The sequence below is a fragment of the Streptopelia decaocto genome, assembly GCF_964273445.1.
Source record: "Streptopelia decaocto genome assembly, chromosome: 2".
Classification (NCBI taxonomy): domain Eukaryota; kingdom Metazoa; phylum Chordata; class Aves; order Columbiformes; family Columbidae; genus Streptopelia; species Streptopelia decaocto.
The window spans coordinates 147,315,207-147,386,366 of NC_138655.1; the positions used below are offsets into that span (position 1 = coordinate 147,315,207).

At 43.1% G+C, this 71,160-nt stretch overlaps 2 protein-coding genes across 6 annotated transcripts; one reads left to right on the forward strand and one right to left on the reverse strand.

Moving 5' to 3' along the window:
* Window positions 1-1,511: 1,511 nt before the first annotated feature.
* MAP3K8 (mitogen-activated protein kinase kinase kinase 8) lies at window positions 1,512-22,972 on the reverse strand. Of its 5 annotated transcripts, none has more exons than XM_082044135.1 (11): window positions 22,856-22,972; window positions 21,654-21,845; window positions 20,661-21,054; window positions 17,761-17,885; window positions 16,537-16,897; window positions 13,630-13,794; window positions 11,869-12,130; window positions 9,275-9,381; window positions 5,262-5,414; window positions 4,393-4,639; window positions 1,512-2,891 (listed from the first exon to the last, which is right to left on the reverse strand). In XM_082044135.1, exons 2-11 carry the CDS (start codon window positions 21,725-21,727, stop codon window positions 2,758-2,760), a joined length of 2,022 nt encoding a protein of 673 aa, XP_081900261.1. In that variant the 5' UTR covers window positions 21,728-21,845; window positions 22,856-22,972; the 3' UTR covers window positions 1,512-2,757. The 5 variants fall into 5 exon arrangements, with proteins under 5 accessions (XP_081900261.1, XP_081900260.1, XP_081900259.1 ...); XM_082044134.1 differs by having other exon boundaries at window positions 21,654-22,349; XM_082044133.1 differs by having other exon boundaries at window positions 22,240-22,966.
* A 107-nt stretch (window positions 22,973-23,079) lies between these two features.
* On the forward strand, window positions 23,080-37,207 carry MTPAP (mitochondrial poly(A) polymerase). Its single transcript, XM_082044401.1, has 9 exons — window positions 23,080-23,281; window positions 25,766-25,938; window positions 26,493-26,726; window positions 27,046-27,270; window positions 30,977-31,188; window positions 33,074-33,300; window positions 34,508-34,600; window positions 34,706-34,779; window positions 36,514-37,207. Exons 1-9 carry the CDS (start codon window positions 23,107-23,109, stop codon window positions 36,850-36,852), a joined length of 1,752 nt encoding a protein of 583 aa, XP_081900527.1. The 5' UTR covers window positions 23,080-23,106; the 3' UTR covers window positions 36,853-37,207.
* Window positions 37,208-71,160: the final 33,953 nt, after the last annotated feature.

A 71,160-nucleotide genomic window follows, 5' to 3' on the forward strand; every position in this document is an offset into this window, starting at 1 on the left:
AACCGCACACCAGAAATCAACACGGAGGCAAACCGTTTGCAAAATCCCACAGCTCAGCACAGTCGGGCCATCCCCCTGAGGCCTGTGCTGGCAGGGTTTTCCCACCACCCCTTCTCTTCCCCTCCCCCTCCCCTCCAGTCTTGATTGCTCCAAGTGCACAGCTGATCAGGCAACCAGATTAGAGAAACAATCTCCCCCCTCCCAGGTTATTTCTAACCCAGTTCATTCCCCTGACCTAATTTCCCAGGTGGTGCCACAAACTGGTGAACCTGCACAGTGCAGGGGTGAGCTGCTGTGGGACAGGCGTGAGGGATGTGATGTGCTCGGGATATGATGTGTTGCTCCAGAGAGAAACCCCTGCTGAGCTGCAGCCTGAGGCTCACCTGGAAAACAGTCCTCAGCTGTTAGAAATCTCACAGAGCTGGTGGCAATGCCTGGTGTTTGGTGCACCTGAACAGCTCTTTGTTGACTGTGCACTGGTCCTCTGAAGTGATATTTACCACAAAGCGCCATCCTGTTCAGACCTGTGGATGTACTTATACAGGGCTATTGGTTCACTCAGCCGAACCTTATCATCTTTGTCAATACATACTTCGTAATTACTTTAGACAAGCAGTTCACTTATTACTTGTGCAGTGTGAAGACACATAACAGCCATATACTAAGAATGAATATTAAATAGTGAGCCTATCGTCATATAAAGATTTCCATGTTAAATCATTTAACTGAGTGGGAGAGAGGATGGCATTGAAGAAAAAAAAATGAAAGTAAAATCAGTGTAACATTTTTCAAGCAATAGCAGCCTTCAATTCCTACATGGACTTCATGTAGGCACTTGATAAGTATTTGCATAACATCTAGTCACTATTTGGTGGGGATAAATACCTTGATTTTATAGAAGGGAAACTGAGGAAGAGATTTTAAGCCCACCTCCAGTTACCTGAAAAGCAGCTTCCTACTAATTCTGCATATTTCATTAAAGATCAAAAGCCTTCAGTAGAAGACAAAAAATTGAACCCAGGTCTCTCAATGCAAAGGTGAGCATCCAGATCATTAGGCCACATTTTCTTTAAGTCAGTCACACTGAAATTCTGATCCCTGAATATCCTGATCACTACAGCCAGTATCGATATGAAGAGGCCTCCCCTACACAGCTCTCACCAAAGCAGCCAGTCATCTAGAGATTTTGCACAAAGTATTGGAGCAGGTGGGTTATTCCCAGAAGGATTTTTTCAGCAATTAACATCAGGCCTGAAGTGCTGTGTGTTGTATACAACCACTGTGCAACATCCACACAGTTGAGGCCTGTTGGGGTCTGAGAACGGGATTTTGTCAGAGACACTCATCGTCTGTTACCAAAGTCCAAAATCCATCAGCAATGACCTTGAGTCAACTCCCCAGTAAATCAAACGATATGCGTAGAGTACCTGGACCATGGTAGGGGAGGTTGGCCCAGATACGGTCACAGCCCTACACTGTTTTGCAAGATGAAAGAACAGAGTGACCACGTCTCAAGGCACTGAGCTGCATTTATTCAATTGACCATATCAGTATCAAACTAGAAATCACCTTTTTAAGGTCACGTGTTAGGAACAGCATTAAATATTAGACATATGAAAAAGAGACCGTGCTTCAGAAAAGATTCAGTGTACAACATACATAGTATGCCATTTTAACACAAATGCTTATGAAGGGTCATCCTAAGCATCAAAGAGAGTTTTATAAAAGTTTACGTTCTCATCCGATGGGATGTACAGAACTATGCAGTTTACATAGTTTTACTATCATCCAAAACATCAAGTTTCAAATGTATGAGGCACAGCAAGAACAACAGAATTCCATTTCCATAGGAACATAAACACAGCTTGTCATTAATGACACGCTTTCCAAACCATAGCACTCACAGCAATTATACACGTGTACAATTTTAAAGTCTTAAAAAGCAAGAGTCTGGAGCCTGCCCACTGTTACCAACAGGGAATAACATTTGTTCTACCCTTGAAAACCACCCAAGATACCCTTGCAGTAGCTGCAACATAGGTAGCAGTCACTGCTGTGCTTTGTCACGGCAGGCTTGCTGAGCTGTTCCCAAAGGTCACCAATACGGCTAGTAAAGGAGTCCCTATGCCCACAGAGAGGGGTAACAGCACCCTGCTTAGCTCTGACAGCCCAGGGAAGATGCAAAGTTAAAACACATCTGTAACCAAGGGATGCTCCAGAGATAGCTAATAGAAATTAGCTCAGCTTAAGGGAGGCCCTGATTTCTGTTAAGAATGACCACAGTCTCGCCAGGTCTCAAAGACAGAACAAGACTGAACCAGTCTTTAGTTAAATCAAAGACTTTTTTTTTTTGGAAGGGTTTTTTAAGGACAGCTCAGAGAGACTTAACTCTTACAGCCCACATACTCAACTTTTTTTTTTTTTTTTTTTATGGCAGTATTTGCAAGCATATATTACAAGTTTTATAAAAGTGCAAGACCCATCACAGGAAGATATCCTGGATTAAGATGTTCCCAGCAGTGTTCTTTTTGCCATCTTCTCATTGGTCAACCAGTAGACACACGAATATCATTGCTTGGGATCAGCTTATCAGAGCCCCTAAGGGTTTAGCTTAATCATCTGTACGGTGAAACACTATTCACATTTTACAGCCTACAATGGCAATATTTTTATGTACAAATTTGAAAATTGTCTTAAAAATCAAGTTTTAAGAGGTAGAGGTCCATTTCTGGCCTGCTGAAACACAATGTTACTGAGTCAGTCGTATTCTAAGGCTGGTGGTCCTCTAACTATATTGAAGTAACCAGCTAGAGCTCCAAAGTCTATGTAGAGCGATCTTTGCCTCTTCAGCAGGTCTGACTCTTCCATGCTCCCAGTACACAATGAGGAATCTAAAGAGGAAAGAGACAAAACATGTCCTTATTGCACAAATTGCTACATTAGTTCAGTTTCAGAGTTGCAGACATTACTGGAATAATTTGCCTAATATTTGATTGTATTTATCTGTGGTTTAGAAAGCTTCATTTTTAAGGAAAATATAACATCAACCGCATATAAAATAAAATATACTAAATCAAACCACAACTCTAGGGAAAAGAATGGTGAGCAGTTTGTTACTGCAAACAGCAAGTGTGTTCAACCTCCATCAGCTGGGACAGCTAGGCAGAGCTTCCTCATCCCCCGAGCCACAGTACCAAAAGACAGTTTAGTGCAAGAAAAAAACCCACCAAACAGCTGCTTTCTGCCAGCTGAGAATTCCCCTCATTACAGGGGAATTTTAATCTAAACAGATGACATCCTCTTTGTGTCACTGGGTGTGACAATACAGAACAAATATGGGACCATCACCCTCGGACTTTTTTATTTTAAATCAAGGTCTGAAGAAACCAGACCTGGTGTGCAACAGCAGAACTCCCATGAGTACTTGTATAATGATTGTCATGGAATCTCAAGCACCTAAACTAAAGTTCATCTTTAATGGTTCAATATTTTTTCATCTTCAAAAGAATTGATTCAGATGGCCTGGGCTGGTCAAAGTATTATACACCCACAAGGCAAAATTCAGAAGGAGCAATGCCATTCGGGATGCAAAGGCTGTGACTGATTTAAATGTTAAGTGGATTTGTTGCAACAATTATGCATTATAGCACCCAAAACTTTGCATAGATATATTTTCAAATACCTACCACAATCACCACTTGTCTGGGATCAGTTTTTAAATGCCTTTGGCAGGACCCACCTCACATATTTTAGAAATAGAAGAAAAGCATTTTAAAGTCTGTTAGCAGGTTGCTGGTACTATATCTCCCTTGCGCTTAATATTATCTGAGGACACACTGAGTTTTCTAACTGGTTCATGTGTTATCCTTCATAAAGCACTTATTAATGCACAATGGGAGCCATGTTCTATCGTACAATCATTTATGGTTTTAAAACAAAGGGCTTGTACTGTTGACACCCAGTAACATTACATTTATTTTTTTTTGTGTCTTTTCTTTAAGGAGGCAAAAAGTGTTGGATTTGGTGGTGGTGGTGGTTGTTGGATTTGTTGTTGTTTTTCACAAATTACTAGTATCAATAAAACATCTCTAGTGTCGTGGTAAATTAAGGCAATTTTGGACAGCAACCTATACTTCTTGAGGAACTGCCCTGAATGACTGCCAGGGCTTTTTCATGAGCCCTCCCAGAGCTGCAGAATTCAGGCTAAGTTCCTCCCCTGTTGAAGTCAATGGGTGTTTTACATAACACTTAATGAGCTCTGGGCCTGATCTCATCTGATTGGGATTTTTATTGGTCTCTTTCCAGAAGCTTCTTGAGTTTCATTTGTTTCTAAAGACTCAGTTTTGACACCAAGTCTGCACAGTGCAAAGTAAGTAAACTTGATAGCATTACCTGTAATGTTTTCTGGCAACTGCAGCTCCTTCCTTGCGAGGAGTCTTTTCCTTTCAAACAATGCAGAGTCCAAACTCTGGCACCGTGGCTGCTCCTCTGGGGGTGGGTGTAAGGCTTCATGTTTCAGTAAGTCTGCTGCAGACAGCCTATGATTAGGATTCCTTTCTAGAGCTGCTTCTAGCAATTCTCTCATGGAAGTGCTGCAGTCTTCAGCAATGTCCTCTAAGGGAGGAGCTTGCTTATGTATCTGTTGAAATAAAAAAGACAATTGAAACAGTTATTCCAGAAACCATGGAAGAGGAAGTCACAGATAACCACATGAGTGGTCAGGGAATTCCCCACTTACAGCTCATCACCTCCCTAAGCTGGGCTGACCAATTAGAACAGAAGATGTAACTGCACAAAATCCACCTCTTATAAAAATCAGATTTTATAATAAATTTAAAAACTAAAAGCAACTCCAAGCAACCCTAAAATCTGATGCAATGCAAATTCACCAGGTTTCTGTACTACATGGGATGAACCAGAGAATCATATTTGCCAGGCTCCAGTTTAGCTGCAACTTCAAGAGAATAGCTGAACACAGATGTGCTTGCTTCATTCAAGTTTCAGACTGTTGAACTCCACCCTTGCAGTAAACCCAAGGCCTGTAAGTTCTAACACAAACCACAGAGGACTCCATCTCAGCCTCTGTCCTCCCCTAAGTGATCAAAACCCACTTCTTCCCTCCCTCCACTGCAGCAAAAAAGATGATACCATCTCTGACAAATATTATGATAGTTTTTATATGACTGGAGCTTTCCCAACAAAAGTACAAGAAACCTTTCAACTGAAACTGAACTAAGGCTTTGCTAAGGAAGGACACTTACAATATAGAGGTAGGACGGGTATGCAGAACGAGGATATCTGTTCACCCAGGGTGGGATGCCAGTTTGCATATGAATAATAGTAGCTCCCATGCTGTAGATGTCTGCTTTTGTTGTGTGGCCTCTGCAGAGGATAACTTCAGGGCTCATGTAAATCTGTGAAGAACAGTCAAAAAAAGATTAATCAATAGAGGAATAAAACAAGCAAAGACCAATTGTGACATTTTGTCATCTGGGAAACTTCTCTCTACAAGGATGCATCCCACTAGTACCTGCAGCCTAAAGACCAAGCACCAGCTGGGGAACACACTTTTTGTTCTGTACATTCCCACAACCACTGGGATTTTCTAGTCTGGTACCTCATACTCCAGGTTTGCCCTCACCAGACAGCCACAGCTTAGTGGCTAGGGGACTTGGTTGAGCTGTGAGAGGCTGAGCTTCAAGCCATGGCTCTGCTTTGTTCAGCTGGGTAGCGGGAACCTCTTCCCTCCACAGCAAAAGGAGGTGCCTGAATTGCCAGTTCGTTTTGCTGGGCGCTGCTGGGACTGCTCCATTCTGCTTGAGTAACATGGGTGTGCACCAGACTAAGGAGAGAGGGCGAGCCCACTGCAAGCCACTCGGCTGGGGGTCCAGTCCTCAAACCTTATTACAATGGATGCTCCACTGGGCAGAACCGGGAGATATACACCCTCCTGTCTTCCTTACTCTTCTCCTCTCACCCCCTTATCCGATAATCTGCATGTTGGGGCATTACCCTAAGAAATGGCATGCTGAATAACAAGCCAGGTCTAAGGCAATGCACAAATTAACAAGCCAGGTCTCTTAAGTCCTGCTGGGTGCCCTTTCCACCGGGTTACCCCCAGAGCAGCTATTAAGGCAAGCATCCCTCTTCCATCCTTTTTTAAACCAAAAATTCTAATATCTTCTAATCTAAAATATAGCATCCATCCAAACATTTCACATTTGGATTTGGCAAGATTCTGAAGAAGGATCTGATGGGAAGCTCCTGCCAGCTCCAAATGCAGCTGGAGGAGACTCAGAGGGGCAGGGCACAGGAGCCACAACCTGTGCCAGACAGGAGCTGCTCGCACGGCTCTGCCACCACCAACCAAGGGAGCTGCTTTCAACACAACGTGGGCACAGCACACACAGTTAACAAGCTAACCTGCTTGCTTCTTGTTTCTACTTTTCCCTCATCCAGCTTCCCTCTAAAGTAGCCAAGCAGAATTCAATTATTTCAAGTCATCCTGCCACAAAGAATCACATTAAAAGCCATGAACTGACACAGGAGCAGGAAGTTAAGTAATCTCTGCATAGTTTGACTACTTATTACCACACACTGAGAACAACTGTAGGGCTCATACAAATTCCAAGGAATATTTCCCAGTAAATCACATACCATATTTGCAAACAGTGCTTCAGATCAGAAGTGTGTGCAAAGGTTCAGCAGGTGTCTACAGTTGCTACATACTCCTATCCATTGATTTCCTCGGGGCTAAGATAGAGTAAGTGTGCCTGCACCCGCCACCTCTAAGTCTCATTAGGAGCAAAGAACAGAATTTCTACTTTTGTTAAAAAACTGCCATTAGGAAATACAGTGCAACTTGAGTGAAATCTATATAAACAAAAAGCAGCTACATTCTTGAGAAAAAAAAGGATGCTGGAGCAAGAACCTGTCTGCAGTTAAAGTCAAAGTATGAAAATGGTCAAGGTGCATCTTGATTGCACAGGGACAAAACATTAAAAATGAGATGTGCACCAAAGCTGTGATTTCAAACTGATTCAGACTGGCCTAAGTCTCTGTTGCCACCAAATTAGGCAGCTAAAGCCCCAGTTACCTTCCCATTCCCACTCTTTCCTGCTGCTGGGCTGACACTTGTCTGCCAGTCAGACGAGAGACACAACCCAGTTAAAACCAGCCCCCTTCTTTGTGCTGTGCTAGTTTTAGTTTAGCATTACTACAAATGAATCACACCTTCCACATTCCTTAAACCTTAGCAGGTAACTTTTTCCTCCCCTCAAATGGTTTTAATTGAAGATAACATTTTAACCAGGTGACAGAAGCCTAACAGAAAATGTAGCAAATGCCTAGAAAAGGTATTTCCTGCAGAGTAGTTTCATCGCAACCATGGTATATTGTGCTGCATGTGTCATACACACACTGTTCAGAAAACCCAGGCTTTTCATGCTACACCAACTAAACAAAATTTAGCTATCTTTCAATCATTCTGCCCAGAATTGTGATTATTCAAACAAATAAGATTCAGTACTTTCAGACTCTGAAGGGTCAAGATCTTACTTTGAAAAATGTCAAGAAAGCCAGTGCTATCAAAGACTACGGAGGGCACTTGTGGGTGACTGAACTATGTACCCCACAAGGCTAAACATGGGCAGGGTGGAGAAGAATATGCCTTGGAAGAAGACTGTGAGCAGGAAAATCTATAGACCAGCATTCACGACGTTCCTGTAAGTCTTTGACTGCTATTTGAAAGCCTTCTTTTCCAGCACTCCCTCTGCAACCTTACTTCTGGCCTGCAATGCTGCAGCAGAACGGCAGGATTGCCAGTTCCAAGGACAGGCTGTGTGTTCCCTGGGACAGCAAACACCAAGGACCGCCGTGGTCAGGGCTGTGGGGATTATTGTTTTTCTGAGGACGTGACTGCAGGTGCTCAGTAGTGTGGGACAATTTTCTTCCTACTAAATGAAGAACTAAGTGTTTTTTGCAGTTGTTCTTACGAACATGAACTTGGCGTGTTCTCCAACAGCCAGGAGCAGATCAGCACTAGTCCGGTCCACAAACCTGGAAATTTCCTGTTTACACACATCTCCATTCTTAGGAAATACCCTACAAGGGCTTCCAGCCCATTCCCACCATTTTTGTTATTCTCATTAACACAGCACACAAAAATCCCTCAAACAACCCAAACCAAAATAAATAAACCCACAAATCAGGTACATCAAATGCCAGAAAGCGTGTTGCCTCCAGTACAGTAAGCATTTTAAGCTCTTAATTCCCCTGACCGGAAAGACAGTGAAAACAAATCTTCAAGTATTTTCCCAAATATCTTGAAAACAAATAAACAAGTCTGACCTTCTGGGAAATCTTGGTTTACCGCACCCCTCCAAGGAGTGAAATGCTCTTTGTCAGTTATACAAGTATGTCCTCTAAACACATGCCTATGCTGCGGAAGACTATCCAAACGGTAAGTACCGACATTTTGGCTGAAGCGTTTCCTGTAAAGAACCTCCTCCAGCAACAGAGAGCATGCAAAGCCACATCGGCAGCAGCTACCCAAGCTAATTGTTGCTGCTTGGCTGTTTGCTAAAGCTCCAGCCCTGGAAACACCTCAGCGTGGGTGTAGCCCAAGTGGCATGCAGGACCTCTGTGCATGTTCAGAGCCAAAGTCACTGAAGACACTCACCTCCGTCCCTGTAATGCCTAAGTAGTTTACCAGATAATCATCAGCCATGCCATACATAACCTCCAAAGGACAAGAGGGTTACGTGGGGATGGGGAACAGAGCTTAGAAATACTAAGGGACAAAACCCAAAGGTCTGTAGTTTCTGCAGTTTCACAGGAGGAATCAAACTGCTGTGTTGAACAGGTCACCCCAGTCCGTAGCTGATATCTCAGAAAAAAATCTTTGCTAGAGCAAAGAACCAAATTCCAGTCTGAAGTGTCCCTGACCAGCAGCTGATTCACTGCAAACAGCCCTCTTCAGAGCACTGTTTCTTGACTTCAGTGAACCCGTTTCTCTGACTTTGGATTTAACAGTCACTAACAAACAGGATTGCAGAGGAGGTGACATGGCTTTTGAAGCGTAACACCTGATTCTCCATTCAACAAGTTGAAAATAAAAATCTAATTGAGATTATATTAATGCTTGTTTGCAACTTTTTGATAAGTTTTTATAATACTTTTTTGCCCAAGGTTCTACCCTCAAGCTCCAAATTTCAGCCTAAGCATCACAACTATCAGAATAACACTGAGGGCTTTTGTCACTTCAGCTTCTTACCTCGGTTCCTCTAAGGTCTTTGGGATAGTAAATGTCTTCAGTCATTTGAACACTTAGGCCAAAATCCACCAGAACAGCCTTAGTTGACATAAAGACAATGTTGCTTGCTAAAAGAAAAACACAAATGACAGCATTTAAGTTTCCATCATGTTGGGGGCATTTCTTTTACAATGCCTGTTTCATTTGGATGTTAGCCTGAAACGGATTAGCACAACCAGTCCCTATAGCGGACACAGTCCTTCTCCTAGCCAAAACAGGTCTGCTAGTGATTAGGTCCAATTTTAAAACTTATCTTAAAAATAAAACTAGAGTGGTTTACACAAAACAAGAGTCAACGTTTGGTCATTTTCCTAGCTTAAAAAAAGAATGAGAGAAAATGTCTGAGGGTAAGGGAGGAAGGTAGAAGACTGGCAGGCACCTCTAGTACAGCGAGGCTTGAAGATTAATGGTCTCCAAGGTGAAGGGCATGCTGTGCAGGTCTGTCTGCAAACAACATAACTGTTGGTCACCAAGAGGTTTCTCTACACTAATGATTTAAATGAAGACAGAAGTAGAGTGTAACTGAGGCCCTTCCACAGCAGTTGCACCAGAGTCCTGCACTGGTCAGCAAGAGTGGCTCAGCGTGATGACAACAGGCAGACTATGGCTGCAAAAGTAATAAAAGGTGAGAGTTTCAAACTCCCACAGGATTGCAGCAGTATCTAGGAGCTTAATTCACTTTCCTTCATAAAATTCTGTCCAAGGCACAACTTGGTACTCAAAGGCTGTCTTTGCAGTTGTATTTTATGAAGGTAGCACTCTGTTTAAGCCTTGAGAAATTCTTGTTTTCTGTTTCAGAAGACATGGCCAAATGAAGTCTCCAACTCAGACAACAGAAACACATTTTCTCCCAAAGGAAACTGTGGGTCATTTTCAGTCTTGACAGTGCCCATCATGACTATCCAGTGGGAAGATACAGGTTTGATTTCCACAGTACCAGTTCCTGAGGCAAACCTGCACACAGCCACCTTCTTACCAGTGCTACAAAATGACGTAAATAAATCTGTAATTTCAGGGATACCTTTGAAGATATAGATTTTAAACACTACATAAAGGACTGTGCAGAGTGCCACACTGCCATGGCACAGCAAGCTCTGCTGCCTGTTTGGGACTGCACCAAGGCCCAGCTTTGGCTGGGTTTGGACCAGTGTTCCTCCCACCTTATGATTTAACCGATTTCCAAACAGGGTTTAAAATGAGTGGCAGCACTGAACTGCTCCTAAGAGCCAACAGAAAATCCTCCTCCTCCCTTTCCTAACTCAGGGGAGTCTTTCAGTAAAATCCCCTTCTCCTCCTGCATCAGATGGACAGAGGCTCAATAGTGGCTGGTGCAGTGAGGAAGAAATCGGACATGTTTTGGAAACTCTTTTCTATAGATTCTGCCTGGCAAGGGAAAATATCAGCCCTGGAGGCCAGCAGCCCCAGGCAGCCACCTCAGCTCCTGCCCTGCATCTAGTAACATAGAAAAATGCTGGAAAAAGCAAAACACACTCACAGCCACCACATTCACAATGAGCTGGTTGTCCTATCCGCTATCTAGATGTAGTGGGCTGGGTTTTGACTGGCTTGGTTTTTAAACCTCTTAATTAATGTCATTGTTACTGTCAATTACAACAAATCCATGGGCAAGACACTACAAGCAAGAAAGCACAAGGTAAAATTAAGCAGTCTAATAGTTGTAAGAATCTCAAAGACTTACAACTAAAGTACCGATCCACATTTAGTAAAAAAAAAAAAAAAAAAAAAAGCCAAACTGAGATCAAAATTTAGCAACTCCTGATAATCATCTTCTGTCAACTATTTATTATAGCACTTCAGTTTGAGTATTTCTATTTCAAATACTCAAGTTTAGCAAAAATTAACGCATAGAAGATAAATGTCTTCATTAGAAGCACTGTTACTAGAAAGGCAAAATTTGTCTGCAGCGGGAGGAGGTGCTGGGGGAAACAGTATTTAATATTAAACTTAATGTAATGCATTAACATTTTAAAGCATTTAATATTAATGTATTAAAGTTGGGTTTAATATAAAAATGTCTTGATTATTTATATATGCCAATACCTAGGACTTTTTAAAAGCAAATATGTACTAAAATTTGCCATAACTGTTGAAAGAAAACAGTACAAATTATGTATTTAGTTCCAAAGTGGCTCAAACTGAGGAACAGCCATGCAGAGACATAAAACCTAAAAGAAGGTGCAAGCATAAGGTGGGCACGGAAGCACTTAGGATGAATTTACATAGAAAGAAGGAAACTTCTGGCTTAACACAGACTCATAGTTTTACTCATTTTCTTTAGCCTTTTATTTCAAATTGAATTACTCAAGAAAGCCAAATGAACTATGACTTTCGAATCATCCTCTCCACTGAAGTGAATTAATAAATTGTGTAAGCATCTCTTACCTCCAGAACCTGACCTTGCCACTTGTTGAGCATTATCCATCCCTCCCTCACAGAGATGTGAGGCCACATGGCCCAGGTCAGCCCCAGGCTCCCCACCAGAACCTCAGCCCAGCCTGGACCAGAAACCACCCCAAGGTATCACACACACATACGTTTGATATCGTGGTGGATAATCCTCTTGGAGTGGAGAAAGTCAAGTCCTTTCAGAATATGCTTTGTCACCCAAATTATTTCAAATTCTCTCATTGGACCACAACTCTCCAGCTTTTCCATGACAGATCCTCCCTCTCCAGCTTCCATAAAAAGATGGATTGTCTCATCCCACAGAATAGCACCGTATAATTCAGCAATGTTTTCGTGACGGAAACATGCCTGTATTTCAACATCCGATGGTTTGAACTGCTCCACTGGGACCTAAGACATTGAAACAAGACCACAGAAAAGCAGTTAAAAAAACAGGTTATCCGTACTAACATTAGTTATCTTATAGATTTAAATGGAAGAAGGAAACAAAGCACTCCTATCCACTTGTTAAAATACAGAGCTTTATTTTGATTCTGTGACGTGCTCTTCGTTTTCACTTGAGACACAACTTGTTTGAACTTGAGAGAGTTTTTGGAATCATGCCCAAATAAAAAGCACAATCTTCCAGAAAAAGCAATGTAGCAAGAGCTATTCCCGTCAAAATCCGGTAGTTACGCAAAAGCTCTATGCAAACTTCCTGGTGAAGGACATAAAAATCCCTCTGCTTTTTCCACTAGCTCTGTGCAGTCTCCTCAGCTCTACCAGAACTACACACCCGTTTCACATGTGGATCAGTGCTTGCAGCACACAGCACACTCTGCAGACTAACCATGCTCAGGACCATTACTGACCTCAATTCAATCCTTATCAGCACTGTTTTATGGCTTACAAGAAACGAAGCTTGCTTTAAAGTGAGCACCTGGCAGCACTATTTCTTTAAAAAGTACTGATAGCAGATTGCTAAGACAATAAAAGCAGTGTTTGCTTACACATGGAAAGGCTACTACCACTCTTTTTACTCTCTTTCCCTCAGACTTGTGGCTGTGAACCAAGTAAGAGACTAACACTTTTATCGCAATGAGACATACTGTTTGTATTTTCAGAAACATTAGGATGCTTTAATTCTACACTGGTTTATGCAGAAACAGTAAACTAAATCTATCCCCATGTGGATACACTGGCTGCAAGGGAAGGACATACAGCTGCCTCCCCAACTCTTCCTCAAACAGAAGTATTACAGGTACTTATTCACGAGCTGGGGGACATCGAGCAATGCCTCAGTTGAGCTTTAACTGGCCCTAAATATTTACTGCTCAATTCAGAATAGCATGCTGAATGGTGAAGTTGAAAGAAAATGTTGGCTTGCATAAAAATAGGGCAATGCTCAGCAGTTTTCTTAAGACATCACAACCTTAAACTCCATCAGTGCCCAAAACACAATTAGAGTTGGACATTAATGGCACTGGAGTAAAGAAAACTTAAGTCTAAGGACCCCAGTTAAAGGACGAGATGCTAAAGTCATCTGCAGCCACAGGGTTTTGCTCTTGCCTTCAGCAGGGATGTGACCTCATGCTGATATCTTACCACCTCGAGCACATCAGGAGAAGTAGAAACTCTTCTACTCCCACTCCACCACAGGCCTGCCCACATGGCAGTTACACACACTTCCAGATACTTTCAAAATGCAGAAACTTTTGAAGTCCCAGAGCCAAAAAATTAAAACAAGTTAACAGTTAAAACCATGCATTTTTCCTGCCTTGTGTAAGCCGAGAAAACCAAGACCATCACCAGCCTAACAGTGGAATTTGATGCAGTCATATTTGAAAGTACAGTGTATGTATTATGTCATACAATATTTGCTCAGAGATTAAACTACTGAACTAACATACCAGTTTGCATGCCATTCGTTTCTTGGTTTCTCTATCTTGCGCTAGGTACACCTTCCCAAAAGCTCCACGAGGAATAAAATCAGACCCAATGTTCCTGTAAGTCAGCTTCCATGGAAACAGGAGCACATCCGAGTCAATTTGATAGCGCCCATTCTTGGGTGTGATCTGTGGAGTTAATTAAAAAAAAAAAAAAAATCACAATGAAGTTAAAGGTACTTCAAGCCAAAAAAAAAAAAAAATACATTGCTTATATATGTGCCCGATACACGTGATCTGTTCAGTAGTCTTTATTTAGAAACACCAAATGGGAACAGCATGCGAGGCGTGGCATTCATTCACAGCCCAGGCATCCACGTTTCTCTCCAGTGACTAACTTATGAAGTGTAAGTTGCAATTAATTGTCTTGAAACAACAACAACAGCAGCTGGGTTAATGAAGTTACCCACCTCTTCTTATTAAATTCACCTGCACGTTTGCCCTTCCTGTAATCTGCTAACTTGTTATGCCACATACCTGTTACTCACATGCTATCTTATACAATGTGAGCAAGAGTTTCAGCATTTCCTAATATCACATGTACTGCTAGAGGAACACGTTTTGATTTTTTTTTATCTTGTATCAGAGTTTCTGCTGCTTAGTAAAAGGCCGAAGAAGTCCGCTGTGATTTTATCAGCCACATTCTTCTAGTTCAAAAAAAAAAAGCATGAGTCACGCTGTCTGCTTTAGGTGGTAACGTTGGGAGCTTTGGTTCTCTATTCTGTCAACAAGGTGAGGAGGGCTCCTCCAAGAAGCAATTCAGAACATCTAAGTCAGTATCTTGCTCTAAATCTACCTGCGGAACAGCTCCCCAACTCTGCACATGACAGAGTGACACCAAGCTCCTAACTACAGCCATATGAGTACTGCTTGAGGTTTGATTTTATGTCTTCAGTCTCTTAATATTCTCTCAGCTAAAGACTAAGTTATGTTTCCTGTGAACATGCTTCTAATTAATTCAGGGATATACACTATTGTCAGCATCTGGAATATCATTAGCCTGTTTACTGCTACTTTTGAAGATAAATAAAAGCAGATCAAGGATATTTATCACTTCATGACTGTCACATGGCCTCACATACCCAGTTCTTCAGCTACCCTTTTTAAGATAACAGCATATTAGGAAGATTATTTGGTTTATATTTCTTTTTAAGATGTAATGCACATAGTCTTTCTGTACTTTAACTACATGTTTTTCAATTAGGAAAGTACCTTCTTGACTGCTAAAACTGTCATTTTTGACTAGTATCTACATGAAATAAAGTTAATTATTCAAAGTTCTTAATTTTGAGGAGAATAAGTTCTTCACTGTTGGGGGTGTGTGTCTTTTAATAAAAAGTATTTTGCTTAGAATATGCAGAATGAGCCTCCGCTTTACTTATCAGAACCAAAATAAAGCCTGTAGCAATCCATACATCTCACCTACGCACTTCAGCATGTCAAGGGGTTGAGACTAACTAGTCCATGTGGGTTGCACCTGTCCTGGACAGTAACACAGACTCAAGTGGAATGGCTTTGCAGAGCAAGAGAGCAACAATCACCACGCTATTCACGTTTTCAGGAGGCTTTCGGGACTAGTTCCTAGCCTGGTCCTGTGCCGTGAATCCTCTTTTGTGGCTGCAATGCATCCTTCCAGTTTAGTTTCAAGGAAAGAAACACGGCTTGCAGATCCAGCACTCCAAGACCCTTCGTGACATAAGCCATGGTGCAGTCAGAGGGGGTCACCAGGCAATCAGAAACACTCCTGCTCCTAACTAAAATGCTGTAGATATTTACAGTGTAGTTGCACATGCTGAAATGCATGTATAGGTAATGCCCCATCTCCAATCCTCAGTTGCTTAATAGGATCACATGTACCTAATAGTACCTGGTTCATACCAATTGTATGCATCTATAGAAATAATACGCAAGCAAAACAGCCATGAGTATGTAAGAACAGTGTCTACCCTAAGTATAGGAAACATTTAATATTAGTAAATGTAATTTCAATGTCAGAGTTTAAAAAGTGACTTTTGCAATACTGCAATGCTCCCTCCAAATCAGAATAAAACAATACCCTGTGCTATTTCACACCTGAGAAACCAGTCAAGCCTCAAGCAATCAATGTTCACATATAAAACCTATTACATGCAAGATATTTAAGATGATAGATGTGGCACGTCTTAAGAAAATAAAGCAGCAACACAAACATATATGAACAAACTTCCATTTCACAGCTGGTTGTTTCCAGAGCAACTGATTTTAAATACAAGTCAAATAAAACTAATACCTACAGATGCTTGTAGAACACCAATGAATGTATCTCAGAACAACACATCTATACTTGAATTTAGCAGTGTGATATTACAAAATATTGCAATTCTGAAAGTCACAGTTGATACTATATTTTTTTTCTCCTTACATTACTACTTTTCACATTTCATGTCATTACAGTGAATTCAGTAACTATAGCAAAATAGATCCTAGACCTTTATTTGAGAATTTTGTATAATAAACTCTTTTTACTGCCTGAACACAAGGCACTGGAAAACCCTGTCTCCCAAACCTGTAAGCCATCATAGTTGTGCCTTTTGTTTTTTACTCCATGTCTAAAGTTTGTATTCAGTGTTGGGAAATGTTTTCTAATCTCCAGGGATACCAACAGGCAACATAGAGTGGATCTTTCTGAACAAAAGCCCTTTCTCCATAGCTGCTGGATACTGCAGGGACTAGACTTGATGACCTCAGAGAACCCCTCCAGTCTCAGGTTTGCACAGGGAACAACAGCCTGGCTGTTACTCCTGGGACTGGGGGTGATCTTTGATTAAAATCATTAATAACTTCCAACTCCTAAGGTCTACTAATTTTCAAGTAAAAATAAGAGAGACATACCATATTCAAGAGGATTCCAGATTCTTGCTGTCTGCATCCTTTAAATGGTTTTGCAGTGTTAGACACCTGATTTGCAAAAGCAAGAAGGTCTTCGACAGTCCCATATTTGACAGAGGACATAAAAGAAACCTCCCTTTCACAAAACAGTAAAGATTCCGCACGTTCTTCATTTTGATTTGCCTCTTCACACATTGTAATTAAGCTGTCTTCATAGACTTCAAGGTCTCCACCTGGATAAAGGTTTTCCATTATGTCTATCACCTCCGACATATTTAAATTAGTTAGCAACAAGTCAATCTCCTCTTTGCTATCACTACCCGTGCTCATATACTCCATTACTGTCCACTTTGCAAAACCACTCCTGAAAAAAAAAAAGAGACAAACAAACCTGAAAAATCTTTTCACCTAAATTTGTTCTAGCAAAGTAAGAATGAAAAGAAGTGATCAGGGTGATAGACAATTCATGATTGTACAGTTACATTTTAAATCATTAATTTGTATTATGATCATAATTGGAAGACTGGGTGAAGAGAAACCTCCCCTGTCATTCATTCATGGATTTTACTTTGACAATGTTTTTTGTTAGAGGAACGGGCACAGTATGGAAGCACAAACTAGTTATATTTTGCTGGATATGTAAAAATGAAGGAGCACCCTCAAGACAAATGAAGGAATTCATTATCTGGAAATAAATGACAAAGAGCTATAAACATACTAAATTACTTTATCCCCAAGTTTTTATGAGCAATTTATGTGATGTGTCCAGAAAGAAGGTCATGGAGCAAGATCATTCCACTACTAATAAGCATCTGTTAGTATCATTGCATAAAGCACAAGTAAGTCACCACATGAGATACACAACCCATCTGTTTTTTGCAAATAACTGACCAGAACTAAATTTGAACTGAAATTGTCACCAGTTTCAGAAGAAAGTCAGAAACTGAGCTATCATAAAAGCAATGAGCTTTTGAAGCAGTTTTTAGCAATTTGTTCTACCCTCACTATTCCTAACAAACACTTTTTAAGATCAATCTTGACCATTTTCCTGAAGTGGACTTTCACTACTAGAAACTGGATTTGACATCCCAAGCAGCCCTTTCCCATCCCAGGTTCCTACTTTAAGCCAGAGAGGGTTACTCTATTCAAGTTAACACATGTGCATGGTCAGTCACTAAAATACTCACACAAATAGTTTTCAACATGTAAATGTCTAGGAGCACTTACCGTGTATTTATTCTAGTTGCATCACACAAAACCATCAAAAACGTCTCAGTATAATCCCTAAAGACGTCATGTTTCTTGAACCCGTATTTACCACTGATGACAATTTCACACCGTTCTGTAGCAGTCTATTAAAAAAGCAAAACAAATAAAGCCGTGGCAGACCAGCTCAAGCAGAAAGACTGGTTTATACTCATATGATCATTTGCTTCACAGGCTTCACGGAAAAAAAAAAAAAAAAAACAAAACACAACAAAAAACCAAACCACTATTAACCACAAGGCTGAGATAACAGGGGGTTTTTTTTGCAAAGAAAAAAAGATGACAGCTCAAAAAAGAATCAAGCTACTATATGATCATTCAGACTTTCAAGTAGTAGCGAAAAATAAGTTTTCCATGATTAGGTCCCAGGTTTTGTTGCTTCTGCCTCATACTTTTTAATAGCAAAGAAGGTAGAAGGATCTCCTTTTCCCCTCGCATAACTGAGTATGCCCTTATTTAGAGAGCTCTCACTTCCCTTTTCCATAATCCACTGCAACTATCTATTTTGGGCAAAAGATAACAACCAGACCAAAAGATACATAAAAAAGAAAGAAGAAAAGAAGCAAACACTATCTATCTCAAGGACAAGCAGCAGTTCCCTGAGGTCATGAAGCAATGCCGTTTACCCAGGTACAGTTTTTGGTTATGATCATGATCTTTCTTACCCTCCCCACACAGACGTGGAAGCTTTATGGCACATATTTCTCATGGGCTGGAGTATTTACGTCAGCTCTAGCGCTGAACAAAACCGAGTAAAATGACGTGGCTCACTGGGCAAAGAAACTCAGCCCACGTGCTGTGAATTCGAAAGGCAGGATAGGACAGCTCAGCAGCCACAGCACAGGAAAAGGCGAGGGGACAGACTGCGGTGCCCTTTTCAAACCCTGGGTGACAGTGGCGGAGCAGCACCATGTCCCTCCACCCCCACAGGATGGACACAGTGACTTTCACGAGCATTCTACACCAGTTCACCCAGCCTCAATCAACCTGAGAGCACCCCTAGCATTAGGGCAGGCAAGTAGGAACGGTGTGGTCGCCAGCACTACTCGAGCAGGGAGCACCCAGACTCTGTACCCAGGTGCTGAGAGGTCAGGTTTTCCCAACCTACACAAGATTTACAAGATACTGAGGGTGTTTTCTAACCCCTATCATCCCACCTTCCTGTTCTATGCCCAAGCTAAAGGCCGCTAAAATTGTTTACTCTTAATTATAAAGGAAATGTCTATGTTTCCCCACAGCAAGACTTTTATTCGTTGCTTCTTCTGGTGCTGAATTAACGGGGGTAGAGAGAAAAGAAACAGTCCAGTCATAAAAGGAACTGAGAGACTGTATGTGAGAAGCCAGGTAAAGTCAGAAACTAGTCCTCAGGGACTTTCTGAAGAAAAACACAAGCCTCCAGATGCTCTAGTCTTCTGTGGATAGAGACAAGTTCGTACCATGATTAAACTAATTCGCTCTCTGCTAATGTTTTAATGCATAAAGCAACTGTACAGTTTAGACCAAATGCAGCTTTCTGTAAGTACCAGCTCTGCTCTGTTCCTCAAAATGTTCCGAAACTACAGGACAATACTAATAACACCCTCAACAGTTTCACTACTATCAAAAAGCTCTGAATGACAAGTGCCAATAACCTTCTCAGTATATTCTCAGTTCTGTGCTGTTAGTGCTTGAAGAAAGCTGCAGACCCTTCATTTTTCCCTACGTTTAGCAAATTCTAAACACTAAATGTTCACATAATGAGCAGTGTCTAGTCTCTTTAAAGCTGATTTTTAAAATTACACAGCAAATTATGTATTTTATTTCCACCACTGGCAAAAAAGTGTCCAGTTAACAACAAGGAATCCCTTTTTTTTTCCCCTAAAAACCTCTACTAGTATCTGTGGTGAGCACCTAAGTAATGTTCTAAATCATAGAATACAATTCAGTTAAATGAAGAAATTACATCACTAAGTATGTTTTACTTATATTCTCAGTTAAAAAACTGGTTACCTATGGTGGAAAAGTAAAACTAAATGTAAGCACTTAAAACAGCTGCTAAAGCACAAGACTCTCCAGTTCTGCCATTATTTCAACATCATCACATGAGTAATTTGCAAGCCAAGAGTTTATTTCTCTATTCATCACGAATAGTTTTTCTTTAAACTGCTTTTTCTGAGAGGTGTGCTGCTGGAGAGCATCCTTATATCCACCTTATCAAAATAAGAGCAACTGGATAGCAGACTTGTGAGCCCCTGTGGGATTTTGTTGTGTCAAGGATCAACAAACCAAAACAAACAAACAAAAATACAATATATATTTTTTTTAAAAAAAAGAACAAAACTAACCAAAAACTGCACAGAATGGCTCAACACAATCACACCCCCATAATAAAGATTCCTTGTGCTGCTTTTAGGGAATAATTTTCTGGGTCTAAGTGGAAAGTAATTGTCCATCAGTGATTTAAAATAGATCTCTCTATATATATACATACATATATATATATATATATATATAAATCCTTATGTGCTTTGAACAAAAGTTATTGACAGATCTTGAAAAGCACAGTCACTCTGAAAAATGAAGTTCTGCTGTTAAGGGACAAGAAACTGCAACAATTTCAATCTCTCCATCACGTCAGATTTCCACTTGGGGAACACAACAAGCCACCCCGGAGCGCAGCTGAGGGGTGTTCCGTGCCCACTCTGCCCCGCAAGCCCCACGGGGCCAGCGCAGGTGCTGGAGATAGACGGGCCGGGGGCGAGGGCGGCCGGAGCCCGCTCAGCTGCAGCCCCGGTACCTCCGTCCCTCGCCGCCCCGTCGGGCAGCCGTGCTGCCCCCAGCGCCCTCTCCGCCCGCTCCCCCCACCGCCCGGCCCCGCTTACCCGCAGGGCGCCGGGAGAGGCCGTGCAGCGCGTCCGTCCGTCCGTCCGCACGCAACCAGCGCCGGGGCCGCCCGGCCGGGAGCTGCGGGAAACTCCCGGAGGCGGAGAAGGGCGCAGGTGGCGCCGCCCGCCCCTCGCCGGGGGCGGGGGACCGGGGCGGCTCCGGCCGAGGTTTCTGTTTCGGTTTCCCGGAAGGTGGGAGCCGGTGCCGGGCTGCCCCGGGCCAAGCGCAGCCCCAGCTCTGCCTCTCTCCTCGGACCTGGCACCTCTCCGGCCGTGGCACCTCCCGATGGCAACTGCGTGTCGCTGGCTCGTGGCGTCGGTGAACCCCTTCCCACAGCCCCTCGTGTCTCCGTGGGCAGCATCTGCATCCAGAGGGGAGCCCAGCAGCTTCCTGCGCACTCGTAGTTTAAACATTATCAGAACAAAACTTCAGCTGAAACTCCGGGGGAATTTAGGACAACAATGTGAAGGATTTGTTAGCGGCAGTAGGATCAAAATACTCTGGGTTACAGTAGCATGAGTTTGCTAAGCACTAAAATTGGGCAGGACTACATTTTATTTCTCATCCAAAAGGCAGTAACTTCTGCAGGACTGTGCTGCCCAATAGCTCCACTTCAGTGAATTCATTTTTAAGAAGAGAAACGGCACCTCTTGATAACCAAAACCATTTCCTGCGGCACTAAGAGCTGATGGCTCCAGCCTGTCTCCAGATCTCAAGAGACACAAGTTGTATTGTCTGTTTATTATCTTCTCTATAATAACTATTTGCTTACTGAAGTCAATGGTAAAACTTTCATTAGGAAGTTTCAGGACTTGCCTTAGGCCTCAGTGTTCATTACCAGAACACACAATTCCTCTCCTGTTTACCTTATCCAAACACATTGACTTACCTGTTTAAAAGTTATATGTTTTCTACCTATGTTCAAAATTGTCCAAAGCATGGCACAAATGACAGCGTGAAACGTGCAGGGATTCAGAAAGACTCACTACCTGATTTTGTTTTCCTTAGCATTGTAACTCAGTACATGAAACTCTGCTAGGAAGGTTAACCTCTGATCACACATGACTTCTTCTCAAAAATACACAGATGACATTAGAAAACCTTCATAAAGAAATATGTGTCTTCTTCACTGAGCTTCACCTTGTTCAATTGCACTATTTGGTTCATTTGCTAAGAAACACCTGTAAAAAAATGCAAAAAAGTTGAAGATGATTAAAGGAAGAAAAAACTGAGGAAGGCAAGGGGGATTTAGGAAGAAGGCAGGCTACAGGAGAAGAGGTAAAAAGGAGAGAGTCCAGGCCTAGGAGAGGGTGGAATTGGCAGCACCTCGAAAGTGGGAGGTTAAGGCTGAGTAACACACCCTTAACGCATAGCAGCTCTCATGCCAGGATACCTTAGGTATCCTCTTTCAGGAACTGGCTTGGGTTATTAGTTTTCCTAAACCCACAACTAATTTTAATGAAACCATTTTCCTCTTTTAGACCAGCTTCAAAGGGAAAAAGAGGAGTTTCTCCCCACATCAATGAATTTAAGAAGGACAGGTCATAGGATTCCAGAGGAAACTTGCGTACTTACCGTGAAGAGACGGAGAAAACACAACTTCCTGCTCCCTGGCATGTGTACATACAACATAAACTGAAATGTAGTATTGTAAAAGGAATCTACTCTCTGTCTTCCAGATCATTCTGGGATACAATACAACGGTAATAAAGTTACAATAATTGTCTACAAACCCTGACTCACCCAGAGGCTACTGTGTAGCTTGGCAGTGAAGACCTACTAACACACCAAGCAGCCACATGGCCCCTAACATACGCTACAGATGTACCCACAATTTTTACATGAATTACTGGTTTTAAATACTAAATAAAATGATGCCTTCTCCATTCGCCATCCAGGGAACCACACAGCAGGACAATGATAACTTGCTGGGTGCCCTGCAGCTCTGTGCCTAGCCGCTGCGGAACGTGGTCTCCACAGTGACCCTGCTTGTGCCTCCCTGGCGTGGGACCTGCCACACGTTTTATTACCCTCCAGGTTCCGCACGCACCCTGACCCTCCTGCCCTCAGCCGGCGGGGCTCACAGAGGGGCAGCCGCAGCCTGGCAGACGGCCACGCAGCGGGGCCAGGCCGCTCCGCGCTCCCTCGCACCGGGCAGGCAGCTGCCGGCCCCGCACACTTGGGGCCTCACCTGTGCACCTCAGTTTGTTCCCTCTGCCCAGAACAGACGGCTGTCTGCACCCACACCCTGGGCTGGGCTGGCCGGTTGGATTTGCCCGCTCTCACATGCCCCAGGGGCACCAGCAGCCCTTCCCAGCCCAGCAAACGCCGTGCTGGCGACCTTCCGCGCCAGGCAGAGGAAGCCTGAGCCTCACCGGCTGCCGTCGAACGCGGCGCACGGCGCCTGCGCAGAGGCTGTGGCCGGCGCTGCGCGGCCCGGCAATGGCGCACCGCGCGGGCGGGCGGGCGCTGTCTCTGCTGCGGGGCCGCCTGCCCCTCCCCGGCCCGGCGGCGGCGGGTGGCGGCTGCGCGGCCCGCGGGCAGGCCCAGCTCGGCTTCTCCGGCGCCGCGGTGCAGAGGGCGCCGCAGGCAGCCGGCGCCGAGGAGGCGGGTGAAGGTAGGGGTTCCCCTCATGGCCTGGCTGCCGCGTGGGGCCGGTTCGGCCCGGCTGTGTCTCCCGGGGCGGTGAGGTCAGGCGGGGGCCCGGGGAGCGGAGCGGCCGCCTGTCGCGCTTGCCGCCCGCGGTTCTGCTCCGGGAGAGCCGCCTGGGCGTTACTGGCGTCCCGGGCGTGAGGGTCCCTCAGGGCCCGGGGAGCCCCTGCCGAGGACACCGGCGGGCACAGCGCCCGCGGGCAGCCCCGGGGACCAGTAATGTAGAGATCAGCCAGAAGCAAACGAAGTGACAGTAATTACGTGGAGTGGAGCATCTCCGTTATGAGGAAAGGCTGAGGGAGCTGGGTCTCTTTAGCTTGCAGGAGACTCAGGAGTGACCTCATTAATGTTTATAAATATGTAAAGGGTGAGTGTCAGGAGGATGGAGCCAGGCTCTTCTCAGTGACAACCAACGGTAGGACATGGGGCAATGGATACAAACTGGAATACAGGAGGTTCCACTTAAATATGAGAAGAAACTTCTTCACAGTGAGGGTGATGGAACACTGGACCAGGCTGCCCAGGGAGGTTGTGGAGTCTCCTACTCTGGAGACATTCAAGACCTGCCTGGACACCTTCCTGTGTAACCTCATCTGGGTGTTCCTGCTCTGGCAGGGGGATTGGACTGGATGATCTTTCGAGGCCCCTTCCAATCCCTGACATTCTGTGATTCTGTGGTTATGCTGAGGGATCCCCATAAAAAGCTGTTAGATTGATGCGGTATCTTCAGCAGAAGCTGGGAACTGGTGAGCATGGTCTATCACCCATGTGCTGTGATCTGGGTGTGCTGTGTAACTCACAGCTAACGCATTTGTGAGCCCGAGGCCTCTGCTGCTGCTTATGTTTGTGCTTCAGAGCTTGAAGAACATTAGGTAGCAAGCTTTTCTTGAGGAGAAGATCAGGCTATATTGTCACAGTTTCACAAAACCAACAGTCTTCTGCTGTTCACACTCTTGTACTAATAAATATGCAGCCGTATTAAGGAATTATTCCAGATTTCAGTTAGTCATTCCTGTTTTGCTGTATAAATTGGGTCGTTAGTCTCACCTGGTTTGCTTCATGACAATATAAACATTACCATCAGCATGCAGAGGGCAGCGTTAAGAGTATGTACGAGTACCATGTGGTGGATGGAGCCATTTCTACCAGCAGTAGTGCTGGTGTGTACCTGTGTAAAATCATGGTGAAGCTGTGGCACTAAGATCTGGATTCATTTCCTGATTGTGTCATTGGTCCATGAGGCTTGTCCTTTCTGCATCTCAGTCACTTCACACTTCTCTCACCCCATGGCAATCAGGATGATCATCATCACTGTAAAGTGCTGCTTTGGTCTTTTGATGAAAAATCCTGTATAAAATAAAGCTATTAAAAATATTTAGGGTATTTATTACTTACAAGCCTGTGTGAGAGTACAGTAAATTTGTAAAATGAAAGGTTTTTTGAACATAATAAATGCTAACAAGTGTCTTCAGATAATAGTTAAGTTTTTCTTCAGACCACCGTATGCTTTGGGTTCCTCAAAATCAAAACCATAGAATAAAGAGCTCTATGTTGAATCCTTCTGTAGCAGATAGTAGCTGCAGAGAAATAACTCTTTGTTCTTCAGCTTCGCAGTCTGAATTGAGAATGGCAATATTAACAGGGAGCGGCTTCACAGGCTGTGGTGATACGGTCAGTGGATTAGTTTGAGAGTTGTGCAGGGAGGTGATTATGATTTCAAATTCGGGACATGGTCCCTTTGGCTGTATACAATCAAGAAGAAAGTTTCTGTGTTTCTGCATGTTCCAGCATGTCTCATTTCCATGTCAGTTCTGTGGGTGTCAGCAACAATATAGATTACCAGTAGTGTGATGATATATGACTGATCTGTGGGTTTATTGTAGTAGAGTAGCTGAAAGTATAGTATTAAATGAAAATTTTGAGTAGGCGTTTACTGTAAAAGAAGGTGATGAGTTGTAAAAATAAGCAAGTGTCAAATTGTTCCAAAGGTGAAAGTACTGGTTTTGTGGTAGCCGAGAGCATTTTTTTTTTTTTATCTGCAGCTTGTCACAGGTCTAGCGCTGCCTCATACCATAGCTGGTATTTCCAGACTTGTATGTAGAGTCTGACTCTGTGTGATGTTTTTTGATGGTGAACAGCAAATCAAAGAAAAGCCAAGATTCCTTGTATCAAGCCTCCTGTGGCATCAGGGGAAATCAGTATTGTTTTCTTCCTACATTTCCTATTCCTTGTTCTTACAAATGTATGGATTTGTGAGTGAAATACACTTATGTTTGTGTCTTTCATTCATTCTTGATTGTTTTTTTTTTTTTTTCTGTAACCCTTTTAGAGAGTGAGTGCAAACCTTAGTTCAATTATTTAAACCAGAGGAAGAGACTAAGTGTACTAAAATCAGTTTTAAATCTTTCTGTTAATAAAGAAAAACCTTGAGGTTCATTTCTTCTCACAGATGCTGAAGTCAGTACCAGAAAGAAGACATTCACTGAGGTTCAAACAGAACGATCGGAGCAAGCAGAACGGACCGTTTTAATTAAGTGTCCACAAAAACTCAATGAAAAAAAACTATTGCAGTATTTATCCAGTCATGGAAACATTAAGAGTCATTTCTTTTTTGAAAATCGGGTAAGTAATTAACAAGGTAAACTAAAATCTCGACTTAGACAAAAAGAAGTAGCAGTATTTGGTCAAGGCCTTATACATGCAAGTTTAGCAAATTATATATAATTACTATATTAAATTAGTTTTTATCTTTGTTAATGTTTACAAGCTGCTGAGCAACAGAATTTTATTCATAAGTCAGCTAAAGAACACCTCATCTAAGAGATAGCTGGCAACTAGATTTGCAGTAAATCTTTGAAACTTTTATAGCACTGTTCATTGTTCTAACAATAGAGCTAAATTTTTATGTGTTTCTTGAGCATTGCTGTTATGAAGATAGATTTTACAACTTTTATGCTTAGTGCTTACTGCCAAGAATAGCATATCTTAAATATTTTTGACCTCTTGTGAAAAAGTATCTAAAAAGTGTTGAGGTACAGAAGCTAGCATTCAGTTTCAGGACTGTCATATTAAACTGTCTCAGTATTCCCAAGAACATCTGAATAATATCAGTGCAATCAGTTCAGGGCTCGTATGCATTTATCTAACGCTTTCTATTTCCATTCTTAATGTTTTAGGGTATCCATGCTTTAATAGAATTTTCAGAAAAGAACAGTATAGACTCATTGCAGGATGCTGTTGGAGTCCCAAGTGCTGCAGAGCATCATGTTGTCCCATTTAAATCTAGACTTTTTACTTTCACGCTGAAAAACCCAGTGAGTCAAGCTGCTGGAGGCACACCAGTTCACCTCTCTCCTCAGTTTCACATTCCAGTGAAAGACCTTATTCCAAAGCTTTGTCATGCAGACAGTGTAAGTAGAGGTTTCTAGATCTCTCTCAATTAAGAATGAACCATATCCATTTCAGATTTGCAAGTGGTCATGCACAACTTATAAAGCACTTTATTAAAAAAAAAAAAGTAACTCCTGTTAGAATTTTGTGTGAATGATTCTCCTACATTGAAACAAAAAATTACTGATTTTAATTGTCAAAATATTTTTTCTGTATGAAGTAAACCCACCTGAGATTGAAAAAAAACCTTCTAGTTGCAGTGATGTTAAGTAAATGAAAATATGTTAGTGGATAGAAGATGGATCACTGTATTTTTACAATGTTTATTTTCTTAATTAGATAAGCAGTCAGATGTACATGCTACTGAATGAGTATCAGCTTACAGAAGAAAATATCAAGCTCCGGTATCTGGCTTGTTCTCTGGTTCGGGATTTTGCACGTGCATATTTTCCAGACAGCACGGTTAAGCCATTTGGCTCTTCAGTCAACACCTTTGGCAAACTGGGATGCGATGTGGACATGTTTCTGGACTTCTATGATACACAAAAGCATGCTACAAAAATGGTAAGATTATGCTGTGCATCTTCAGTCTGTTGGATTTCTTCACCAAAGCACCCGTGTGCTGTTTCACATACAGGAATCAGGTTTTTTATATTTAAGCTTGACATGAGTTCATACTATAGATTGTGAACAAGTTTGAGTGTTTGGACTTGAAGACTTTCAAAAGCCTGGATAAAAGAGATCTTTCTTGCAATAGGAAGAAAATTATTTGGGTTTATGTAGACTTTGTACTGTCATGGTGAGTTTCACTGTGAAAAAAACCCTCATCCTCTGCAATTGACGTCAGCAATGTCAGACCTTAAGTTAGGTGATTCTGGAGTTTTGAAAACTTTTTATTTGTGTGACAACAGATAGTGTGGGGAAAACTAGCTTTGTTTTCCATTAAAAAACATAAAATTACAATGGGCTTAAGCTTTTGAAGATTGAAGTTCGCTCAGCTTTTCTTTACAATTTTTATATTTCCATATGCTTTATTTTTAAATAAATATCCCTTCAAACTTACACAGTTTTTAGTATTGCAGTTATCAAACACAATGGAAGCAAATACGTCAGCTGAAGAGTAGGATCATGTAGGAACCCTTTACATTTAAACAGTAAAGTAGTGTCTTAAATTTTGAGGGAAAAATCTTTCAAATATAAAATGTCTATTTTCATAGCATGCCTTGTACTAGCTGTTTTCTCTGGTATTCAGACTGTGTAGAAACAGAAGTTCCATTTTGAACTGAAGAGCTATTTGGTGATGGATGGGGTTATTAGCAGTTGTGATTACTTGTAGATGGTTGACAGACTTATAATTGTGGGGATGCTGCAGCAAAAGCCAGCAGGGATGCTGTCTGATGTGTGTGTCTTTAGCTTACATGATAGGTTAATAGGCAGTGTGGCACACTTATACTCTGTGTGGTGCAATGAGGCTTTTGTCTTGCATGCAAGCACAGTCTTTATGCACTAAAGATGATGATCATCTTGGTTTTGTTGAAATTTTGTAGCATTAAAACATGGGCAAATCAGCATTGATGTGAAGGTATTTACAACAATAAGGTACGTTAGAGCATGGGCCCGTAAAGAGTGTAAAAACCATTAGTGCAACTCTTGTGTCTTTGTTCAGGCATTGTCAAAACGGGAGACTGAGGTGCCAGCACCTAGAAAGCTTTGTGCTTTGTAGGTGTGGTGGATTAACACTGGCTGGCCTCCAGCCGCCCGCTCAGTTGCTCTCTCACTCCCCCCGTCCTCAGTAGGATAAGGGGAGAAAATAAGGTGAAAAAGCTTGTGGATAGAGATGAAGCCAGGGAGATTACTTACCAATTACCATCACAGGCAAAACAGACTCAACCTGGGGAAGATTAAGATAATTTATTGCCAGTGAATAACACAGTAGGATAGTGAGAATTTTTTTTTTTTTTTAATTAAAAAAAAAAAAAGCACCTTCCCAACACTGCCCCGTCTTTCCAAGCTCAGCTCCACTCCCATCGCTTCTGCCTCCTCCCCCGAAGAGGCACAGGGGGTTGAGGAATGGGGGTGTGGTCAGTTCATAACACTTTATCTCTGCTGCTTCTTCCTCCTCATGCTGTTCCCCTGCTCCAGCATGGGGTCCCTGCTATGGGCTGCAGCTCTTCAAGAGCTGCTCTTATGTGGGTGCTTCCCATGGGGTACCAGCTGAAATTGTCCACCGTGAGGACCAGCTTCTGATGTTGTCTTGCAGAGGCTACCTCTGCATCCCCCCCACTACTAAAACCTTGCCACGTAAACCCAATACAGTAGGAAAATAAGATGTTGGGTGTATCTCCTGTGGTAGGCAACAGACAATGCTGCTGAGGAAGGCAAAAGTCTTATATAGTTGGCAGTGTGATTTATAGGGATAATGATATTCTCCCAGGCAAATTGTATTACTAGTGTACATAAGTTAACTACCTTAGAACAAGGGAAGACAAGGGGAGGTAGCTGTAGTTGTAAGGTGATAGATACAGCAGAAGTAGGAAGGCTATCTTCTGATTTCTTCTCTGTTGCAGCTTTTCAGAAGTTACCAGCAATGGAGGAGGACCAGGCATTTCAGCACCTATTTAAATTAAATAACATCTTTTGAGTCTTATGGTAAACTGATTACTAATTGTGAATTTTAAAAGTAGCAAAAGTGGGAGCATTCTTTACCAAGAGTGGAGTTTGATGACAAATGCGGTGTTTTTTGATGTGCGGGCACTTTGGGAGATTAGTAAATGACTTAAAACAGTGTTCTGTGATATTTTTAGAGTAACAGGTTTTGCATTAAACCAGTTTTGCTTCTTGCTTAGGGTACTATGTCAGTTTACCTCAAAGTACTAGTTTATGTACATTTGCTGTTTTCAGTAACATGGCAAGAATAGGGGGAGAACCACAGGGTTGGGTCAAGCGTATCAGTACTTCATCCCGCTCAGCTGGCACCAAAGCTATGTATGAAGATCCTACCAATTATTAAGTGTCTGTTTTATCATTACAAAAAAGTCTTCATTCAGCTTTTGAGAGATATTGAAATGCTGTCTGAGAAGGCATGTTGTGATTTTTGTCACAAAGGTCTGAACACCAGCACGCCTACGTGTTGGCCGAGGCTGCATTTTTTTCCTTTGTGTTACCTGCCTCAATGTTGATAGTTAGAGGCTCCTTCCACTTTGAGCCAGCTCTGCTGTAACATGCAGCTACACAGCCAAATGGCATCAGGGACCTCTGTCCTGGTATGTCCAAACACATGTGCTGGCTGGAAAACTGTTGGCAAGAGGAGAGCAGGAACAGCCACCTCAGGGATTGCCAGAGTTACTCAAATTCAGCACCTAAAGTGAGTTTCTGGGAAAGGTTGCAAGGTCCATAACTTCTGAATTGTTTCACCTGTCTGTGTGTTGTAGAGGACTAGTTAGGTCACTGTGTAATGCTGTGTGTATAGTATGCGTTCACCCATGACATGTTCCAAGGGGGAGGATAAGTTAGTGCCAAGTGTTGGATTAGCAAGTAGAATTAGCTGAGGCTTAAAAACAGAGAAAGACTAAAAAGAGATATCATAGGTATGAAGTTATTTTATTGAGGTATAAACTACAAATACGACAATTCAAAATACAAAGACCTACAGGAAAATTAATTTTTGATGTCAGAATACATCTTCACATTTTTTTTTATTTGTCAGAAAAACTGTATGTGATTTTAAGGATTATTTTAAGTTTACAGAATTTTATCTTCATTTTGAAGGGTTAAGTAATTTGCATGCTATTTTTTTTAAGTGAAAAAGACATTTTCCTTTACATTGATACTTGATTCACTAATAACACATTGTTCTTTGAAGATTCGAAATGGAATTACTGATTTTTTAAATTAATGGTGGTTTGGTTGTGTTTTGCCCCTTCTTTATTTAATTGTACGCTCCTCTTTTCAGTCAGAGCATGTGTGCTCTCTTGGGGATTCCAGAATTACTTGTTTTAGGCAATGGTGAGGTGTAGTATTATACCCTCATCTGAACAAGTAACTTTACAGTAAGTTGATCACTATTAACCTGTAAGAACTGAATCACTGAAAAATAATATAAAAGAGAAAGCAATATGTTTTTACCTCTTTTAGTTCTGCGGGCTGATTTGAATAATTCTTGTCTTTCAGTCTAATTGTACAAACTCCTTCGCAAATTGCTGTAGTCTTTCAGAAGTTACAGTTACAGAAGTTACAGAACTAACAGTTTACTTTTAAAATTCTCTGTTAGAAAAAAGGTCCCTTTGAAATGGAATATCAGATGAAAAGATTACCGTCTGAAAGATTAGCAACTCAGAAAATTCTTTCTGTGATTGGTGATTGCCTTGATAATTTTGGTCCTGGATGTATAGGCATACAGAAGATACTCAATGCTCGCTGCCCGCTGGTGAAATTTTCCCATCAAGCAACAGGATTCCAGTGTGATCTGTCAGTCAGCAACAGGTGAGACCTGGTTTTAAAAACCTTAGGAAGAATACTAATGTACTTATGTTCTGAAAACCTGGAAAACTGTTTAGTCTGCTCCTTTCTATGTTCTTAACAATTGATGGTTTTTACTTCTAGAGCTTAGGCTTTAATGTGCTTAAGATGTCTTTCTCCAGCATAAGAAATACTTGCTAGCTGAAACTGAAGACTTGAAAACCACTCTATACAATAAGTTTGGCTTATAAGGAATTGAAAGAAGGCAGTGTTCGTTAGTCATTACTTCCGTTTCTGTATATGGGCATGCACAGCCTTCTTTTGATTGCTTTTCAGATTAAGCAGCTCCACTGTGTTAATTTTTAGTGACTGAGTTTCTAGGAATTTTGGAGTCCTTTTTTAATTCTTAAGGGCCTATGTACACCTGTTTGCTGGCAAGGTATCTTGAATACTGAATTAACTCACTGCATCAGAAAACAGAATCTGAAGTGTTCTCGTCGCTTAGGACCTTTAGCAGCAGTGCCCAATAGAGGGAGCAGGCTTCTTAGAAATACCTCTCTTTGCAACTGCTTTTCCACTTCCAGCTTGCTGTCATTTAGTTAATAGTAAAGCATATGCTTTGTTTTGTTGTCACTTCATTAAGAAATACCTATGTCAATCCAGTATACATCCATAGCCCTGGCATAAGGATACATAATCGAAAATGAGTTACTAACCCTTTTCATTGCTGTTAGGGAATAGTAAAATATGAATTATTGTTTCAGAATACTTTTGATACGACTTTTAGAGCAGATTTTCTGATTTGTGTACATCAGATAACATCAGATCCTAGACTGAATTTTGTAAATTACCCAAAGTTCTCTTTCAGAATAATCAGCCGTTGTTAAAGCAGTACTGAACATAAAGTTATTTTGTATATGCAGCCACAGTGAAAGTCAGCATGCAGTTCTGTGCAAAATTCCTTGTAATTCTCTGCTGATGGTTTGGCTGTTTGGGACTGTGTGTGTTGTTTTGTTGTCATTTGGCATAATAACATCTGCACACAAGGAAGCACTTCACAGCTGAAATTTTAGAAGTCCAGGTGTTACAAAACTTTGACATGGTAAACTTCCCTGAAATGCCCTGGTGGATTTTTAGAAGAATTCAGTGCAAGACTGAGAGTAAAAACTCCTGCATCTGTAGTTCAACAAACACATTAGACTAAAACTGACACCAAAGTAAGTTTTGCTCTCACACCATGCTTCCATTTTTTTTTCAGCTTTTTTTTTTTGCTCTCTCATTTGTACACGACATGGATGTTTACACAACTATATGATGATGCAGATCAAGAACTGATCCATCTGAAAACCTTTAACCTTCCAGATTGTGTGTTTTTTTCAGCAGGACCAAACATTAGTAATTTGAAAGTTACCAAACTGACTTGTTTTGCGGATTTCATTATGTGTCTGTACTTCTTGTATTTTATTACTTTTTAAAGTTGCAAAAGAAGTTCTAGATTTTGTTGTTGTTGTTGTTATATACTAGGATAGGGATATTATCTAAAGTACCTCAGGAAGTTGTGGCTAAATGATGTTTTTCACTTTGATTCTGCATAGCCTCACACCTGAGTGATGGCGGTGCTTTGGTTGGTTGATTGTTTTTCCTCCCACTGTGAAGTGGAACAAGGAAACAGTGCAAATGCAGTATTATTATTTACCTGTAACTGTATCCTTCTTAGTATGGAAAACCACCAGGGATTTCATCCTGGACAATTTAAGGCATTCTCTTCTACTTTTTAAAATGCACAGAAGTTGTTTGGGTTTTGTTGTTTTGGGGTTTTTTTAATACCATTTTCTCTTAAAACTCATGCTTTAGGGCTGAACAACAAGCACGGCATTTACATGTCTTTTACTTTTCATCTCTTCTTCAGCATTGCTATAAAAAGTTCAGAACTCTTGTATATCTATGGCTGTCTGGATCCCCGTGTAAGGGCACTGGTGTTCAGTGTACGATGTTGGGCCCGTGTTCATGGACTTACAAATAGTGTTCCTGGTACCTGGATTACAAATTTCTCTCTGACCATGATGGTCATGTTCTTTCTGCAAAGGAGATCACCACCCATCATTCCAACACTAGACCAGCTTAAAGAACTGGCAGGTAAGGGCTGCTCTTTATGTGTTTATTGAAGTGACTTTCACATTTGTTTCCTCTAAAATGATGAATAAACCCAAGAAATTTCTTTATGGTCTCCAATACCAATGCATATTATGTGTGCCTTTAGTTTGATGGAATATCCGGGTTTTACTTGTTGGAGTTTTTTTGTGAAAATAATGCATTTTCAATACAATACTAAATTCTATTTAGAGGGGTTAGGCTTGTTCTATGCCTCAGGTAATTAAGTCATTTACTTGCTCGACCGTTTTTTGTTTTTGTTTTTTTGTTTTGTTTTGTTTTTTGTTTTTTTAGAAGACTTGTAGGGTCTTAAATGTCTGCAGTGGTTAAGGATTTCGTGCGGATTGATGTGATGTGTGTATTGTTTTATAGATACCAAATGTTTAAAAGAAAGCCTTTATTTTTTCCTTACGATTTGTAATATCCTTGAGACAGACGGTTCAGGCCATCTGCAAGTAATTCTTTTATCTTTGCAAACAAGCTGTTCTGGCTCTTTCATACATAGCTTTCAGGGTGTTTTATCTTCAGTAAATCTTATGAAAGCATAGAAACTGACACCCCAAGTTCTTGATTTCTCACTCATGCCTTCTACTTATTGATATGCATCCTTGGAAGCTCTGAGTGCTTTGAGTGGAGAAAAAGGTCTGTGCTCGGTTACTTTAATATCATTTTAAACATTTCTATCAGAATTCTACAGAATTTTTATACAGTAAACAAAACATCTGCCCTGAAATTTTACAAGAATATTCTTAATTCTCTTTAAGTTTTTCAGAAAAAGACAGTGGACACTTTGAGTCTAATTTTTTGGAAACCTTCTTATAGGTATTAACCTCAGAGATTTGTGTTGTTTAGCATATAATAAAGCTCTGTATGCAGAGATATCTGGCTTGTTATTGAAAATAAGTAACTTCAGAGATACAAAGATGTCATATACCTTATTCCTGTAGGCTTTTGAAAATACACCATTTACTCATGCTCTTTTGCTTTACCTGTCCATAGACCTTTTTTTTTTTTAAACCTTTAGCCACTTAAGTTGAGTCTTAACCTGAAAGTTCAGTTGTGAACTCCTAATTTGATTTACTTAATATGATAGCATTATTGAATTCAGTCATGTCTGTTATCTGAATTTTATTATATGCGGTGGTGTTTTGTTGTTTTTCACTTCAAAATATGCCTGCGATTTTTATTCCAGATGCAAAGGACAAACATGTAATTGGAGGATATGATTGCTCATTTGTTACTGATTTAAGCAAGATTAAACCTACAAAAAATACAGAAACACTTGGTAGGTAAATCTTAATCAACTTTTTTTCTTTTATATTCTCACGAGCATATTGAATATAAACTTTTCCTTAATGTTACTGATGGCTGTTGTTTTCCTTTCCCTTAGATGTATTGTTGGGTGATTTTTTTGAATTTTTTGGAAACTTTGATTTCAGAAGGAATTCCTTAAATCTTCGAAAGGTAAATGAGTTTTAATCTCTCATCATGATCAAGTGAATTTATGTTTGCTTTTTGACAAACTGCAAATGCTAAGCAACAATTTCTGTCATTTTTAATTGTACATATGATGTACATGTAAATTGGTTGCATCCAGAAACTGACTCATTTCTGTTAAGAGAGTTTTCCTCTCACAGCCTAATCACTTACAGCACTGTTAAGAACATTTACAGTGTCATTACTTGGATATGATGGAAAGCACAAACTCTGATGTTAAGCCTGTATGTTTTTCTTGAAAATCCTGTAAAAAAAAAAAGTGGCAGTTTTTAAAAGTAGAAGCTGTTTTGCTTCTGTGAGAGGAAAACTTAAAATGTCATGATATATGTCATAGCAAAAGTCTGTGACAAACCTTCTATGTGAACAGGCTTTGCATTAAAGTTGGGAGTGCAGACCCAAACAGCGTCTGCATTAAAACTTCCAGCTGAGTTCTGAAACTTGCTTTTGGCACTTGAGTGTCCTACTGCAGTTCGTATCAGCCCACAGCAAGCGTACTTACAACTCAGTAAGCGTGACAGATAATGTGATCGTTCTGTGCTATCACTTTGTTTTACTTTATATGTTTAAGTCATGCTATTTATTGATATGTGTGTCTGTATGCAAGTATAATAGAAATATATATATAAATGTGACTACCTTAACTCACACCTGCTCCTGCTGGACTGTTGACAGGGTGGGGGGTGTCAGTGCTGTGTTGCTGTGCGGGCACTCTCGTTTGTGTTCTGTTTCCTACTTGGCACCATGGATTACTGACATAGGAGCTCTTTTTGCTGCTGTGGGTTCATCCTAGAAACTGATTCATGAAGCTGGAGAACTTTTGTTTGCCATTAAGCCTTACAAAAGACAAGCAAAAATAATACATGTGCTAGACCCTGAGCTAGTCAGGGGAAGTGTCTGTGCTGCTGGTGTTTTCCTGTTTAATCAGTGAGTCCTCTGGCCATGGGGCAAGCGCATGTAGCATGTATGTGGACACTTCCTGGACCAGCAGTAGCTGGTAGGTTCCTGCTAGAGCTTGCGGTGGAAGATGTGAAGAGGTTCTGTGATACAAAGCAGCTCAGCTAAGTATCACTGATAAGGACTGACGTGGAAGTGCATTTAAATAGTAAATACACAGTTGTCAACAGCTTGTGTTATACTGGAGCAAGTGCCTGAAAGTGGACCATGACCTCAATAGCTATGTACTGAAAAGGCAGACTGAACTGGGAGGAATTTCAGCCAAGGCAGTAATCTTGTTTTGTTATGTTACCTCTTAATGAGCACTGTGAGGGGAATGGTTTGAACAGTTTAAGTGCATGTAGTAGTTTCTCAAACTGGGCTTACATGCAGGTTAATATGACATGCTTGTTCTGGCCATACACAAATGGAGATAGGAGTAGGAGGTTGCAATGAGTGAGGTCTGAGGTTTGTGTAAAAGCAAATGGGAAAAGGGCCAAAAAGACAGGCTAAGCTGTAGTTGTGTGTTCTCTGCCTTGAAGAAAATGTAAGCTGAATGTGGTAAGGGAAACCACCGCAGCGAACAGGAGTCATACAGTCAGGTTGACAGGAAAATTAACTTGATTGATAATGACTGTTGTTTTTGCAAAAAGTTCTCTACTAGGTCAAAATACTTTTAATGCTAACGTAATAACTCAAATGATTTGTTATTTGCTCACCCTATAATGCATGTATGCAACTTTGGCTTTTTCTTTGCACTGTCTGCAGGGAAAGGAAGTAAATAAACCTGAGTCGTCTCCTCTTTATATCTGGAATCCCTTTGAACAAGACCTTAATATCAGCAAGAATGTTAATCAGCCACAGCTGGAGAAATTTGTAGCTGTGGCCAGAGAAAGTGCCTGGATTTTACAGAATGAAGATAAAACTCAGCAAACGATCAAAAAAGAGCCTTGGGGACTGGCAGCTCTACTGATACCATTTGGAAAAAGTAATGCCAGCAAGACGAAGAATAGGATGAAAGGAATAGGAAGTGAAACAATCAGAAGCCTCTTGGACTCTTTAAAGTTAAACAGTGCAAACAGTCTACAAAAAGCAGTGGGAAAGTGACTTTTCAGCACAGAAACACAATATTCTGTTTTAGGAATTGAATGTGACACACATTACGAAGAACATTACTTTTAGTATTTCCATTATGGTGAAATGGAGAGATAAATGACCTCTGTTTTCCATCGTGATGCTTTTTGTACAGGTCTGCATTCTTTCTGTACGTTTTTCTCCTTGCTCTTCATTTTTCCATCTGTATTATGAATGAAGAGCATTCAAATGCAAGTTTTACAGGTGTGTTTTGGAAGTAGCCTTCAGTTGGGCATGGGAAGACAGAAGCAGCATGGGAAAAAGCCTTTGTGAATTCTGTTGGCTAAAATACAAATGATATGCTAAATAAAAGCTCAAGAAACAACCAGCTTTCAGTGGAACCACAGTTTGAAATAAGATGAATGTGTTAGAACCATTGCTTCCATTCCAATCATGTTCTGGAAGCCCATAAAACCTAAGTGCATGATCTATTTTTGCAGTTGTTTTCCATTCATGTAGATAGTGCCAAGACAAAATAAAGAGAATGGAAGTAGATAGTAGGGTTTGCAGTTTCATAAAGTATCTCTCTCCAAGGGTAGTGCAACTGTTTTGTGTTGTAAAAGTGGTTTTGCTCTTTTGTTTGCCACCTGATCTCAAGTTTCTTCAGTCAACTCTCCTTTGTTTTCTGTACCCATAGGACTGGTTCCCACCCACGCTTGCCTGTGCACTCGTGTTCTTCATTTAGCCTTCAACTTCACTTTAGACCTGTATTTCAGGTTCAGGCAGGGCTTTTTGCGTGCTCTTCTTGCGTCATCACTTTCCTCAAAGTTGCTGCATACTAGCTGACACCAAAGCCCTCCTCATGCTATCCCTTGCAGAGAGATCTTTCGTCTGCAGAGATCCTTAAGAAATCATATCGTACTGGAGTCCTGTTCCCATTCTTGCCGTGTTCTTCAGTTATTCAGCAGAATGATGACTGTTCCCCTTCAAGATCAGTTGGACCAGTGAGAGTCAATGCTTCTTGTTGACTTAAAGCGTTGAGTTCCCTATCCATCTGCACAAAAGAGTGTTTTGAGAGGAAGGGGGTGAGGGGAGGGCAGGAAGGAAGTCAGAAGGGAAATGGAGAGCATGCAAATGTCAGATAGATTTTCCGGGTAAAATTGTGAGTATTCTACCCGAAAGCCGCTCATGCATTAAAATTAAATGGCAACAGTGATAACCACTCTACATGCTGTAGTCTTTATTATTACAGTAATTTCTTGTACAGAATTTCCCTTAACTCAGATTATCATACAGATGCAGCATTGATGTTTATGATTACTGTTTCATTTTCAGGATTTTTAGATTCTTTAATGTTGCAGGGGTCTATGATTATGTGTAGACTTTCTAATGGTTTAGTCCAAACAGTTTAAAAGTGTGTTTTTTCTTTTCCTTGAGGTATTATTTGTTGGAGATGCTGTGGGCTTTAATGCATGCTTCCAAAGTACTTGTAAAAACTGGGCAAGGAAAAGCACTTTCTAACTAAAGGGTGAGACCTTGAGTGGCAGAAAGACCTTACAGATCGATTCCGTATTAGTTTATTTGGAGTTTAAAATAATACGTGTCCATTTCTGATTCATAAATGTTTTCTCAAATAATGATTAACATAGTCATTATCTGGGTCACAGGAATTAATTCTTGTATTAACTGCTTCGAGATTGAGCCTTGAATTTCAAACTTTATTTTCTACCTAAATCCTGGTGCTAGTGTGTGAGCTTTTTGGAGGCTGGTATGAAGTTTATTGTAACTTGGTTTTGGTGCTGACCCAAAGCCTTTGATAGCAAGCTTGGCACTGATGCTATAAGGAGCATATTTTTACCTTAATCTTGGCAGAATTTGCTTTCTGTTTTCCCCAGCAATATACTTTGAAGCTTTTTGAAGATTAGGGCAGTACTCGAGTATTTCTCAGTTTTCTTCTTTTCCAGCTAAACAAAATGGGCAATACTGCAGTGCAATAATAAGGAAATGGCTTATTGGAGCCAGAAGCACACAGCAAAACTGTGGCAGTGTATTCCTACTTGCATTATATTCACAGTGGTTCACTCCGTCACAGGTAGGAAAGATTTTGTAAGAATTTCAGCACGTATACACAGGATGCTTTTAGTCAAATAGCAATAAACTTTGCATTTTGCTTATACAGTTGAGCTGTGCTGAAGCACATGCTTCATTTGTAAATGCGTGCAGGCGTTCAAGCTGCCTAGTCCTTCAAAGGCTGAGCAGAACATGGGTCCTGTCCGTGCAGCACCTTTCAGCATCACTTCTCTGTTTAGACTGCCAGTCCCTTTTGGGAATAATTCTGAACTCTTGCCATGGCTGCAGGCCCGTTTCTGAAAAGAACAGAAAGAAGCCAAAAGCAGCATTGCAGCAATGGAAATAGACAGGTGATCGTTTCAGATGTCTGCAAGTCCAGGGAGCTGGAGGCCAGCTGTGGGGTGAAGCCTGGAGACTTGGAGGAGCAGCTACTCTAGTGATCTAAATAAGCCTGACCGGCAGCTTTTGTAGGGAAGGCTGGTAGCTGGGACGGAGAGCGGACCGCAGGCTTCCCTAGAGTGTGAGCTATGACTGCGAGAAGAGCTGTGTGACACTGGTGGAATTGGAGCCACCTGTGGGAAGAGAACCAGACAGCGGAGGACCAAGATTTGAAGGAGTGTACTTAGCAAATCAAGAGAGATGGCGTGATTATAATTTCCTGAGGGCAGCAGTCTTATTGCATGGAAGATGGCTAGAAGCAATCAATATGGTTCTGTCAGTAAAAACAAGGGTTGGCTATTTGTCAAGAAAGGACTATGGTGATGGTCTGGATTTGAGAACTTGTCCATATGGTCTGAAGATATGTAAACAATGTCTTGGCGAGAGGGAGGCAGTAAGTTTTAGTTCTCAAAACTTGGCGCTGATATGCTATATTGTAGGGTAGGACTGTTGGGGAGGCCACATATAAGGAACGTAAGTGAATTAAACACATTTTTGCCCCTCTGCCCCTTCCCCTTGCTGGGAATACTTTTTAGTGCAGTCTCACATTCCCTGGCTCTTACTGATTAGGGAAGCTGAAAATATCTAACAGTTCCTTTGCCCTGAGAAAATGTTCTCTGGGACATTAACTTCAAGTTAACATTTGTTGACAGGGTTGGTTTTTTTTCCTAGATGTTTGGTGCTCACAGGAGTTGCAGGAATGGGTTCTGCTGCAACTGCCCCTGCTCCATCTTTCCTCTGCAGATTCCTGGGCATCTGCAGCCTTGGTCTACAGTCAACTGCTGGGTGAGCATCTGTTTGTGACGCTCGCGGCTAAAACACAGTCACAAAACTGAGACTTCTTGGCTGGTAGCAGATGCTCTATTCCTCTGGCTCAATTTCAAAATTACAGTTCCTGCCTGGGCTTCTGTCCTTTAGGTTTTGGATCATGGTATAATTCAGGTTGGGAGAGACCTCTAAACCTAGTCCAGCCTCCTCTGCAAGCAGGGTCAGGTCTGAGATTAGGCCAGGTTCCTCAGGGCTTTATCTAGTCAGGCCTTGAAAATCTCCAGGAATGGAGACTGCACAACCTCTCTGCACAACCTGTTCAAGTGCTTAACTGTCCTCATCACCCTGGTGGGCCGGTCTGCAATACACTGCCACATCCTTGCCACTCTTAGTGGCTTCTTTTCTGATCCTGACTCACACTCCCAATCAGATGACCATCACAAATATACAAGCTGCTCCTTCATGTAAAGAGCCCCTCCAGTCTTCCTTCCTTCCTTGTCTGTCCTGAGGAGGTTGTATCCATCCATCACAGTGCTCCCACCATGTCTGCTATTCCAACAGTGCTGTAAGAACAGCACAAGAAGCTCTGGTTGTTCCTCAGGCTGCACACATTTGTATCTGTACCCTTGAGGTGGGTATCTGTTCATCCTTTCTCATTGTTCTGGAGGTCCCCCTTGTTCCCATCACCCTGTATCCTCTGCTCTCAATCCATGTCCACCGCTGCCTCACTTAACTGTTGGTTATAATTGTTCTCCCTTACTGTTCCTAGCTGAAAGCCTTGATATGGCCCCTGCTCTTCTCCGGCTTACAAAGTCCCTTTGATGTTCAAATCCTGCCTAAAAATTAATTTCTAAAAGGATTTGCAGGAAAATAAGAGGTGGTGAGTTACCAGATTGGCATGAGAGAAGAGCAGCAAGAAATATATCTGTACCTCCGTGGGGGAGCGTGGTGGAAACATCTGAGCTAACCTCAGCTGTGCTGGTGCATCTGCAAAGAACATAACAATGCATAGAGACCTTTGTGCAGGTGTGGAAGTGACAAAGTCCCGGAGACGCAGCAATGCTGCGTCTCCGGGACTTTGTCACTTCCACACCTGCATGATTGTGGAAGAGAACTTTGCTGCCCAGCAGAACTTCATGCCGATGCTCTGTTACTTCTGGGTCCAGAGCAGTTGGGGTCTCAGCTGCAATGCAGCTGCACTGTGTGCTCCTGCTGGCTTTGTGGTCATCAAGGAAACACGTTCTTACAACAGCACATCTTCATTCTTGCAAATTTATTTCTAAGTTCGGTTTCATTTATACTCTGGGGGGTATGGGCTATGGTTTTACTTGACATGATTTTGTACCTTTGGAAGAAGGAAAGAGAGATGTAAAAATATCTTTTAAAAATAATTTTGCCAACAAATTAGTTAAAGGTCCATGCCAAGTTCAGCTGAAGCAAGTTTATGATTTCCAGCCTGGGCTGCTTTGGAGATCTGATGAATCAACAATTAGGAAGTTTTTCAAAGTGAAATCATCATGTTCACTGGAAAGCTCTTGCTTCCAAATGCTTTGTCTCTCTTATGGCAAAATTACCACCAAGGTTCTCTTCTAGTACAAATTACTTCTAAATGTAATGGGTAATTTGGGGTCAGTTTGTTTAAAACAAGGGTTAGGATTTATATAAGGATAACCTGTGCCTGAAGATAGAATCTCTTCCTCCATAAATCCTCATAGTTGAAAGTCTTGATCCACTGCTTTTGCAAACCTGTTTCTCATACTTTCTTTACTAAGCAGAGGGTTGTTTTGCTTTATTTTGCAGGACCTTCCTGCTTTTTTTCTCCCCATTGTATTTTCATCATATCTGAGCTGTAAAAAATAGTATTTTATTTGGCCTGTAACATTTTGTGGAGCAATAGTGAATATCGCTACATTCAAGAAAAGGGTAGTTTTTAAAACGTAGCCCTCACATTGCAATATAACTTTTTCCAACTGCTTAATTTCTTGGGTATGTTGAGTCTCCACTCTGCCTTTTCCATGGCTCGTAGAGGGATCAGTTAACTGGACTTGATGGCCTCACCTATACAGAGCATGTATGTTTAGGAAGTCTGCTCATTTATGGGACTTGTTTAACACAGTAGTGTTAGAAGGCAGGAGTTCCCTGCGAATGTTTTGAGAAAAGATTTACCCTTCAAAATGATTTCTGTTTTCCCCTGTTGTTATGGGGAAAACTGTGTTCAATTTGTTTCACAAAAAGACTTCAGAAATAGGTTTTTGTTCCCATGCTGAGCTCTCTTGTGCGCACAGATTTGTGGTCAATGTAAACAGTGCAGGAATCTTGCATGGAACAACTCCCAGAATATGTCTTCTCGGTATTATCCTCGCAGCCCGACAGGGGAGGTAAAAGCCCCATGAATTACCAAGGCATAGCCTCCCTTTTGTCTTACTGACTCCACGGGATGGAACAATTCCCATAATTCTTGATTGCTTTTTCTCATGTTGGGCATAGGCAAAACTCTGGTTTCCTGTGGAGAAAAGGTATATATGTTAGCAGCTGGGGTCTTAGGTTGAAAAACAGTATCATTTAAATTATTTCTGAAAATTTACATGTTCAGTTTGGTTTTCTAAAGTCATTCTGTAGAAGCTATTGCTAGAGATTTTTAGGATGAGAGAAAGAACTGGGCAAATACATGAAGGCTTCATATTTCAAGTAGTTAGGTAAATGGTAATTAATAATAGATTAATTAAAAAAAAAGAATTATGTAGTGTAAAGTAATACATGTAACAATGCAGCAATAACAAGGAACATTACTTTGCCTCTTTGAACCAATTTTCCTCCCTTAATTTTCTGTAATCCTCCAGTGGTGCACTACATTTATGAAAGGATGAGATTTGGGAGAGCATACTGAATGGAAATTACAATATCCAAGACATGGGAGGGTGAATATTTAGCCACTGGAGTAAATAAAAAGAGAAGCATTACTAACTCCATCGTGATTGGAGATTCAGAGATTTTTGTGTCTCTAAAAACACAATACAGAGAACTGTTCTGTGGCTCGTTAGGTGATTCATACTTCTACCTTTTGCAGGTTCTCTTTGGACACCTGTCAAAAGAGGGTTTGCTGTAGTTGCTGGGTATCTGAGCTTGCCCAGTAAGGGCTCATCTGAAATGACCATGATCTGTTTTGTTGAGACACTAAAGACTTCAGCTATTACAGTTCTGTGCTAAAATCCGTGTTTAAGAGGATTTGCATTGCAGTTGGCTTAGGAATGTGGAATATTATCATTTTCATTTATCCCAAAATTGCAAATACTTACAAATAGCAACAGACTTTCACACTTTTCCCACTTCAGTTGTATGACTTCAGTTCCCTTTTTTACTGTAGGCAATATTTTCAGTCTTTGAAATGTTTTGCAGCAGTTAATTTTATATTTATTCTAGAAGATAAATAATAAAGTAAAAGATCCCCTCTGTATTTATTCAGTACATTGCTGTTCCATCATGCTGTCGAAGTCTTTGATGAGATAAAGAGTAAAATATGTGGCGCTTTCCTTCCTCAGATGTGGGCAGAGGTTTGTTGCATAATGAAACAAGGATGGATTTTGCAGAGCAGTGTTTTTGAACTGTTGATTTCGGAACCTCTCAGTGTCTATTGTGTCTGAAGAGCCCACCAAAAAAACAAGAAAACAAAACCCTGAGAAAGCCAAGCTGTCAGCCAGCTTCAGTTCACCCAACAGAGGTTTGTAACCTTGGGGATTCTCCAAACAAAACAAAGGTCAAACCAACTGCTGTTGAGTCGTGCTTGGAGATGTAGCATTTCTTGCATTCCAGCATCACTTTATGATTAATAATTTGTTTAAGTAAATGGTGGTCTGTGAAGGGTATGTCTCTGTTGCTTACAAAACATAGTTTCTAATGAAGAGAGTAGAAATAATATTTTGGATGTCTGACAAGCTCTGAAAGATATCTCTTAATGGGGAGAGAATAATTTTCTTTCTAGCAGGATATCTAAAGTTCCTAAACCCTGCCCTGGCAAAAAATCTGCATTTTATCTTTATAAATTATAAAGGCAGAATATGAGTGTCTCAGTTTGTCTTGATTTAATTTTATCCCACATGTATAGGGTTACAAGTATGTGGCAGTTAGGCATAAGTGATAGGATTTTATGCTCCAAATGCTGGTAAGAGAGAAGCTTCAGATCACATAGGTTAATGTAGACTTGATTCAAAGACACCTAGTCCAAATCTCCTACATTTTTTTTTTACCTCACCCACCATTGCAGCCCAAGACTATAAATATTAACTGCTGCCAGCTGCTCACTCCCAGCAGGGACACCTTCCCTTGGAGTTAATCTTTCTGAGTCAGTGGGGACCTTTCATTGCCAAGCCGACCCAGGGACTTGAGAAGCCTGAGAAGGCAAAGAATGGTTGGTCATCCCCGTGCCCCCTTCCCAGCAAGTTTTTTCCCTCCTGACTCCAGTAACAGCAAGACACAACACTAAAGTTCCTCTCATGTGCAGAAAGAGTCAATAATGATGTTATAGCACAGCTATTTCTGTTCCTCAGATTTATGTAGTTTATGTTGTTGGGGGGTGCACAGTTTTATCTAGCATCTTCATTCTATTTTTTAAAAAAGATTGATGGACCCATTTTTATTCTTCCCTGGAGTTTAATAAGCTAGAGCTTTCCGAGTTGTGCTTCACTTGCTCCCATGTTTGTCCTGGCAAAGAGCAAAATTTAAAGCTGAGCCTTTTTCTGCTGGGTGTTTTTCTTTTCTGCGATAAGCACAAAATATGCAGTTGGTGTCATGAGAGCAGTAGGTGCGGGATTCAACTGACAATTCCCAGCAGAAAACTCCTCATCTTGCCAGGTCGTAGAGGAGACACGACAATGATTCATTTCGGTGATAACGCAGCAGGAACACAAGTCCAATTGTTTGCTATGTAGGTCAGAATGGGGTATGTTGGCATCTCTGTTTGCAGACTTCACAAAGAAGTCTGGGAATGGGAAGCATGACAGGAAAAACCCTATTCTGATACTAAAATTGTTCCCCTGGCAGAGGTAGGCTATAAACAGTTTGCTGTGAAATACTTGCTGTCTAGCTGGCTTAGCTGGATACTGTCTGTGTACAAGGATATTTAATTTTTCAGATTAAACAGCTCATTTACTCTTTACCCAAGCACTGCAATTAAAGTCTGGGTCTGTGTCAAGGAGAAGGCCCTTAGAAATACTCAGTCATGCTGTTCCAGCATGAGTTCCTGACAGCAGTTTATGTTCATGTAGATATTTCATGTACTTAAGAGTCAGGGGAAATTGGCAGTAACTTGGTTAGCTTGGGATTTTTTTGTAGCCCTGTGCCTTTTGATGTCTGCAATAGTGCTTCAGAATCTTGCTCACCTGTCAGATTGCAGTTTGCCTATTCAGTCAACCCGGGCTTTGCAAACTGGCAGGAGGGGACATAATTTTGTGTAACACATTACACCATTTTATTGGACACCCCATTGCACATCATAACGACATGTCTTCTTTTAGGAGTCTATCAGCTCTCCCTTGATGTCTCTTCCTTCCAGGAAAGCCTATGGTTATTGAAGATGAAGAACCAAGTTTTATCTCTTTCCCAATGCGAGTGCTCCAAAGGAGGGACCTGGGGCTGCGTTTGTTTGGTGGGTTTGGATGGTATCACACACCCCTCAGAGCACGTCGTGTCTCTGCGTGTGCCCATGCAGACACCTCAGGCTCTAGTTCCCAGGTTTGTCCCTCTGGTCCTCAGTTACCGTTATCTACATAAACAGCAGCACCACAGCTGATCCTGCTCTGGAGCTGGGAGAAGCTGAGGCACATATTGTGCCTCACAGTTTTGGGAAGAACAATGCTTTCCCAAATGATGCATCTCATTGAAAATAACTATTGGCTTCTTCTCATACCAGTGGGTGAAATGTGTTATGGCAAACATTACAGCCAAACTCACACTTTTTAGGTTCCACGCCACACACGTTCAAGGAGAAATTTACTCTCTTTGTCCCATATCTTGAGAGCTGAATACATTTTTGAAGCCGTGGGAGGCAGCATTCCAAGATCAGATCATGTACCCTTTTTTTTTTCCCTCTGGAAGAAGGAAATAAATCCTGATGTCTGGACATGATGTTGTCTAATGATCATACTTTTTCTTGGCATGTATATTAGCATAATGTGGACTTTTATGAGATTGTTCTCCCCTCTCTATCAGCCCTAACCATTTATAGCAATTATTTTCTCTGGGTTTCAATTAATTACTTAGGAAAATCTGTCTCATACAGGAAAGATACCAAGACAGGTGATAATAAATTTGCAATAATAATATGTGCAATCAAAGATTTTAGGTTGCAGCACAATTCAGAAAGGAAGTGGGTGTTAACTCTGATATTTTTATTCCAGCCTCATAATGAGAATTTGATTTAATCTATTTTTTTAATTGCTAGTGAGGCTTAATTAAAAAAAATAAAAAAGCCAGGGAAATTCTGTCTACCTGCCTAAAGGTCAGATTTCTCTTCTGTTAGGCCTTGAAACCCCAGTCAGTGTTTGTGTATCTGTAGCTTAATGGATTTCAACAGAAGTCACTGACTGAGGATCTTGATTGTTCTTCATTATGAAAAAAAGGCATAAAGAATAATAATGGAAAGGGATTTTGATTTCTGCTACCACACTCTTACGTGAAATGCATGCAAACACAGAGGAGAACACCGTGTTCTGACACACAGCAGCATCTGTATGTAAATGGAGCTCAAATTTTCAAAGGGCTCCAGTGTTGAATCCTGAATCTTTTCAGCATCTTTGAAAAATCACTGAAAAATCAATTACACAGCAGTTTATGCTGGGAAGAAGAGACAGAGCATGTCTTCTGTTGAAGCACCACGCTGTGATGAATGGCCAGTAGGTCTGGTGAGCCAGTTGTCCCCTCCAGCCCCGTCTTTGTTTCTGTAAATGAGCCAGTGTGTATCTGGAAGAATGAGAAGTCGTCTGGAAGCTTGATCCAACTGATCCAACAAATAGCTCAGTTGATGCAGTGTTAAAAGTACAGCTGACTATTCCAAATGTTCAAATAATGGTGATGTTTTTAATTAAACACGATTTTATAACCTTGTTTAACTTTACCACTACTGTTTGTTGCTGAAAGTAGTAGAAAAAAAGGAGAACTGATCCTGAGCTACACTCTCATCTTCTGATTTCAATATCTGTAACACCACAATAAGGAGGAGCGTGACAGGATGAAAAAACACATTTTTATAATATTTTACCACACACACTTCGACTGTCAGGCTTAAAGATCATATTTAGATTTGGATGGTATAATAGTTACTGTTATATTAGGCTATTTTTATATGCATCTCTTTAATGCACTAATTTAAATAAAGCTACTTTTAAAAGGCATTTGCTTTGGTCTGATTCCTATAAAAATTAAGAGAAATGAGCCCCCCCTTGATTTTCTCCATTGGCACTAAGGATGCAGCTGAGAAGATGCTCAAAAGCTCAAGGCTGGATTTCTCAGTTGTTCATGAAAGTCTTCTTGTACCTCCCTCACAGTTCTAGGGCATTTTATATACATCTATGTGAAAGTTTCTTGTTGAGCTGTAACAGCCTATCCTGCTGGTACCCTTTTCAGAAACAAGCTCCTCTTTATACCAGACAAAACATACTGAGATTTACAAAACCACTGTTACAACTCAGAGGGAGCAGTGCTTTCCTCCCTAGCGAGGCCAGATGTTGAATCAAGAGCAGGCTCAAGGCTGTTAAACTATTAATGTGGGTCAGCTGTGACAATAGTCCTGTAACACCACTGAAAGCCTTTTCTTAGTGTTATTTACCTGGCTGATAAAAGGCAAATTCAATCTCACTTTTTTGGCATAGATAATCAATGGAAGTAGAGTAGAGGAATTTACTTATAATCAGTAAAAGTAAAAATATTTGGTTTAAATTCTGTTGTAGTCTAAGCCCATGCTATTCTTGCAATATGAGGGAGTGACTGTGGCTCCGCCACTTCATCCTCTAGTGAAAACTGTCAACAGCAAAATACGTGTGTGCTCTGGTGGCTCAGCACAGGCTACGGCAAGAAAATGTAGGAGACTTCGATTTCCCCGTGCTGCTGGAAAGGAGCTTGTGCAGCACCTTCCTGAGCGAGTTCTGGCTGCAGCTGCTCAATGCAGCAGCTTTGCACACACTTTCGGATGCATTTTGCACACCCTTCAGCTGAGTTTTGCACACCCCTTCAAATTAGATTTGCACATGCTTTCAGATGCGTTTTGCACACGCTTCAGCTGAGTTCTACACACCCGTTCAGATGAGCTTTGCACACCCTTGCAGCTGCGGCTGCCACGGAGGGAGCTGCTCTCCCTTTGTTCCTGCTCCTGCATTTACTCCCGCGTGGGCACAGGCATCTGCATGGCCATGCAGTGACCTCCCCTGGAAGTCGGGCCATAAAAGTGTCCCAGAAAAAACCTGCAGTTTGTCTCCTCCTGTGTCTATTTAACGAGCACAGGAAGCTACAAGCTCGGTTTTCTTTCACTTTTATGAGCTCCTCCAGCCTGTCAGCAGTAAATATCAGACCAGTTTCTAATAATTTATGTTCTTTTTATGTTTTAATCCGGAAGAGACTGACATGGGCTTTATTCCCAAGGCAGCCGCCCCCACCATCGCTGTACCGTGGCTGGTGCCCACACAGCATCCCGTGATGCAGGGAGCTTCTCGCAGGGCTGGGCTCAGCGAGCTGCACTCCTCCTTGGGAAATCCCCATGTGTAAGTGAGTCCTTGTGCAAGAGCACGGACCTTGCAGCTTTTGCTTTTCTAGCTGTAGAAGAGATGATGTGGAAAGTTCTGTCCTCATCCAACGTGATTTCGGAGCTGGGAGCAATTATGCTTCGATGCTCAAACAAGCTGCAGCTCTGGTTGGGGTATTTTAAAATGTCTTGTGCTGTATCAGGAAGTTTTAGGGTATGTGCCATGTCTCAGCATCCTCCCCCACTGCCCCTCCCCGGGGAACCTCCTGAGGAGCAGCATTCCCCAAATCACCCGAAGTCCCCTGGGGTGTGGGGGCTGCTGCTCTGCTGTCTGTTGGCAGAGAAAATCAGCCCCAACTTTGCAATAAGGGTGAGAGGAAACTCTGATTGCTGTGATGCTCCTGGGTTTTTCTCCAATTCCAAAACCCTGGGCAAAGTGTTCCATTTCTCCCTGGAAATGGAAATTCTGGCCCAGGGAAGTGAATATATCTGTTAGCATGGAAAGGGCTTGATTCCCTCCTTTGCCCGTCTCCTCTGCAAAGTCCATGAGAGTGTTCCTGTGCTGCTCAACCCTGTTAGGGATACAATGCAAAGCACATGTTCTTTTGTATAATACTGGAAGAAGAAGTTCCTTTCTACACAGACAGTGTGAAAAGTGTTCTAATTCCATTTTCTTCCTTTTAAGGCATTTAAACAGCTTGGAGAATTTTCGGTTGTATTTCAAAACCAGTGAACAAAGGCAGGTTGAATTTTGCTGTCAGCACGAGTGACTCCATACTGCAGCATGCCTAAGAGAGCCGTACAGCTGTAACTAAGCACAGCCGATGGACTTGGGCTGAGGATCAACCTGCCACAAGCACCTGGATTTTGAAACAGGTTGCAGTGATTTAACTTTCTTGTCATCCACTTCGGTTCAAAACAGGAGAATATTTTCCATCATGGAAAATGGTTGGTTGGTGAATGTGACATGGGATAGCCCACAAGAGAAACCCCCTCTGCCTTTCAGAGAGGCTTTTTTTTTGATGAGGTGAGACCTGAAGCGGCCGTTTGTGAGACTGCAGTATGTAAATGTGATGCTTAATCTTTGTAAGTAATTAACTTCGCTCTGGATAAACACAGGCCATTTATCCATCACCCATCTGAGACACGTCCGCTTTGCAAGCTGGAGCCCCGCTGCCCCGGGCTGCAATCCTCAGGCTCCTCAGCAGTCCGCTCCTTCTTGGTACCATTGCTGCTCTGCCCTGTGTGCATGAACCAGTGCCATTTCAAGCAATTGCCGCATCTGTACGCTGGAACTCAGATGCCCGGCAGCAGCCAGGGCAGGCGCTGCCCTGTGACCCCCCAGAGCTCTGCCTTTTGCTTCATGCTCTTCATGATGCTAAAAGCACACAAGTCAGGGTTGGGCCGCATGCTGTGCCCTCCTCCTCTGTCCTGCTCACACCTACCTCTGAACCTTAATCTTCTCTCTCCCTTGTGCCGGGAAAAGTCCTGTGTAGGTTCTTTATTGAGATAAATAATTCCTGCTCTCTATCTACTTTTTCTTTCACCTGCCAGCTTATTCAGTGTGGACTGCTGCATCACACCTTTCTGGTGTTAAGTTCATGTCCTACACAGATGTTGTCCCTCTTCTGCACATTCAACATTGGGGAAAAGAGCAGATCCTGACAGTCAGAAGATGGCAAAACACCACCTCCTGTCTTGATTTTGAATTTATCCCTAGTATTAATAGAAAAATAAAACTTATATCTGCATGGAGTTAAAGCATAACCAGTCCTTGATGATGGCAAAGGTGATGGGTTGGAAAGATCTGTGTCCTGTAGTGCATAGGGATGACGTGAGAACTTGGCCTCACAGTAGCCTGCAATACACTGAGAAAGACAGATTGGGTGGTCTGCTCCCAGGAGTAGCAACTCAGTGGGTGGTGAGATGCTCTAGATCATAATTTTGGATGACTCAGTGCAACACAGAAGACTAAACTTCATAGTGCTATTCCCTGTCAAAAAACATTTACTGCTTAGCTGAACCACAGCCAAGCCTCCTCATGGCTCCATGAAGTCACACATGGCACCACAAGGTGCAGGTTGTCCCACTGTCAGGGTACCCAGCAGGGTACCAGCTGAGGTGCAAGTGGCTGGTGACACCAAGCACACCTCCCTACCAGGGCCTGTGCTCCCAGCCAAGCAACAACTGTGTTGATGGGCTTCACTGGTGTGTGTTTAGAAACATTCTACCACATTGCTTGGAAAGCTTTGAAAAGTGAAGAAGGTGTCTGGCTCTGCCAGCAAAAACATTTCCTAAATGGAGAAGACAAATTACTTCTTCTGTGCGGTGTGCTCACTTTCCAGAAAGGCAAATGCCACCAATAGTGGTTGGAGGCATAACAGAGGCAACTCGTAGAAGGAGGTGGTTTCTTTCAGGATGAAATTACGCATCTGTTCTGCCTGCCACAGACCTCACAGCATTGGACTTCCCTCGACACAGCTTTCTTGTCTCAGAGTGAGGCTGTGAGCTGCTGTGTAAAAAAATATGTATTTTTAATGTGAAATAGCTGCTTCTGCAGGAGAACATGTCCTAGGCACCAAAGCACTCCTTGCAAAGCTCTGAACCAGCCTGCCTGGCCTTTTCTCCTGATGCTGAAGTATGAGGCAATCGATTAGAAAGGGCTTTGCTCAAGTCTCAAGTGAGCTGGGAAACCTTTCCCATACCTCCACAGATTTCTTTAAAATTGAATTTTAAAGAGTCTTCCCAGAAGGTTTTTCATACTCTTGTAAGTGTGAAGCAGAATAATAATGCCATTTGTTCTGTGGCATTTTCCTATAAAATTCTTATTATTCCAGGACAATTCTCTCAAGCTCTGTGGGGTACATGTAGTAGCTGCGTTGTTTACTGCCTGTGGAGATCTATAGATTTTTCCATTTGGGCTGAGAGCTAATAAAGTCTGGTATATCAGATGCTTCTTACCAACAAAAAGCTTATCTGTCATTCACTAAAAAAAGTGAATCCTTGTATCAATGGTCAAATGAAGAGACAAAGATCATAACAATTTGAAATATGGACTGGATGAGGTTGGCAGGGACCTCTGGACATCATCCAGTCCAAGCCCTATTCAAAGCAGGGTCAGCTAGAGCAGGTTGCCCAGGACCGTGTCCAGTTAATGTTGAATGTCTCCAAGGATGGAGCTTCTGCTACCTCTTTGGGCAACCTGCTCCAGTGTTTTACCACCCTCACAATAAAGCAGTTTTTTCCTATACTTAAGTAGAATTTCTTGCATTTCAGTTTGTGCCCATTGCCTCTGGTCCCATCACTGGGCACCACTGAAAAGAGCTTGGCTACATCTCCTTTAAACCCTCCCATCAAGTATTTATACACAGAACAGGACCCAGCACTCCAGGTGTGGTCTCACCAGTGCTGAGGAGAGGGGCAGGATCACCTCCCTCAAGCTGACAGCAATGCTTTGTCTAATGCAGCCCAGGGCACCACTCACCTTCTTTGCCAAAGTTCCCCAAATATTTTTCTTGCCCTTCCTGAAGAAGCAGCAACATTTCCTTTCTTCCAGTCTTCATGAACCTTTACTGATTGCCATGACTTTTCAAAGATTATAGAGACTGGCCTCTCAGTGACATTGGCCAGCCCGTCAGCACTCATGGGTCCATCCCATGAGGTCCCATGGGCCTGTGTCCATGGGCCTATGTCCAATTTGCTTAAATGTTCCCTAACCTGATCCACTTCAGATTTTCCCCCAGTCTCAGGGAAGTCTATAATATCCTATAGCAAGGATGCACTTCCCTGTTAATTCTCTGCAGTGCTCACAGCATTTTTTTGTTTGGTTGGTTTTGTGTTTTTTTTTGTTTGTTTAGTTGGTTTGGTTTTATTATTCAGTTCTATAGTCATCTCCACAAAGAATGACCTCAGCAGCAATGTTTCTATCTAATTATAACCTCTATATATCTACCTGCCTCCCCTCCCTTTTCCTCCCACTCGCCTCCAGCACCCTATTTCTAAATCCTCCTCCCTCAGTGCCTTTGGGAGGAGATGGGCTTTGCAGCATGTCCATGGGCTCACATTTCCTGCTCTCAGGGGCACAAGGGTTGTATGCTTAAACCCCTGTGGTGTATACTTGAAAATTTCAGGTTTGTTGTGCAGAGGAGGAGAGTTCTGGTCAAGATATTCCATCCTAGCCCCAGCACTGACATCATGACATCCCCAGCAAAGGGTACCACTGCTGCATCTTTGCAGTGAAAAGGTGAAAAGATTCTGCTTAAACTTACAAATTTAACTGTCTACCCAGGGTGTGCTTTAGAATACTTCAGAATTTTCCTGAAAGATTAATGATGTTTAAAAGTTCTAATGGCACGAAAGAGCAGCTTTTAGCTGTACAGCTGTCAGAGGGTGGCAGAGGACGTGGAGCTGCTCCTCTGCCTCACTCCCTGCTGGGGCTGGGGACCCTCACCTGGGCTGTCCCAGGGCTGGGGTGGCACATGTGGCACAGGAGCCCACCTGCCCCACCACAGTGAGCCCAGCACAAGTTGATGGTGCTCCTGACAAGCCTCGAGCAGGCTCAGGGAAGAGTTCCCAGTGGTTGCTGTCAAGCGTGCCAGTCCTCACGTTTCCACAGAGCAGGCGTGCTCTGAAATGACAGGGTTTTTTCCAAAGTGCTTGTCTGCCTTTTATGTTTGCCTCCTCAAGCAGAAGAACACTCTCTGCATTAATACACCACTGCAGCTTTTTCAGAAATATTGGCCTTTGCCTGTCTGTCTGCAGAGCCCCTCAGCCAGCTGGTGGAAAGGACGAGTCTCCCTCCTTGTTTCTCTCCGCATGTGTCCACATCACCCCAGCAACCTGCCTTGGCCCCAGCCTGCTCCCCATCTTCCCATCTTGTCTGTATGCCAAGAGCTGCCTCTCTGCCCCGTGCTGACACTTTTTTCCTTCTCAGCTCTTTCAGTAAGAGTGGATCCTTCCATAGTTTCAGACATGGTGTGACAATTGGATTTTGGACACTGCTCAATGGAAGTATTTTCTGTCCAAGAAAATATTACCCACTGCTCTGGGACAAAAAAAAAAAAAAAAAGAAAAAAAAAGAAAAAAAAAAAAAAAAAAAGAAAATATTTAGGAACATATACCCCCACCCTGGGAGATACCTTGACAGTGAGCATGGAGACCCAGGCTTCATCTCCAATGTCTAAAGTCAAGTACACAGCCAACACGATGGGCACACTGAATCCTAAGCAGGCAGAAGCGCAGGTCTCTGATTCCAAGCCCATGCCCCTGTCAGTTTTGAGATTCTTAAAATATTTCAATTAAATTCCACGTGCTAGAGCATGCACTTTCAACTTGGAGAGAAAGTCCTACATATAGGCTTGACTAGAAATGAGATGCATTCTATATGGTATTTTTTTCCAAGTTTAACAGAAAATTAATTGCATGGTGTCATTCTCTATTAATCTGCATATGACCAAAGAGTGATTTCTACAGAATCCAGTGGGTCAATCCCACTGCCAAGGCCAGCCCCTATGTAGGCTGCCCAGCAGAGTGCCAGAAACTGATGTGGAGGACACTGGTGGTGTGGAAACCAAACCAACGATGCAGTTGTCTGCTCCTGGAAGAGCCGTGGGCAGGGCAGCCCCACCACTGTGAGCCAGGATGCTGCTGGGGGAACGGGCCAGATCCACGCACAGCCTCTGCTTTGCCTCTGATGTGACGAAGAAGCGCCGCAGCAGTCACTTGTGCTCTGAGGTTGATCATGTCTGACTTTCTGTGACCACACTCAATGGGGAGAGATGATTAGAGTAAATTTCAGTGCTCTTTGGCTCTCCCTGGTGCTGGGATGTTGATGAGCAGTGACAGTTGCACCAGTGCTGTCTTTTTCCATGGTGGATATTGGAGATGTAAATGCAGAGACATGGTGGTACGTGCTGCTTTTTGCAGCCCAGTTCTTAGAGGTTTTTTGGCTCCCAACATTCTTGCTGCCACGTAAGAGAAGTAAAAATTGAATTGGAAGGTGTCTGGAAAAGTGGAATATTTGTGTGGATCTGTAGACACACATATCAGTTGACACATATATCTATTGAGAATTTTTTCCTAATATCCAATCTAAACCTCCCCAAATTGTGCCAGGGGATGTTTAGATTGGATATTAGGAAAAAAATATTCACTGAAATGGTTGTCAGGCACTGGAACAGGCTGCCCAGGCCAGTGGTGGAGTCACCATTCCTAGAGGTGTTTAAAAGGTGTTTAGATGAGGTTCTTAGGGACATGGTTTGGTGCTAGAGTTAGGTTATGGTTGTACTCGATGATCCTAAGGGTCTCTTCCAACCAAATTGATTCTATGATTCTAGTATTTTTTTTCTATGTTTCTCCAAGGAGATGTGACAGATTGTTTATTTGCTTTGTGGGGATGGAGGAAAAGTCAGAGTGGACACCTTACCTGGCTGCACCAGGAGCCAAGTAACACTGTGTTTGCTTCATTATGCACTCTGTCTTCAGACCCATGTCACCCTCTGGTGGCTCCACCACCAGAACCAAATTGCTGCATGATAACTCACGTTCTCTCAGCTCTGCCCTGTTGGATCTTCTATCCACACAATCCCTTCACTTACAGAACGGTACAGCACAAATCACAGTCATCATACACCGTTCGTGTGAAGCCCAGTGAGAAATAATCACAAACTATTCAGAATGCAATAAAAACATAGAAGCCTGCAAACAATTGTAAAATCAAAGAGTCTGCACATGTCTGAAGGGTTTGTGAAGGATGCTGTGGGCAGTCTGGCTGGGGACCAGGCACATGCCATTGTAAGGTGAGCGGTGGCATCCGAGTGGTGCCATTTGGGCTGAGCTAACCCACCCTGGGCAACGTCAGTGCTGGAAGCAGAGAGGCGGCTTCCCCACGTCTTTGGGTTTTGTTTGCAAAGCCTGAGTCCTGTCAGTGGCAGCCACACTGTCACGGCCAACAGAAAGGTGACATCAGAAAAGGAGATGCCATTTCCCTGTTGTCAGAGACACTGACCTGTATTGGTGCCATGTTTGCAGGAGACACTCTCTTTTGAGCAGGAGAGAGCTTTTAGCTAAATGGCTTCTTAGCTAGCATCAGTGCCATATGGGACACTGAGCAGCAAAAGAACACTGGGAAACCAAAGGGCTGGACAGCACATTTTGCTTTAAGACTTCAGTAGCTGGCTACAGAAAGAAGCGAGTTTTAATATAAAGTCCAGCACATCCAGATTTGGCAGCAGGAACTACCCAGTGGAGTTTTAGATGGTTTACATATTTAAGAACAGATGTGAAGGTGAAGTTCTGTTATTGCTGGGCATTTCTCAGCTATTCTTTGCCATGAGACATTTCATATATTTTATATTCCAATGTACTTCCTCTCCCATCACTGTAGCCCTGAAACATTTAAATTAAAACTTCATTTTTTACAAGTGGAAAAAGAAAATGTGTTCTTTGTCTCACATCACCCTCTACTCTCTCTCCTATCCGTCTCTCACACACAAAGCCATTATCCCAAAGGCAGTTCTGGGCTGCTTCTTGGTCTTTGTCACGCACAAGGTGAACGTTTGGTGCTGAATTTTTTTCTGCCATCAGAGACTGTGGTCACTCCTACAGTCCAGTTTTGCAAATGTAGCTGCTTCTTTGGGCTGTAGCATGAACTCTGTCAGTGAAATGATCTGGATTAAGAAACAGCAAGCCAAAAACGAATGCTGAATCTGTTTAATGTATGTTTAAGCAGAGCAAATAGTTTACTTTTCTTAGCCATTTTACTAAAGTGAAGTAACTGTCTGCTGGCAAGAGAGCCAAGACACTGGCTGAGCTGTGGCCAGCAGCTGTGCAGCCTCTTGGCCTGGGGGCTCCATGCTGGATGCTGCTGGGACCCCTGGGGAGGTCTTGGGACCAGAGCTGGTAGTGCCAATGTGGCAGGTTGCCTCTTTGTTCCAAATCTGTAATTAGCTGATGTCCCAGGTGATGATGGCACCCACATGCCAGCTAACAAGGGATGGGTTTGTAGGATGCCAGCATCAGGAGACGCACCAGTGTGGCAAAATACAGAATAAAACCATCAACATAAATACCCCAAAGGAGCAGAGGCATCATGGGGTCTCACGGTTCCTCCTTGTGTTCCCTTTCCTTCCAACATGCTCTGTTTACATCCAGGGACGCTGTGTGATCTCCTCTGCTCAGCTTCCTGCTGGTGTGCCACCAAGGGCTGCTGTGCCTGGCCATGCCAGCAGCCACTGTCACAGCAGCGCCTTTATGTTGCCTCTTTCTTGTCCCTGCTCTAAGTTTCTCCTCAAACATTCTTCATGATCCCAGTGTCATGAAAAACATACAAACAAAAAAGAAAATTTCCAACAGCCAGGAAGCTGGCATATTTCTAGTTATAACAAAAAAGTGACCATAGCCTGATTTATACAGATTACTTCCTTTGGTTAGGCCAAAAAATGTGACTATTTCAAAGCTGATTTACACTTCTAACTGAAGTCCAGAATCTTAATCTTTCTTACTGTTTCCCTGTCTGAACCATGCTTGGCTGTGTGCAGGGTGAGGAACTGGGGTCAGAGGTGGAAGTCAAAGGGAAGAAGGATCAATTGTTCCTATTGCAAAAGTAAACAGCATTAAGTCCTTAATTATTTCTCTATTTTTTAATCAAGTGGATTTTTTCAGACTCCTCCAAAGGGCCATCAGTGTGTGCAAGCAGCACACACTGAAACCAAATCAATCCACGTCCTCCTCCTCTCTTCAGGTGCTTATTTTTCTTGTCATCAGTCCAGGGTCAAGCTCCTCCAGTGCTCTAAGCCTCTGTGCAGGAGAGGACTGCAAGAAACCAGCTTCTCAGTGGATCAAAACAGTGGTATCCAGCCCCAAACTGGGACAGGTCTGGAGAAATGTCAGGAAATCCTGCTGGGTCACCTTCTCAGAGCAGCAGGGCAGTGCAGCTGCACACTCAGTCCTTACAGCTGTCAGAAACATTGAGGGACCACGCCACAGAGCTCTGACCCCTGACAGCCCTTGGAAGGTGTGAGAATAAAATAAGCTCATGCAAAATCAAGCCCGTGGTAAACACAGGAGCTACTGATGCTTCGTTTCCAATGGGTTTGTGTTTTGTTCTTGCCCTGGGAAATGTGGCCTCCTATGCTATACTTTCCAAAGCAGGTGGGTTTTACCCAAAGCAAAGAAAATGAGGGTTTCTCAAGAGCCTTGCTCCATTGTCAACATCAGCCATGCTCCATGTGCCCTGGTCCTGATGCCAGCCAGGCTCCACAGGGGTGTGTGGATGGAGACGAAGCACACAGCTTTGCTCCACACACCAGTGCCTGGTGCTGTCACCATCTGCAGCAGCTGAGAACTGTAGAAAGCATCGCCTATTTTGGAACAAGCCTTCATCAGAAAGAAAGCCACAGGCTGGACTCCTGGCTGCCCACATGTCACCCCCAGGCTGCCCAGGCATTTCCCCTCCAGTGGGATTTTTAACGGCTCCCTCCTTGCCCTCCTGGAAACAAGCTGTTTATTTTAGCCCTAGCATGTGTCCTTCAGGAACATGTCTTCAAGCAACTGAGGGTCAACCTGTGCTCTGCTTCAATCTGATTTCTAGCAGACTGGCTGCATTCAGCAAGAACAAACCCCTGCTGCCCAGAACAGCCCTCTCCTCCCAAAGATGCTGAAAGGTGCATTTCCCCACAAAGACAAGGATATTTGATGCTCTGGGCTGTCATGGTGATGAATGATATTCCTGTGCTTGAGATGGCCCTGTGAGTGGTGAGATGGAGAAGGACTAGATGAGCTTCCAGGGGCCAGCTGCCTTGTATGTCCTACAGATGATTTTTTTCCCCTTTCATATTTTTTCACAAGGTTTTGTGTGTTTTGACAAACAAATGTAACCAGGATGCTGAGGAATTAACCAGGATCAGAAAGACTTCCATGTCTGTTGATGATTTGGGCTGTTATATTTCTCCTGCATTTCCCAGAGTCACTGAAAGGCTTCAGTGGTCCTGTATGGGACCTAATGGGTATTGTATAAACCCAGGCTGCTATGCTGCAGGTTAACTGTGAGCAGAGATGAAGAAAAGAGTTTAGCTTGGGCGAGAGGCACACCCTCTCTTTTGGCAAGAAGCTGTTCAAATTCTTACTCTGATTTACACTAGTTTATAGAAAAGGCTGTAACAGAGCTCTTGAAGCATGTGGTAGTATTTAACCATAGAAAACTTGGAATCAGCTTCAATACTGCATGCAGGGAGATCAGAGCTATATATTTTATATAGGGAATAGCTGCAATGGAGAAACAAATTCATCTCAGCGATAACCAACAGGGAGAATCTCATGCAGAAAGAAAGGCTAGTGCGGTGGTGTTCCTCTATTTGCTTGTTTTGCAGGGAGATTGTTTATTAGAGCCTCCATTTCAAGAAAACGTCTTGTACGTCGCAGGAAGGCGCTGAGCAATCGGGGCCGAGGCCGAGGCGTGCGGCAGCAGATGGAGCTGGGGGCTCTGGCCGCATGGGAGCCCTGCCTCCCCTGCCAGGGAACGGATGAGGCTGTGCCTTTCTTCTCAGGCAGCAACATGGAAAATACTTTCCTCCTAGTGTGTTCAGGCTGATATAACTGCCTATGGCTGTGTTTTTCCAAAAGCGGAAGAGGGAGAAGAAACCTTTGCTTGGCTGCTTTTTGTCATAGCTGATGACCAGTTGCTTAGCCCCAGCTTAGCAGGAACTACAGGTGACCTGTGATGCCTGTCCTAGGGGATTCAGGGAAGGCCATGGTCTTCCTGCACCCCTCGGCACTGCTGCTGACCTTCCAGCCATCGCTATGGAAGGTTCTTCACGTTAGAGGATGGCAGCCATTCCCTCCGTCATCCTCTTCTGAGACCTCCGCTCTCCCTCTCCCTGCTCACTCTCTCTCACCTTGTGCAAGTTCAGCTTTTATGTCCTGGTTATTTGTCTGCAACAGCTCTCCAGGGCTGCCCCGCATGGCTATTTTAGTAATTTCCTCCAGCAAGTTCCTGTGATTGTTGGGCTGGCATTGTGTGAGTCACCCACCATACTTCCTCCCACACTCCCTTCCAGCTGGGAAAAGCCTCCTCCTGCTAATTTTCCTTTGTTAACCAAGGCATCCTGAAGAAATCCCACCTTTAACAGCACAAAGGCCATGTTTGGCTATGGCAGCCCAATGCTTTGTGCTTTGCAGGTGCCTACACTGTTGGCCAGAGCAGAGGATGCCACCATGCTGCCTGGTGTAGTGTCACAAGCAGGAGGAAGCAGCAGGGCTGACCTGCCACTGCATTTGCTGCCTGCAGCTCCATGCAGCCACTCAGTGCCAGGGGCTCGTTGGCCAGCAGTGAAGTGAAATCTCAACCAGAGAGAGACCCAGACCTGTGGCTTTGCTCCTGCTCAGCCCCAAGCCTGCCAGGGAATGAGTACCCATCTGCAGTGACCTTCCTGGTGGCCTCTCCTACCCAGAGGACACTGCAGGCTGCAGCCAGCATCTGCTGGCCATGGCACGGATAGTGGTCTGTTTCTAAAACCAGCCAAGACCATCTGCTTTAGTAGACACAAGGCACAACAAACTAGGCAGCCCTAAGCCACAAGTCTATGTGAGCAGAGCTGTTTTGGTGACAGGGCTGCTGGGCGCTGGCTGTCAGCACCCGGGACGGGGAGCAGGGCTGGCAGGAGCCGCCCCAGCACGCTGCCTGTGCGCAGGGGCGAGACACTGTGCTGTGCATTTGGGCACCACATGGTGCTGGAAACCACGGTGCACACCTGACCAGGCATGCTGGCCGGGCTCCCCTGCAAACGAGCTGCTAGCGTGTGAGTGCTGATAGTATCCAAAATAGACAAAGGGCAGGTATCTAAATATATGTGATGGGCAAGTGTTAAAAATCTGAAAGAAACAGTCCAGCATGTTTCTTTACAGTCCGTCATGTTTCTTTTCATCTGTTTATTTTGCTTTGGACTTTTTGATGTTGTCTTCCAAAATAAAAGCGCATATTTTTCTTCCCCTGAGCACCAGACTGCTTTGGGATTAACACTTCAGCCCCCAAAAAAGTGGAAAACATCAGCAAGCTTGAGTTTAGCAATTCCTTCCTTTTATTTGATGGAGACATCATGTTTTTCACCTTTGTGCTGTGCTGGACAGACTCAGGAATGCTCCTTGCACACCAGCCTTGGCCCCATTCACAGAAGTATAGCATTATACTTGCAGGGACATTATCTCTGGCCACTGGTCCCCACTGGAGGTGCCAAGGGCACCCTCCACCCCAGCGCTGCTGCCTTGCACTGAGTGTGGGTGAGATGCAGCAACACGGAGCCTTTCGGATTACGCCCATATGTGCCCAATGGGTGGGTGCTGAGCAGGTAGCCCCACCACAGCTGGGCAGGAGAAGGCACCAACCATGAGTGAGCTTTTCTTACAGCCACCCAGGCTCATACATTTCTGAAGCTGTCTCTGAAAGACTAGGACCATACATGGGCTTTATACTGCTCTTCCTTTATGCAAGAGGTTGGCTCAGCTGGTGTTATTTCTGCCACTTGCTAGGTTTGCTCTTCAGTAACCGATTTCCCTCTAAGAAGATACTAAAATCATCACCCAACGGCAGGGGATAATTATAATTTCTGCTGCTTGTTAGGTTTGCTCTTCAGTAACGAGTTTCCCACTGGGAAGGTACTAAAATCATTACCCAACTGCAGGGGACAATTATCATTTCTGCTGGAGCAACCCTGATGTTTCTTATTAGCACCAGCAGTATGTGTGGAAACCTGCACTTCAGAAGGAGCAGATGGTGACAAGGTCCCCTGAGAGTGCTGGGAGAGAAGCAAGGCTGGACAGCCACCAGTAGAAACATCTGCCAGCTCTGTGCCTGTGTAACGTCATCCTGGGCATCACCAGTCTGAGGCTTTTCAAGCACATCAACACATGGCAGAAGGTGGGAAGAAAAGGAAAGGAGTTTAGAAGGAAAGTTCAAAAAAGTGGCCTGTGAACAAAATCCTATGACATTTTTTCATGGCTTCACTCCAGCTACAGTGATCTGGTAGCAATGCAGGAGGCAGGTCCAAGTCAGTGTTGTCTGGAGTGATGCCATGAGCCATAGGTTGGGCTTGGCTTGTCCTTCAGCATCTCACAGAACAGGGTCATAAAGAACAACTGGTTTAGGTCTGGGGAAGGGCGGACGGCCTAATCTTACTGGGTTCTTTTCAGTGCACATGCAAGGTGCCAAATTTCTTCTCCTAAACACTGTGTCCTCACCGCATGAGGAACACAGGGCCACCTTGTACACATGAAAAGGCAGGTGGCACATCTGAATTACTTCACTCATCCCCAGAGACATCAATTCTCCATCCACCAGACAGCTGCAAGGAAGCTGTTGGCTCTGAGCCTGGTGCAACAGCACAGCAACACAAGGGTAATACACCCAGGCCTTGCCTTCCCTTGTCATTTCTCAGAGCACCTTGGATCTTCTTTCCTAAAAAAAAAAAAAAAACCCAAATCTGAAAATCACTCGAAGGTCACCAAAATCATGAGACTGGAAGGCTGAAAATGCCTCCTTACAGATGCTTGGGGTTGTTCAACACCTAGGGACTACCCTGCTTTTGAATTTGTTTCTCTAAAAGCCTGTTGGGATGATCATTGTTGGAATAGGCTGCTGCAGGATTCCATAAACACCCTCCTGAATTTGGTGCTGTGCAGGTCCAGCTAATCCTTGCTGAACTTCTCTTTCTGCTGCCTTTTGATCAGGCTATGGGGCTGTCACAACAGCAAGAGCATTAAGGAGCCTACTTCTTTCTGAATTTAATAGTCTTGAAAACCCTGGAAACCCTGGAGTTTGAAGTAAAGAGACCGGTGAGCTGGAAAATGTTTGGTTTATTCCCAGTCCTGCTTCTCCCAACACTTGGAATAACATGAGGGACAATGAAGGATTCATTCCCTTTGTATCCCTTATGCCCACAACCTGATTTCCTTGTCTTCCCCAGCACTACAGACAAGAGGATCCCTGAAGGTTTTCCAGAGATGAGCTTTTCAGTGCAGCCAACAGTTATCATGAGTTAAAGACCAAAAGATACAGGAATTTGAGGAGTCATCCCAGACCTGCCTCACAGAAAGCTCTAGTTTTGTGCTGATCTGTCTCTACAACCTAGAGTAGGTATCTTAACTGCTCGGGTAGTTATACTAACTGTAAGACTGGAGCATCTTGCAATGCTGCAACTGGTTCTCACATGAGCACCCTTCTACAGACAACAGGGGAAAAATCATTAGGGTAAGTGACTTGTCAAGGTCAAATGAATGTTTGCAGCAATACAGGGTCTCCTGAATTCCTGATTGCCACTGCAAGACCTCAGCGGGACAGCACCTGTTAGGACTGGGATGCTCAGGGGTAACTTATACCCCCTACAACCTCTGCATTTTGTGATGTGTATGCCTACTCTTCTTTAAAGCCAGCCCTTTAAGATTTTCTGGCGCTGACACAGGGATGCTCCAACTGACCTAATTTTACTGATCTTTCTCATCTATAACTCCTGTGGTCCATTGACTACAGGGATTGCTGGGTTTCTCCTTAGTCATTAAAAAGTATTTTTATGTTCGTGTTCACTCAGCACAGAACACACAGCAAAATCTTCCAGAAGGTTTCCTTCCGTGCAGGTCAGGGCTGCAGTGCAAGGAGAAACAGGCTCCTGTCACAAACTCACCCCTTTTCTCTAAGAGCGGTGCAGATAAGAAACCTGTAATCAGACAGGTATTCATATAGAAAATTCTCCCTGTGCTGACATCTTATTTTTTAAGCAAGTTGCTAAAATTTGGAATTTCTTTAATCAGGCCATTTCTCTAATAACATAGCTCTGAACCACTATTTCTTCTCTCATTGCACTTTTTGGCGGTGGAGCTCTTACTGATGCGTGTGATAGCACAGGGTGCTGGGTGTTTTTCTGCCACCCCATCCTTCGTATCAGTCATGGAAATGTGTCCCGGGCTCCTCTGCACCCCCTTGGGTGAGGCTGTGCAGCTGCGGGGGAGCAGGCAGCGTTCACTCCAGCTGCCATGCAGAGCCCTTCTCGCCAGCCATGCCCAACAAGCCACCGCAGTCCTGCCAGGCTTACACGGGGAGAAGAAGGAGCAGCATGGGGGTCCTGTTATCTCTCTGCAAGAGGGTGAATGCCCTGGCATCATTGAGATAAGAAATGGAGCTGAGGTTATGACCAAACTCCTCCCAGCAGCCAGCGGTCAGGGGAGGTTGTATCCCGTCTCTGGGGCAGCACTATTCCCAGCATGTCTAGCTGAATCTGAACACCGTTGCTTCTTTTTAGTTGATTTTTCAATTTCCTTGCTGTCCCTTTTCATGTCCCATGGCCACCCACAGGCAGGGGCTCTGCTGGGGACCCTCACCCACCGGGTCCCAGTGTTGTACCAGGTACTAGGTTGCAGAGCCCACGAAGGGGTGCTGAACATCACCACCTCACCTATGCTGAAGATACCCTGCAGGACATTTCCTATTTTTCATACACCATGGTGCTTCCCCTTATTTGTTTCCTCTTAAATGTGACTTGCTGTTTCTTAAGGATGGAAGGAAAAAAAAAAAGACAACTCTTAATTAAGCCTAAGATTTCACAAATACCTTCTCTGAGCCTTTTGGTGAAGATCAAGTGTAGTATAACATTAAATATTTAGTGTGTCCTCTCAAAAGGGATTTGATCTTTGCATATGAAAAAGGATGAGACTTAAAGATTAAACAGATCTTTTTAATATCCAGCTCCAGTGACTCAAAATAACAATGCGAACAGCAGTGACTGAAGAATTTGCATGGTGGGGATTAGGCATGGTGATGAGATGCTAGGGACAGAGCACAGCTCTGGGGAAGCTGTGCCATGCCAAGGATGTCACTGGGGGAGACATGGAGATACCTGGGAGGAGGTGACACGAGACTGCAGAAACACAGACAGCCAAAAGCAGAGCAGCAGGAAAAAAAGTGATCACACGCATGAAGAAGGGTTGTGTAGCGTTCGGGTGTGGTGGTCCGATACTTTCCCAGTTGGCCATGGAGCAAAAAACCCATCATCTTACACTGCTGTAGTACATGTTTGTATGCAATGAAGCCTAGGAGTCTTCCCAAAGGGCTCTGAGGGACCCCTCCTGCAGACACCTCATCAAAACCACCACTCCTGCTCCAGGTAATGCATTCAAACAGAAGACTTTATGCCATAGATACATGTACTTACACATGTGCGTCAAGTTAAAAAAAAGGATTTGTGAAATGTCTTTCTCAAGCAAATGAAAAATATACTACAAAAGGCAGAAGGGAAAATCACAACAAAAATCTTTCATGTAGAGTTTGTTAAAACTAAGGGTTAAAACAGAGGGATGCCCCTGCTGGCATAAACCCTTCTCTTTTTCTGCTTTTAAGCAGGAAAACTGTGAGATGAAGACAGCTCATGCAAGAGCCGGCAGTGTGTTACTTTAAACCTCTCTAGGAGGGCTTAACTAACGCGATGTGGCAGTGGCAGGATGCAGTGCAGAGCCCTGCCTTGTACAGACCAGCCAAGCACGGCCAGAGCCGTGGGGAGGCTGCACTTTGCACTTCGCTGCTGACCTGACTCAAGCATGATTTTCCCTTCAATCTTTCCTTAACAATGCACCTATAGTGTTTGGCCTGGAAAAAAATGCTCGACTGACCTTCTTTGAAGTTCATTTCAGCCTTTTTCCCAGTCCAGCTTTGTGCCATTCTTGTGTCGGAATGAGCAGTAACTAGGTACATGGGGGAAAAAAAAAAAGGTGGTGGCTCGGTGGCTCAGTCCTGAAAATAAGCATTCCCCAGCCTTTCCACAACATCACAGTTTCAATTGTGTCCCGTTTTGTTCTGTGGAGCAAAACCCTGAATGATTGCAGTCATTTCCCTTTCAAAAGAATTGCTTTCCTGACACAGCCTTGGACAGTCCAAGCAAATAAATATTTTTCCTTCTAGCAGCCCCAGTGGAGGAGTGGCAGAGACTGGAAATGGAGCTGTGGTGAGCTCAGCATTACTAATGCCCATCAGATCCAGTTCTCATCACTGTAGTGCGGCAACTTGCAAACCTTAAAAAAAATGTACTAAAGCTGGTGAAACCAGTCCTCGGTTTGCCATTTAGATTTGCTGGGTACAGAATCAGAAGAGACTGTTATAGACAATTATTCTGACTTCCCAGGCAGCTGAGGCCAAAGCTTCCCTGAATTAGTCTGCCTTTGAACTACAGTATTTCTGTCTAAAAATGCATTATAGGAAAATTTCTGGGTTTTGAAAATCCACCTCAGCCTATTCTAAACCATTCTCGTGTTTGGTTAATGTCATTGTAAAACATCTTCCTTTTGGTCTAAAATGCCCGTGCTCTGATGTCCAGCTCCAGATTTTGCTGCACTTTGTGTTCAAGATCGATGAGCTCCCTGATCACATTTTTATTCTCTTTAGCATCACTTACAGAGGAGTTCACCTTGCCTTCTCTTGGAGAGCTGCTGTGGGGATGTCTCCAGCAGAGCAAGTCACCACACACTCTTTATACTCACTTGAGGGAAACAGGTACTTTGAGGATACAATCTTTGTCACCTGTTTTAGACCTCTCCTCCAACAGAAGGAGAATTGTACTCCTAAAATGCTTATTTCTCTGCACTGATTTCAAAGGGTGTCTAAAGAATAAGATTAAATATATCTGTGCTTAGTCAGATGAGACCCACTCAAGCAAGCGGTGATCCCAGCCCTCTGAACTCATCTCTGATAAACTCAAAAGCCACACAAAGTGCCTCAAACACTGTTTCACAAAGCAGTGTTATCTCTCCTTCCAGTTATGCCCATTGTCCTTTCTCAAGCCTTTACAGTTTCCCAAACCCTTCCTGTAGCGGTTGCTACTATAATTCACAAGATCCCACCACATCCCATTAGCACAGCAGCCTGAGCCTAAGCTAGGGAGTAAGCTCCCTACCCATGACAAGGGTGCAGCATCATGATTGTTTCAGAGTTTATTTTGTATTGCCTTGCTTGTGTCCATGGAGAGCTCCAGGGTCCTTTTAGCAGCTTCATGTTTCCAATGAGGCTGACACCTAAACAAGAATTACCTGCTCCCAGGGCATGACACATCTTCTCTTCCCTTACAAGAGAGCTCTGCTACATAACCGCAGCTGCCTTGTCCAAAACATCGTGACATGCTGAAGACATGAAATAGAAAGAGAAAAGTCATCGAATGGAGCTTCCTCAGCTCTCAGAATAAATAGTTGCTAAAGGAAAAGCTTCTCAGTTTGGCAAGGTGAGCCCTGAGCAGAGATTAACCAGCGTGAAAGACGGTTTCTGCAGGAAAGCGCCGTTTTCCTGCCAGCAGAACGCGTGCACATCTGGCTTCCTCCGTGCCCTTGGCAGAGGCAGGTGGCTCTGCAGCTGCTGCGACTCCAGCGCCGGCTCTGGCCACGCTGCTCCTGCCCCGCGACAGGCACCAGAGCTGCTGGGCTGCAGTGGTGCATCCCTTCCTTCCTGCTTCCCCCGGGCTGCCTTTTCCCCTTTCTGCTCTATTCCAGTTCTTCCGTTTGGAGACGACATTTCCTGGACACCCTTCACCTGCACCATTTGTATGTACTTCCAGTTCATCTGAAAACACCAGTTCACTCACAGGTCTTTCTCCAGGACACTGTGGACAAAAAGCAATCAAACAGACCAACTGAGGCCAATAAAAGAGGATTCTCTTTTCCTTCCCCTCATCAGCTCTTGGGACATTTTGCTGCTACTGCAAATTCAGAGCAATCTTTGCTCTCTGTGGGTCTGTGTCTGGGTGTCTGCTTGGTTCCCTTAGTGCCTGGTGTTCTCCTGGCAGCCAAGGGAAGGAAGAAACGTTTTTCTTTTCTTTCCTGTGTGGGAGTACTGGGCTACACCTTAGCCCAGCCTGCATGCAAATATGCAGTCCCTAAATGAGGGACTGGAATTGCCAGCTCTGCAAAGCAGCCAAGCAATGTGCAGAGCAGGAGATAACACAAAAAAAGACAATAATTGCTCCCTAAGTGGATGGTTTGCATATTTGCAAAGATCACCTGGACAGATTGCCGACAACCTGGGGCTCCGGGCAGCATCAGGCGCTTCAGAGCGAACAGCTCAGACTCAGCTGAGAAGTAGCTGACTTCCCAGCCTGGAAAGCCAGCCTTGACCCTGGCAGTCCTGTCCCCCCCTGCCCTGTTCCTGCCAGTCCTGTTCCCCCCAGCCCTGTCCCTTCCAGACCTGTACCCTCAGCCCTGTCCCATGCAGCCCTAGCTTCTGCTGCAGCCATTCCCCTTGATATTTATGAAATGTGCTTCTTACATCTATTGGGGTTTCCTATTTTAAAACACAAAATGTGATGTACAGCCACAGGCTGTCAGGTAGCTACCTGAGCTGGATGTGAAGTGAGCTCTGGTGAGAGGTGGGGGATGAACAGTTAGAGACCAAAGTGTCCTGTTCTCCTGCACCATGGAGCGATGAAGGGCTGGCATTGCCAAATACTGCCCTATTAACTGCTGAGGTTTAGCATCCAGCCCTAGGGAAGGGGGGCTTGGTTGAACCTGACCCACAGTCTGCTCATGCTCTGCAGCCCAGAAGACAGGCTGAGGGGACCTGCTGTACCAGGGACCTCAACTGGGCTGGCTCCCCCAGCCTCCAGACCCATGGCGCTGCCACAGGGACATGGTCTGCACAGTCCTGCTGTTCTCCTACCCATGCCCATGTGGGCTGGGGAAAATTTGATGTGTTTGCAAATCCATATTGCTTCTGAAGTCATAGTGGATTATATGAATATGAATATCAATATAACAGAAAATGACTGCCACTGAACTGCTGATTTTTTTTCCTCCCAGCCTTGTTTTGATGGAGACCCCTATGCTTTTGTAGAACTTTTTCCCCATTAGTTATACTCCCATTTCAGTCCATACTGACTTTTCCTCAGCTGTGTCTTAGCTTGTGCTTTTACACGATTCACCAATAGCAGAGAATTCCCTTAAGAGGAAAACAAAACTGCCATTGTCTTAAATTATTTTTTGCTCTTTTTTCCCATATATTCTTCATCACTGATTGATGGAAGCTGGGTTGTTTTGTTTTAAAAACAGGTCTATTGAGCTAAAGCTAAAAGGAAATCAAACAACCTACTCGACAAAACTCTTGAAGGTAACGAAGGGTTCTCAACCCATGATGCTCCTTCTCTGGCTAAGAAAAGTTCCACCAGCATAACAACTGTTCAACACAAGTCTGGGGAAATGCATTCCCCTAGTCATCTTCTCATAATACAGACCTGGTAGGTGTGAGCCTTTAGTCTCCCAGTTATTTCCTTGTGATTATAGTTAGCATTGATCCTGAAATATAAAGCAGTCCTTAAGAAGGATAATTTCTGCTAAGTAAATTGCATTGTTACTTACAAGACTATTATGCACATCTTTCTCAAAGGTAAACCTTAAGGCTTCATATATGTTCATATAAAGACAGTTTACCTCACGAAATAACCGGGGAGAGTATTGATAGTGAAGCTGTTAGGACAAGACAAGCCATTTGAAAAATCCATCTTTGCTCTGATACAATGTGAAGAGCATAGACATGCTCATTGCAGGCATGAAGACATCAACACAAGGTATGCAGTTCTGGTGACGGCTGTAAAGAGTGGCACAGAAAGAAAAGGGTGAGTCAGGTGAATGAAGAGCAAACCTCAAATATCAGTATGGGTAATGTTCCTTTGCAAGAAGTGTCACTGTTTGTCTCTGAGGCTGAGTCCACAGAGGTGAAGGAAATGCTCTTTCATTTTTCCATTCAACTGCATATACTGAAGGGCCATTCAAATCCATCACAACTGTCAACGACATTTTCCTCTTGGATGACCTAAGCTAATATAATGCAGCAGCCTTAGGCTGAATCCAAACTGAGATCACAGTCGGGTCAGTTATATTACTTCAGTTTTTGATTGTCCTCATAAATCCTTTATAAAATAAGACAACTGTATGTAAGGTAGCTTGTAGGTGATGATGCATGCTGATTTGTGAGAAAGGATTTTCATGGCCAGCTAAATGGATTATCTAGGAATCCCATCAGCAAGGAGAGTGTGGGAGCACATCATTACTCTGTCCCTGGAATCAGTAGGGTGGGTAGAGCTTGTTAGACACTGGCCCTTCATTAGGACTTGTGGCTGTTCCCCACACACCAGCCTTCAGCTTCCTCTGTTTAGAGTGACTAACACTGACACGTTCCCCAAGTGACCCCATGTCTGATGTGACCATCTGAGGGGGGTGGTTCTCAGCTCCCACGTGGTGGGTCCATGAGCCCTGTGGCCAGACTGACAGGCAGAGCAGGATTGCTGCAGCATCACATATATGCAGCACTGATGCCAGATGCCTTATGGTAAGAAGGGAAGAAAAATGAAAGGAAAATAAAAAGGAAAAGAAATTAAAAAAAAAAAGGAAAAAAGAAAAATAAAAAAGAGAAAGAATAAGAGAAAGAGAAACAAAAAAGGGAAAGGGAAAAGGAAAGGGAAAGGGAAAGGGAAAGGAAAAAGAAAAGGAAAAGGAAAAGGAAAAGGAAAAGGAAAAGGAAAAGGAAAAGGGAAAGGGAAAGGAAAAGGAAAAGGAAAAGGAAAAGGAAAAGGAAAAGGAAAAGGAAAAGGAAAAGGAAAAGGAAAAGGAAAAGGAGAGAAGAAGAAGAGGAGAGGAGAGAAGAAGGGAGGAGAGGAGAGGAGAGGAGAGGAGAGGAGAGGAGAGGAGAGGAGAGGAGAGGAGAGGAGAGGAGAGGAGAGGAGAGGAGAGGAGAGGAGAGGAGAGGGAGAGGAGAGGAGAGGAGAGGAGAGGAGAGGAGAAGAAGAGAAGAGAGAGAAGAAGAGAAGAGAAGAGAAGAGAAGAGAAGAGAAGAGAAGAGAAGAGAAGAGAAGAGAAGAGAAGAGAAGAGAAGAGAAGAGAAGAGAAGAGAAGAGAGAGAAGAGAAGAGAAGAGAAGAGAAGAGAAGAGAAGAGAAGAGAAGAGAAGAGAAGAGAAGAGAAGAGAAGAGAAGAGAAGAGAGAGAAGAGAAGAGAAGAGAAGAGAAGAGAAGAGAAGAGAAGAGAAGAGAAGAGAAGAGAAGAGAAGAGAAGAGGAGAGGAGAGAGGAGAGGAGAGGAGAGGAGAGGAGAGGAAGGAGAGGAGAAGAGAAGAGAAGAGAAGAGAAGAGAAGAGAAGAGAAGAGAAGAGAAGAGAAGAGAAGAGAAGAGAAGAGAAGAGAAGAGAAGAGAAGAGAAGAGAAGAGAAGAGAAGAGAAGAGAAGAGAAGAGAAGAGAAGAGAAGAGAAGAGAAGAGAAGAGAAGAGAAGAGAAGAGAAGAGAAGAGAAGAGAAGAGAAGAGAAGAGAAGAGAAGAGAAGAGAAGAGAAGAGAAG

What these genes read in the sequence shown, in the direction of transcription:
- MAP3K8 (XM_082044135.1), bottom strand. Translation starts at nt 21,727, where the DNA reads ATGTGTGATCAGAGGTTAACCTTCCTAGCAGAGTTTCATGTACTGAGT. An exon ending in AACGAATGGCATGCAAACTG is followed by an intron (nt 12,131 to 13,629) that starts GTATGTTAGTTC and finishes TCAATGTCTTAG; the next exon opens with GTCCCAGTGGAGCAGTTCAA. An exon ending in AAGACCTTAGAGGAACCGAG is followed by an intron (nt 5,415 to 9,274) that starts GTAAGAAGCTGA and finishes TGTTCTTCACAG; the next exon opens with ATTTACATGAGCCCTGAAGT.
- MTPAP (XM_082044401.1), top strand. Translation starts at nt 23,107, where the DNA reads ATGGCGCACCGCGCGGGCGGGCGGGCGCTGTCTCTGCTGCGGGGCCGC. An exon ending in AGCTTTGTCATGCAGACAGT is followed by an intron (nt 26,727 to 27,045) that starts GTAAGTAGAGGT and finishes TTTCTTAATTAG; the next exon opens with ATAAGCAGTCAGATGTACAT. An exon ending in AAAAAATACAGAAACACTTG is followed by an intron (nt 34,601 to 34,705) that starts GTAGGTAAATCT and finishes CCTTTCCCTTAG; the next exon opens with ATGTATTGTTGGGTGATTTT.